Source organism: Ranitomeya variabilis, chromosome 1 (assembly GCF_051348905.1).
Source record: "Ranitomeya variabilis isolate aRanVar5 chromosome 1, aRanVar5.hap1, whole genome shotgun sequence".
Lineage (NCBI taxonomy): Eukaryota > Metazoa > Chordata > Amphibia > Anura > Dendrobatidae > Ranitomeya > Ranitomeya variabilis.
In genome coordinates, this window is record NC_135232.1 from 224,108,389 (window position 1) to 224,180,477 (window position 72,089).

General features: G+C 43.3%; 1 protein-coding gene across 2 annotated transcripts; it reads left to right on the forward strand.

Moving 5' to 3' along the window:
* Positions 1–19,269: 19,269 nt before the first annotated feature.
* B3GNT4 (UDP-GlcNAc:betaGal beta-1,3-N-acetylglucosaminyltransferase 4) lies at positions 19,270–45,107 on the forward strand. Of its 2 annotated transcripts, none has more exons than XM_077293142.1 (3): positions 19,270–19,714; positions 39,976–40,035; positions 42,735–45,107. In XM_077293142.1, the coding sequence occupies exon 3, from the start codon at positions 42,761–42,763 to the stop codon at positions 43,853–43,855; it is 1,095 nt and encodes a 364-aa protein (XP_077149257.1). In that variant the 5' UTR covers positions 19,270–19,714; positions 39,976–40,035; positions 42,735–42,760; the 3' UTR covers positions 43,856–45,107. The 2 variants fall into 2 exon arrangements, with proteins under 2 accessions (XP_077149257.1, XP_077149256.1); XM_077293141.1 differs by having other exon boundaries at positions 19,270–19,709.
* Positions 45,108–72,089: the final 26,982 nt, after the last annotated feature.

Genomic DNA, 72,089 nt, shown 5'->3' on the forward strand with positions numbered 1-72,089 from the left:
ATATACTACATGGTTGTGCTATATGCTACGTGGGCTGTGTTATATGCTACGTGGCTGTGCTATATACTACATGGGCTGTTATATGCTACGTGGCTGTGCTGTATGCTACGTGGGCTGTTATATACTACATGGGCTGTGTTATATTCTAGTTTGCTGTGCTATATACTACGTGGCTGTACTATATGATACCCATTTTGCACTTTTACAAATGTTCTACGTTAATACTTTGTAATGTCTACTTTAAAAAGTTTTCCATTAAAAAATTGTCAGTCAATTTATGCAGTTTTTTCTTTGCAGCAAGTTTAGCTAACAATAAAATGCCTACTGGTAACTGAGGAAGAGGGAGTAGGTCACAAAAATTGGCATATAAGGGGTTGAGTTATATAAAGCCCCTCTGCTGTATGGTATTGTATAATTTACAATAGCTATCACTCATGTAAGGGCTCCTACTCACTTGCGCGAGACTCTGATGAGTCTTGCATGTTAGTACCTGGCGCTGCTGCCGTTACTCAGATCGGAGCGTGCGGCTGCATAGGAATACATGCAGCTGCACGTTCCGCTCCTCTGTGCCAGGTGCAGTGCCGGGTATTGAAGTGCGAGACTCATCCAAATCTTGCGCAAGTGAGTAGGAGCCCTAAGAAGTGAAATCTGGCATTGCACTATACCTATATTTTTCTGCTGTATCTGTGCATCATAAATCGTGGTATGTGTTAAAGGGGGGGCCCACTTAGACTCTTTCACTCGGGGCCCTCAAAAACCTGGAGCCGGCCCTGGCAGTCCCCATCACCCTTTCACTTAATCTGCAGTGCCCCTTCATTATTTGCAGCCTCCTTTCCCCCTTTAATTTAATCATGTGCAGTCCCCCCTCAAACACTTCATCATGTGCAGTCCCCCCTCAGACACACCATCATGTGCAGTCCCCTTCCCCACACTTCATCATGTGCAGCCCCCTTCCCCACACTTCATCATGTGCAGCCCCACTCCATCATGTGCAGTCTCTTTTAACCCCCAAACTCCATGATGTGCAGTCCCCTTTCACTCCCCAGTTCATCACTTGCAGTTACCCTCACCCCCTCACCCATTGAATTCATTTTATAAAGAAAACAAAAAAGTTTTTTTTAACACAAATACAGTCCATGCGGTTTTTTATAGCATCATAAACCGGGTTATGCACAGTTCGTTATAAACTTCATAGAACACAATAGGCACCAACCGGTTACATTAAGTTGCAGATTTGACTCAGATATTTCATGTACGGCATTAACTCACAGTTCAGACACTACACTTGCCAGCCCTCCTTGACTATTTCTCGGGGGCGTCTGCACGCCGTATCAATGTCCGTTTCATATAGCACACACGACATTGGTTCGCCGTCTCTAAACATGCTAGGCCTCACGTCATCCAGTTACTGTGGGAGACTGCACAGTTCATCACTATCCATGGAACACAACAAGCACCAACAGTCTGTTCCACTGGCAGATACGTGTCTGCCGTTATGATAGCCCCCCCCCCCTTCTCGGGTGTTACCTTTCTGAAGCTCCAGCCCCACACGCTGACCTCCTGTCAGTTCGCTCTCTCTCAGAGAAGCTACCTTATGGGGTTCACCAACTTGCCTGGCAGGCACACATCGGTTAGTCCAGAGCCACTGAAGGTCGGTAGCTTCCCCAACACAGACCGTCCAGGTCCACGGTCTCTCAGGTGCTCCAGGAAGACTCCACTCACAGGAGCTTCCAACACAGACCGTCCAGGACCACAGTCTCACTGTGCGCTATTCAGGACGTCCATCCCACCTGGGACCGTCCAACACACTGGCATGTGCTCTTCAGGACTCCTACTCCCAGGATATCCAACACAGGTTGGGCTCTTCAGGAAGGCCACTCCCAGGACTTCCAACACAGGCTACTCAGTGCGCTATTCAGGACGTCCGTCCCTACCGGGGACCGTCCAACACACAGGCATGTGACCTATCCGGGTGCTATTCAGACGTATGCCCAACACCCCAGGCCACCAGGTCCAAAGCCCCACCACGTGCTCTTCAGGGAGCTAGCCCTCCCCACACATAGGCTCTCCAGGACCTTCCAGCATAGACCATTCAGGTCCACCCTCAGAGACCATGTGACCCACACCCTAGTCACCTTATACACCTGTAACTACTCCCACAGGTGGGAGTGTGTGTGTGTGTGTGTGTGGCTAGTTCGACCCGCCCATCTCTCATAACTAGCCCAGTAAGTCTCCCTTCACAACTATACAAACACTTGTAGGACTACAGGCCCCAGAACAACATTACTTCAGACTTGCCACGCAGACTCCCTCTGCGACACAGATCGGCCACTTATAATTCTGCCAGTCGCTGTTTCACCACCATTATAACCACGGATACGCCTCCATGCATATCCCGAGGAGCACACACAGCACCCCCTAGCTGCAACAGGGGTCACTGCTCACAATACACACTAGTCTGCTCTGTATATGGGCTATATTCACTAGTCTGCTCTGTATATGGGCTATATATACACACAAACTAGTCTGCTCTGTATATGGGCTATATATATATATATATATATATATATACTCACTAGTGTGCTCTGTATATGGGCTATATACTCACTAGTGTGCTCTGTATATGGGCTATATATACACTAGTCTGCTCTGTATATGGGCTCAGTGGTTAGCACTGCAGCCTTGCAGCGCTGGGGTCCGGGGTTCAAATCCCACCAAGGACAACATCTGCAATGAGTTTGTATGGGTTTCCTCTGGGTACTCCGGTTTCCTCCCACATTCCAAAAACATACTGATATGGAATTTAGATTGTGAGCCCCATCAGGGACAGTGATGATAATGGACTATTTGTCAGTTTTTCTCTTTCCCTTTTATATGGGCTAGAAACACTAGTCTGCTCTGTATATGGGTTATATACACTAGTCTGCTCTGTATATGGGTTATATACACTAGTCTGCTCTGTATATGGGCTATATACACTAGTCTGCTCTGTATATGGGTAATACACACTAGTCTGCTCTGTATATGGGTAATACACACTAGTCTGCTCTGTATATGAGCTATATACACTAATCTGTTCTGTATATGGGCTAGATATACTATTTCTCTTCTGTATATGGGCTATATACACTAGTCTGCTCTGTATATGAGCTATATACACTAGTCTGCTCTGTATATGGGCTATATACACTAGTCTGCTTTGTATATGGGCTATATACACTAGTCTGCTCTGTATATGGGCTATATATACTAGTCTGCTCTGTATATGGGTAATACACACTAGTCTGCTCTGTATATGGGCTAGATATACTATTTCTGTTCTGTATATGGGCTATATACACTAGTCTGCTCTGTATATGAGCTATATACACTAGTCTGCTCTGTATATGGGTGGGCTGTTTTATGCTGCGTTGCTGTGCTGTGTGCTATGTGGGCTGTGTTGTATGCTACGTGGCTGTGTTATATGTATATATATATATATATATATATATATATATATATATAAAATGTGTGTGTGCATGTGTGTGTATATATGTATATTTATTATATATAATATATTCTATTCTATTAACCCATCTTACTCCTTCATGTTTACATATGCCCTTACAGTGTTTGCTCCACTAATCCTCTCTCTCCTTCGCTATCACAAACACCAGCACTCTCTAACCTAGTAATCAACTCCCCTTCACTCTTACGTCCCCACCTGTCCTCCTCTGCTGACCTGCTCCTCAACCTCAAATCTGTCCTAAGAAAACATAAAACAAGTCGGCCACTCTGTTTCTCCCACCTGCTCTCCCTTTCTCTGCTTCTCCTCACTGCTGGAGACATATCTCCCATCCCCGGACACCCACATCTCATTACTACTCCCTCCTATCGCTCCCTATCCAACATGAACTACCGCAATCTCTCCAACATAAAACCCGTGCCCCTGATGCCCACCCCCCTGCTTCCTCTCTCTGGAGCACTCTGGAATGCCCGCTCAATCTGCAATAAGCTTCATGTGATTCATGACCTTTTTCTCTCCCGTAATCTTGCCTTCCTTGGCCTCACAGAAACATGGCTAACACCCTCTGACACCGCCTCCCCTGCTGCGCTGTGTTACGGAGCCTCCACTTCACCCACACTCCTCGACCCGGCAATAATCACTAACTTCTGGCACCTTCCCTTCTGCGTTCAAACATGTCACAATCACGCCTATCCTTAAAAAGCCAACCCTCGATCCAACTGCTATGTCCAGCTATTGTTGAGGGAGGATCTAAAGTGATCCTTCACGGTTAACTCAGTGATTTCCAAATTAATCTACAAGGCGTTGCCGGCAACTGAAAATGACCAGATGGAGACGTGTGTCTCTGTTTGGGGGGGATCAAGCTGATCTCTCTGGCCCCCGTTTATTGTGCATGACTTTTCATAGTCATAGAAATTATACTTCAACCAATCAGCATAAAAACACGCTCACAGTTGTTAACCTATAAGAATGCAGGAACAGTCTGTGCGTCAAAGTTTTGTAGAACAATACACCCTCAGTCTCATGTTCTGTTTAGATTGCAACAATCAAGGTCTCATAACAGCTGTAAACTTTAGCCTACTAACAAAACTTATCTTAGAACAGCAAAATGGAGTCGAAATACACAAAATGGAGAATCTTTCTTAATTTGTCCCTTCACATTCCCCCCTAGATAAATTTTGTTAATTAATGTCCAGCATCAGAGGTACTATCCCAAGCTATAAGCTCGAGGGGTACTGGTCTTCACATGGCTGGTGCCTTGTTACCAGCCATGGCTGTTGCGGCGTACCCGTCCCCCCTGTATACTAGAATTTACGAATAACAATTATTGATAACAGTGGTGGGGATCTTTTGAAGATAGCCATGCGCTTGGCTTCAACATCTTCATCAGATAACTTTGTGAAATCGGTGTAGAGAAGAGCAGGGGTGGCAACGCTTAGTGCAGAATTTCCTAATACATACAGAAATACACCAAAGAACAAGTTTTAGTGTTACATACATAAAAAGGATAAAGGCAGCGATATGTAACAAACTTTGCAAGATTCCAGCTATCCAGCCCCCAAGTCCCTCAAACCAATTGGCTGGATTAAAAAAGGAGAAGGTGTCTGCCCACCAACTGTCCTTATTACGGTCATTGTCTTTATCATATTAATCTCTGAGTCTTTGAATATCTTCTAACTTTAACTTTAGAGTACTATTGGGATCTATATAATGACAGCATGCGGGTCCAATAACCTGACACATACCACCCTGTGCTGCTGTTAAGTAATCCAGTACTACAGTATGTTGATTAGTGACTATGATAAGTTGGTTTTGGACAGCAACAGTAGTATTAAGTATATCCAATATATCCCAAATTTGATCATCTAGAAAATCTGTGGCCCTAACCAATTTATCCCACATTTGTGTAATCATAGGGTAAATGAAAATAGAACTGACATTTTTATTGGCTATACCCAGCTGTACTACTAATCTTTCATAATATTGGACAAACTTATTATTCAAGGATATTGGGGAAATTAGGCTATCCCATGTGGTTACCAATATTATTATATGGCAATACGAAAAACCAAAACATTATGTCCCCTTATTTGCTACTAGTCTGTTTGACCAGCTTGCAGTGCGATACGTGGATCCACGTCAGCCTTCCTCCCAGCTTTACTGACATAGGAGTGATAAGGAGAACTTGGTAGGGACCGTCATACAAGGGTTCTAGTCCATATTTTCTGACATGGCTTTTCACGACCACAAAATCACCAGACTTCAAGTTGTGACAAGTGTCGGTTTCTGCTGAATCAGGAAGGGAAGAAGAAACTAAAACATGGGTGTTAGCAAGATTTTTACTAAGCTGAATAACATATTAAACAGCACGGTCAGTTTCATCTGATAACTACTGAGACTGGAAATTTGCAACTGGGGGCCTAGCACCAAACAATATCTCATATGGGGACAGGCCATGTTTTGCCTTAGGGGTAGTACGAATGTGGTACAGTACAATGGGTAGGAGCTCTGGCCATGGAGCCGTAGTCTCCTGAATCATTTTGGTCAATTGTCCCTTCAGTGTGCCGTTCAGCCTCTCAACTTTCCCACTGGATTGTGGATAGTACAGAGTATGGAGGGCTACAGTGGATGCAAGCATTATCAAAACCTCCTGATACACATGAGAAGAAAAGGCCAGGCCTTGGTCACTTTTGACGATTTCTGGAACACTATATCTGCATATGACTTCCTTCACCAGTTTCTTCGCTGTAGTCTTTGCAGTCATGTTGGTAACGGGGAATGCCTCTGGCCAACTGGAGAACATGTCGACAACCACCAGACAATATTTATACCTTCCAGACTTAGGCAACGTGATGTGGTCCACCTGGGGCCTTTGGAACAGATAGTCGGGCTTAGCAAGGTGCTTCGGGGGTACACGTTGAAGTTGACCGGGATTGCAGGTCTGACAGATGTTACATGCACGGTTGAGTGCTGTCAGGACTGTAGAAATACCTGGAGCCCAGTAGAATTTTTGTACCAGGGCTAGGGCCTGGTTTTTTCCTCGATGTGTGGGCCCATGTGCCCACGTGGCAATAGCAGGGTACATCCACTTAGGGAGACACACAAGTTGGTCCTTTTTCCGGAGACCATTGTCCATACATGCTCCATCAGCCTTCCACTGCTTCACCTCTTCCTTTGGGGACATTCTCTGCATCGTCATTAAGCGGTCTCGCGGGGTCCGACAGAAAACCTCAGTCTGGCGTAGATCATCAGGTTCCTGTAGAGTCAGTGTTTCTTGTAACTGTTTATGCTGAAAGCGTGTGGTCACCATAGCTGGTATGGTCAGGTCAATGGGTAGGAGAGCAGCAGCTTTTGCTTGCATATCTGCAAAGGCGTTACCAACAGTCTGTGGACTGTTCTTAGGACCGTGCGCCTTAACTTTGATAATGGCCACCTGGGTAGGTAATTTGATTGAGTCCATGAGGGTTTTAACAGCTTCAGCATTCGTCACTGGAGTCCCGGCGGTGGTAATAAACCCTCGATTGGCCCATTGGGCTCCGAAATCATGAGCAATACCAAATGCATACTGTGAGTCCGTGTAAATATTAGCCCGCCTGTCTTTGACCAGAACACATGCAGTAGACAGAGCCTGAAGTTCTACTTCTTGTGCTGACAGTGAGGGAGGGAGTGCAGCTGCGTGCACTACTCCGTATCCAGTGTGGAACCTGCCAAAATCATCAGCACATCTTGAACCGTCTTTCAGGGCATTGTAGAGATGCGGGATGCGTCCGGTATCCACTGACGACAATAAGTACATAGTCCAAGAAAATGCTGGAGTTCAGTCTCATCTTTCAGAAAAGGAAGGGAGCTGACGGCTATTTTTCTTTCTTTTGTGAGGTGTCTGACACCCTGAAGGAGACAGTGACCCAAAAATATCACTTGACCAAGGCAGAACCGAAGTTTCGAGGCCGAAACCCGACAGTTCAGATCTGCCAGATACTTGAGGAGGCTAACAGTGGCAGCAATGGCTTCCTGCTCTGTTCATGCACACAACAAAAGATCATCCACATTATGTTTATCTGCATAGGGGTTATATAACGTGAGGACCATCTGACCATCATCTTGGAATTGTATTCTGGAGCGGAACTGTGATAATAAATCTGCCCCCAGTAAATTTACCGGACATACGGGAGAGATTAGGAACTGAACAGTGACTTCAGGGAAGGGTCCCACAGGGATGGGTTTTGTAAGAGTATATTTATTGGGTCTGCCATCTACTCTAATTAAAACAAGCTCTTGGTCTGAGAATTGACATGGCGGGGCTGGGGAGGGAGATTCCCAGACATAGGGTTAAAAAGGATATTGGATTTGTGTAAGGTGGGGAGGGCAGGAGCTGAAGTCTGTTACATGGGCCACTGATAAGGAACGGAGCTGTGTCCTTGCAGCTGTGGGGGGGGGGGGCTGGGATTGGAGCAGGAATCACTGCGGCCACTGATTTAACCTTTAATTTCCCTGCTAATGCAGAACAGGCTAAGTTCTTTTGAAAACTCTTTACTATTTTCAATGCATCATCCGGAGTGGAAGTCTCGATATCAGGTCTAACTGACATTATTGCCTCTTTCAATTCAGATTTAAGGCCGGACATTAAAGCTACTACAAAAAGGTGTGTATGGGCTTTATTTTACAATGAGAATCCCAGATCTTTAAATACTACCATAAGACACCCATAGAATTTCTCGTCAGTCCAGGATATATTGGTGCCTTGGCGTTAAGGGGCATAGGGCTTACAGTCGGGAGTAGAGGCTTAATTTCCTGGGGAGGGACCATATTATCTAGCAGGGAGACCCCCTGTCCCAAATTTTTAATTGTTTGCTTTCCTGACACATTAATCTCAGTCACTTTCTCAGTTCCTTCTAGTACCACAAAACATCCAGTTTTTTGTCATAGTAATAGACCACTTTCCTTTTTCAACGTAGCAAAAACAATCAGAATTCACATCCTCTGTTTATACTCAATTTGCTATATATCAACCACTCAACTTGAAGCAGGTGCTTTAAACAAAACACAGATCTTCCAGCACATACTACACCAAGAAAATACAGAGAAACTTAGAACGCAGCTACGTGCCCCCTCCATACTAGAGATACAGAGATAAGAAAATCACAGCATTCCTCAGCACAGAAAGAAGAAAGCAATAGCACAGCTGTTTGACCCCTCCCATCTGGTATCTTAGAAATTTCACACAGAAACAGAATACAGCAGTTCTCAGACTTAATTATTTCTACAAAACCTTCATCACACAATTCACATGCCAGAACACCTTAGAAAAACCAATGATTGAGAATATTTTCCCTGCATTCCTGACAGATTTCTTTCCCCGTCTTTGGGCTAACAGTATCAAATTCATCACACAAATTCAAAGTCTTCTTCTTCTTCCACGGAAACTGATTCTCCTTTAGATCTAAATATCCTTACATAAGTTGTGTACAATACTAGAACGGCCGTATAATCTATTCTACCGGGTTTACCTGTCCCCCACTGGGACAACCCAAAAAACACGGTACTCAGTGACAGGAGGAGGGCGTCTCAAAACTAACCCTCCGGACACCTCTGGAAATACATGTATATATCTATATATTCCTGAGTTACGCATCCTACCCATCTTCGATCACCTCACCGCGCCTGATTCTAACAGTGATCAGGAATTCAGGATATTTTGACTATAAAAAGAATTACATCACTGGTCAATCCGGGGTGTCCGTCCCTTATGAGGTACGGTTCGAGCACTGGGCTCCCAACGGAACTACACATCTATATGATTCCACCCAAGAATCACCCCACCATCGGGGACAAACCTCAGATCCTCTTTGCAGCACAAACACAGGAAAACCACACCAAACGGTCAGTCTGGACAGTATAACTGCCAACTTACCGTGGTTGTTGTGGGGGATGATCAGTCCCAATTTTCCAGTGCCTGTGTCTGGTCCAAGGGTCCTTTGTCTTGTTGTCCTCCGGGGGGCAGAGGCATTCCTGTTTGGGGCCCCACGTTGGGCGCCAACTGTTGAGGGAGGATCTAAAGTGATCCTTCACGGTTAACTCAGTGATTTCCAAATTAATCTACAAGGCGTTGCCGGCAACTGAAAATGAGCAGACGGAGACGTGTGTCTCTGTTTGGGGGGGATCAAGCTGATCTCTCTGGCCCCGTTTATTGTGTATGACTTTTCATAGTCATAGAAATTATACTTCAACCAATCAGCATAAAAACACGCTCACAGTTCTTAACCTATAAGAATGCAGGAACAGTCTGTGCGTCAAAGTTTCGTAGAACAATACACCCTCAGTCTCATGTTCTGTTTAGATTGCAACAATCAAGGTCTCATAACAGCTGTAAACTTTAAGAATTGTAAGTAGATTAGGACACCGCGCTAACTAGATGAAAAAGCACATAATGGGTGTAAAAAGAACAAGTGAATGTCTAGCTGAACAAGACGTATAGCACAATGAGAGTATAACTGATGTTAGTAAACAACTGACCGATTGTTAAAGCAAAGTGAAAGCCAGCAAAAATGCCTATTATGGCCGCAATAACACATAAAAGAACTTAGGAAGTGTGTGGCAGATGTATATTATAAAGAACGCACACTTACTTAATTATGGTGTGACTGCTATGGAGGTGCTGGCGTTTTCCCAACAAAAGCTGGCGCCGTCATAATGGATGTAGGAGCGGGATCACCAGCGGCCCGGGTGTCTTGTAATGCAGAGTCCAAAACGGCAGCGTGGGGCGGCAAAAACACCTGGTGGTGTGGGGAGCTTTGCTCCTTGTTCCTCTGTTTTGGTGACGTCACCCAAACCACGCCCCCCTTTCTCACCGCTCCTTGCAGCGGTATCTTTCCGGTCCACGTGTGCCGGTCAGCGGCCCTCCAGGCGTGTGGCGGCCATACACTCACCAGGGAGGACGCTCCCCACGCCACCAGGTGTTTTTGCCGCCCCACGCTGCCGTTTTGGACTCTGCATTACGAGACACCCGGGCCGCTGGTGATCCCGCTCCTACATCCCTTATGACGGCGCCAGCTTTTGTTGGGAAAACGCCAGCACCTCCATAGCAGTCACACCATAATTAAGTAAGTGTGCGTTCTTTATAATATACATCTGCCACACACTTCCTAAGTTCTTTTATGTGTTATTGCGGCCATAATAGGCATTTTTGCTGGCTTTCACTCTGCTTTAACAATCGGTCAGTTGTTTACTAACATCAGTTATACTCTCTTTGTGCTATACGTCTTGTTCAGCTAGACATTCACTTGTTCTTTTTACACCCATTATGTGCTTTTTCATCTAGTTAGCGCGGTGTCCTAATCTACTTACAATTCTTTTTGCTATATGACAGAGTCAGCACAGTAGCTGTCTAGGCACCTGCGGCTTTCTAGTATACCCCCCTGGGAGCGCCGGTGTGTTTCTATTCCTTTGAGCTGTAAACTTTAGCCTACTAACAAAATTTATCTTAGAACAGCAAAATGGAGTCGAAAAGCACAAAATGAGAGAATCTTTCTTAATTTGTCCCTTCACACTATCGCCCAATATCGCTGCTCCCATTCGCTTCCAAACTCCTGGAGCAGCACGTCCACGCTGAACTTTCCTCCCACCTCTCATCTAAGGCTACTTTCACACTAGCGTAGTGCACTGCACGTCGCTATGCGTCTTTGTGCAGAAAAAACGCATCCTGCAAAAGTGCTTGCAGGATGTGTTTTTTCTCCATAGACTTTTATTAGCGACACAGTGCGACGCATTGCCACACGTCGCAACCATCGTGCGACGGTTGCGTCGCCACCCAAAAAGTTGCTTGTAACGTTTTTTGGTGCGTCGTCTGCAGCATTTCCGACCGCGCATGCGCGGCCGGAACTCCGCCCCCGCACCTCACAATGGGGCAGCGGATGTTAGGGGTCGAGTTCCCGCCTCTGCACAGGGGGAATCTCGGGCCATCTCCGCTGCGGTCTCCCATTCTTCTCCTGCCGCAGTGGAGCCTGCTCAGCAGAGACGTCGGTCCCAGCGTCTCGCTCAGGCTGACTCTGTACAAAGAGTTACTGCTGCTTTTCCTGCTTCTGCCATTGAAGTCTGTGTTGGGCAGCGGCGAGCAGACGCTTCTAGGACTAAGTCCTGCTTTTCTCGTTCTGAGCATGCCCAGAGTAAGATCTCTCAGTGGAGATCGAGGGTCACATGTTCAGATACTGCAGTCAAATCTATTGGTCCTTCTAGGAAGGTACTGTAGGTGCGCAGGCTCTGTAGCAGCCTCTCATTGGTCCTTCTAGGAAGGTCATGTATGTGCTGCAACTATTTAAGGCTCGCATGGCCGCACGGCCATGCGCTAGTATCTTTCTAAGCTATGTGCTTTGTGCCAGTGTGGTCATGTGAGTTTGTGTTCAGGGACCCGGCTGAAATAAGCCTCTAGAATGCTGGCACCTCCGGCGAGGAGATTGTGTTTGTATGTATTCAGGGACCTGGCTGAAATAAGTCCCTAGAATGCTGGCACCTCCGGCGAGGAGATTGTGTTTGTATGTATTCAGGGACCTGGCTGAAATAAGTCCCTAGAATGCTGGCACCTCCGGCGAGGAGTTTTGTGTGCATGCATGACCACTGACTGCTCTCATTTGGGTAGTTAGCCTGTGCCTCTGTGAAGTCTAACAGGGCACAGAGCTTTGCTTTCACGGCTACTCTGTGAAACTAACAGAGCTAGCTCATACTGCCATATAGTGCCGCCGTTTGCTAGCAGCAGGTTCTCCTGCACGGTGGACCCCGGGCTGCAAACGCATCTATTTCAATAAAACATTTATATTTACTCGGTGCGTTCCGCTAGCCCTAACAGTATACTACTGCGCTAGGGTCTGGCTAGTAAATGGCGGACGATCAGCGTCTACAGCGGTACATCCAGCAGCTGGAGGGTAGGTTGGCGACTCTAGAGCGTACAACCTCAGCTGTGGACGTCACTGCTGTCGCTGTTCAGGCGGCAAGTGTAGCTGCAGCCAGTTTGTCCACTGCCACCCCTGCTCCGACTATATCCCGTCTCCCGCTTCCAGACAAGTTTGCGGGTGATAGTAAGCTATGTCGGGGATTCGTGAGCCAGTGCTCCATACACCTCGAGCTCCTGGCTGCACGTTTTCCTACGGAACGGGCGAAAGTAGGATTCATTATATCTCTTTTGTCGGGCAGGGCGTTGGAGTGGGCAACGCCGCTTTGGGAGCGTGATGATCATGTGGTACAGAGTGCTCCTCTCTTCTTGGACGCTCTGAGGCAGGTCTTTTTGGGACCACGTGTCACCCACGATACCGCGCTCCAATTGTTGGCAATTACTCAGGGTTCGTCCATGGTCCGCCAGTTTGCCATCCAATTCCGGACTCTAGCCTCTGAGCTAGAATGGCCAGATAAAGTCCTTATTCCGGTGTTCTGGAAAGGACTGGCAGATCATGTAAAGGACACCTTAGCCACCAGGGAGATTCCCGCCACACTGGAGGAGCTCATTTCCATTTCTACCCGCATCGATCTCCGTTTTAACGAGCGGAGGTTGGAGCGGACCCAGTGTAGGCAGAGGTTTCGGCTGGCTCCCACCTTTGCCAAACCTCTAGAATCTCCTGTTCTGGCGTCCAACTCCCATGAGGCCATGGAGGTTTCTCGAGCGGGACCTAGGTCTCAGACCGCTTGAGTACCGGTGGTGTGTAAAAATTGCCAACAACCGGGACATTACGCTAATCAATGTCCACGGAGGTCGGGAAACGATCACGTCTAGTGACCATAGGAGGGGGCTCACTAGACTCAGCGGCATTTTCCTCCAAGTTGTCCTTTAAAGGGACAATCCTCTTAGGCTCATCCACTCATACAGTTGAGCTTTGTGTGGATTCAGGAGCAGAGGGAAATTTCATGTCCTCTGCTTTTGCTTTGCACCACACAATACCTCTGGTGATGCTTGCCAAGCCAGTAACTGTTAGAGTGGTGAATGGGTCAACACTTCCATTACAAATCACACATCAGACTGTCCCTTTCACGTTAGCCATGTCCCCATCCCACCAGGAGATTATTTCCCTTCTTGTCCTTCCCGAGGGAATGGTTGAGATTCTGTTGGGGATACCCTGGCTCTGTTTCCACTCCCCACATATTGAGTGGACCTCTGGGAGGATATTGGGTTGGAGTGAAGCTTGTAAGGGCAGATGTGTGAAAGAGTGCGTTCAGGTTTCCACCACGGGGTTCCCCGCAGATCTCTCTTCTTTTCCCAAATGCTATTGGTCCTATGCAGACGTCTTCTCCAAAAAGGCTGCGGAGACCCTTCTGCCTCACCGTCCCTATGACTGTCCTATAGATCTCTTGCCTGGAGCAGAACCTCCTCGGGGACGTGTCTATCCCCTCTCTCTCCCGGAAACGGAGGCTATGTCCCAATACATCCAGGAGAATTTGGCAAGAGGCTTCATTAGGAAGTCAGTGTCACCAGCAGGGGCGGGGTTCTTCTTCGTGCAGAAGAAGAATGGAGAGTTACGTCCTTGCATAGATTACAGGGGTCTTAACGCCATCACCGTTAAGAATAAGTACCCTCTGCCCCTGATTTCTGAGCTTTTTGATAGGCTTTGGGGAGCAAGGGTATTTACCAAATTAGATCTGCGGGGTGCTTATAACCTGATTCGCATCCGTGAGGGGGACGAATGGAAGACGGTGTTTAACACCAGAGATGGGCACTATGAGTATCTGGTGATGCCCTTCGGGCTCTGTAATGCCCCAGCCGTCTTCCAAGACTTTGTCAATGACATCTTCCGGGATATGCTCTCCACCTCGGTCGTAGTCTATCTGGATGATATTCTCATTTTCTCTCCAGATATTGACTCCCACCAGAGAGATGTTGGCAGAGTCTTCGACCTCTTACAGGAAAATTCTCTTTATGCAAAGTTGGAGAAGTGTATGTTTGAGCAGGAGTCTTTACCTTTCCTGGGCTATATCATCTCAGCCCAGGGATTGGCTATGGATCCTGCCAAACTGCAGGCTGTGATGGACTGGCAAGAACCCCATTCTCTTAAAGTGGTGCAGCGCTTTATGGGGTTCATTAATTATTATCGCCAGTTCATTCCCCACTTCTCAACTTTGGTATCTCCCTTGGTAGCCCTCACCAAGAAGGGAGCAAATCCCAAATTGTGGTCTGAAGAGGTCTCAAGGGCCTTTTCTTCTATTAAGTCTCATTTTGCTAGCGCTCCCATCCTACATCATCCCGATGTTGATAAGCCGTTCATAATGGAGGTGGATGCCTCTTCCGTTGGTGCAGGAGCAGTCCTCTTCCAAAAGGATGCTCAAGGTCGGAAGCATCCGTGCTTCTTCTTCTCCAAGACCTTCACACCAGCGGAGAGGAATTATTCCATCAGGGACAGGGAGTTGCTGGCGATGAAGTTGGCTTTCTCGGAGTGGAGACATCTCTTGGAGGGGGCTCGTTTTCCCTTTCAAGTCTTCACGGACCACAAAAACTTGCTATATTTGCAAACAGCCCAGCGGCTAAATTCTCGCCAGCCCAGATGGTCCTTGTTCTTCTCCCGGTTCCACTTCACCCTCCATTATCTCGCTGGGGAGAAGAACATTCATGCTGACGCCCTCTCTCGCTCTGTTGTGTCATCTGAGGAGGAGGAAGGAGAGCCTGAGAACCGTAGCTCCGGTTTCGCTAGAGTCTGTGCCTCCAGGCAAGACTTTTGTGCCCATTAATTTGCGACCGGAGGTTCTCTCTTGGGCTCATTCGTCCAGGGTGGGTGGACACTTTGGGACAAAGAAAACATCTGAGCTGCTGGCGAGGATGTACTGGTGGCCACATATGGTCCGAGATGTCAGAGATTATATTCAGGCGTGTGTCTCCTGCGCCAAAAATAAGTCTCCTCGACAACGGCCAGCTGGGTTACTCTATCCCTTGCCGGTGGCAGACAGGCCCTGGGAGATGGTCGGGATGGACTTTGTAGTGGGTTTGCCCAAGTCTCGCGGCTGTACCATCATTTGGGTCATCACCGATCATTTCTCGAAAATGGTGCATTTGGTGCCGCTACAACGGTTACCTTCTGCACGGGCCTTGGCAGCGTTGTTCATAAAACACATCTTCCGCCTACACGGTATGCCGGACAAAATTGTCAGTGACCGGGGTCCCCAGTTTGCGTCTCGGTTCTGGAGAGAGCTTTGTCGTCTTCTCAGCATTGAGTTAAATCTCTCCTCCGCATATCATCTCGAGACGAATGGGTTGGTAGAGAGGGCCAACCAGACCTTGGTCACATATTTGCGACATTTTGTCTCAGTCAGGCAGGATGACTGGGCATCCTTGCTATCGTGGGCGGAGTTTGCACTGAACAATGCCGTAGCCGACTCCACTGGACAAACCCCATTCCTCCTCAACTATGGTCAGCATCCGCGGGTACCTGTGCCTATGCCCGTGTCTTCCACCGACTCCAGGGTGGCAGACTGGGCTGTGGAGGCACGAGATATTTGGGACCGCACTCAGGATGCCATTCGGGCTTCCAAGGAGAGAATGAGTATGCGAGTTGAGTCCACTAAGTTTGCACCTCGCTACTTGGGTCCTTTCAAGGTCAGCGAGCAGGTTAACCCTGTGGTCTATCGTTTAGCCCTTCCGCCACGCCTGGGTATCACCGACACCTTTCATGTGTCCCTCTTGAAACCCGTATACATGTCCCGGTTTTTTGAGTCATCTGCTGGGACATCGGTTTCGTCTACGGACGATTACTGGGGTGCAAGGTGGTACGTGGCAAAAAAATTGGTGGACTGGAAGGGTTATGGCCCTGGGAGCCTGCTGAGCACATTCGGGCTCCACAGCTCATTGATGCCTTCGAGCGTAGCGAGGTCCAAGGAGGGGGGGGGCATGTTAGGGGTCCAGTTCCCGCCTCTGCACAGGTGGAACCTCGGGCCATCTCCGCTGCGGTCTCCCATTCTTCTCCTGCCGCAGTGGAGCCTGCTCAGCGGAGATGTCGGTCCCAGCGTCTCGCTCAGGCTGACTCTGTACAAAGAGTTACTGCTGCTTTTCCTGCTTCTGCTATTGAAGTCTGTGTTGGGCAGCGGCGAGCAGACACTTCTAGGACGAAGTCCTGCTTTTCTCGTTCTGAGCATGCCCAGAGTAAGATCTCTCAGTGGAGATCAAGGGTCACATGTTCAGATACTGCAGTCAAATCTATTGGTCCTTCTAGGAAGGTCCTGTAGGTGTGTAGGCTCTGTAGCAGCCTCTTATTGGTCCTTCTAGGAAGGTCCTGTATGTGCTGCAACTATTTAAGGCTCGCATGGCCGCACGGCCATGCGCTAGTATCTTTCTAAGCTATGTGCTTTGCACCAGTGTGGTCATGTGAGTTTGTGTTCAGGGACCTGGCTGAAATAAGCCCCTAGAATGCTGGCACCTCAGGCGAGGAGATTGTGTTTGTATGTATTCAGGGACCTGGCTGAAATAAGCCCCTAGAATGCTGGCACCTCCGGCGAGTTTTGTGTGCATGCATGACCACTGACTGCTCTCATTTGGGTAGTTAGCCTGTGCCTCTGTGAAGTCTAACAGGGCACAGAGCTTTGCTTTCACGGCTACTCTGTGAAACTAACAGAGCTAGTTCATACCGCCATATAGTGCCGCCGTTTGCTAGCAGCAGGTTCTCCTGCACGGTGGACCCCGTGCTGCGAACGCATCTATTTCAATAAAACATTTATATTTACTCGGTGCGATCCGCTAGCCCTAACAGCGGATGCGTTGGAAAACTGCATCCGCTGCCCCCGTTGTGCGGCGCATTCACAGCTAGCGTCGGTGCGCCGCAACGTCGCATAGCGACGTGCAGTGCACGACGCTAGTGTGAAAGTAGCCTAACTTGTTGTTCGACAATCTACAATCTGGTTTCCGCCCCCATCACTCAACTGAGACTGCCCTGACCAAAATCACTAAGGACCTACTTACCGCCAAAGCTACTGGACAATACTCTGTACTCCTCCTTCTAGACCTGTCCTCTGTTTTCGACACAGTTGACACTGCCTCCTACTACAGATCCTCTCCTCCTTTGGCATCAAAGACCTCGCCCTATCCTGGATCGCCTCGTACCTTTCCAACCGCACATTCAGCGTCTCCCACTCCCACACTACCTCCTCATCCCACCCTCAATCTGTTGGAGTCCCCCAAGGCTCTGTTCTAGGACCCGTACTCTTCTCAATCTATACACTTGGCTTGGGACAAGTCACATGGATTCCAGTACCACCTCTATGCTGATGACACTCGGATCTACCTCTCTGGCCCAGACGTCACCGCTCTGCTGTCCAGAATCCCAGAGTGCCTATCAGCCATATCCTCCTTCTTCTCCTCTCGCTTCCTCAAACTCAATGTGGACAAATCTGAACTCATCATCTTTCCTCCATCCCACAGATCTTCCTTACCTGACCTATCGCATTCAATTACATCATGCTTTCCCCCATACCGGAAGTCCGCTGCCTCGGAGTAACCTTCAACTCTGCCCTGTCCTTCAAACCGCACATCCAAGCTCTTTCCACCTCCTGTCGCTTCCAGCTCAAAAATATCTCCAGAATCCGTCCTTTCCTCAACCTTCAATCTACTAAAATGCTTGTGTATGCCCTCATCATCTCCCGCCTTGACTACTGCAACATCCTTTTCTGCGGCCTCCCTGCTAACACCCTTGCACCTCTCCAGTCCATCCTTGACTCTGCTGCCCGACTAATCCATCTCTCTCCTCGCTACTCCTCCGCTTCCCTCCTATGCAAATCTCTTCACTGGCTCCCATTCCCTCAGCGTATCAAGTTCAAATTACTAATACTGACCTACAAAGCCATCCATAACCTGTCTCCTCCATATATCTCTGAACTAATCTCCCGATATCTTCCCTCACGTAATCTCCGGTCCTCCCAAGACCTCCTTCTCTCCTCCACACTTATTCGCTCCTCATCCAATCGCCTCCAAGACTTCTCCCGAATATCCCCCATCCTCTGGAACTCTCTGCCCCAACACGTTCGACTATCAACCACATTCGGATCCTTCAGACGGAACCTGAAAACTCATCTCTTCAGGAAAGCCTACAGCCTGCACTGACCCCGCTGCCTCCTCACCACTACCGGAGCTACCGCCTCACCAACACCAGAGCTCCTGCAACCCCCAACCTATTGTCTCCATCCCCACCATCCTGTAGAATGTAAGCCCGCAAGGGCAGGGTCCTCGCCCCTCTGTATCAGTCTGTCATTGTTAGTTTGTTTACTGTAAGTGATATCTGTAACTTGTATGTAACTCCTTCTCATGTACAGCACCATGGAATCAATGGTGCTATATAAATAAATAATAATAATATACACTAGTCTGCTCTGTATATGGGCTATATATATATACACACACACACACACACACACACACACACACACACACACACACACACACACACACACACACTAGTCCGCTCTGTATATGGGATATATATATATATATATATATATACACACACACACACACACACACACACTGGGCTATATATATATACACACACACACACACACTAGTCTGCTCTGTGTATGGGCTAGCACAGCTGATTCTCTTGCACCGTCCATCCCGTGTGAATGGACACACAGGCCGGCACTGTTTTCCCCGCGGTCAGGGCGCCTGCTTGTTTCCTGATGCAGACCCGGGGAACATTGTGCGGTGTCTCACGGCAGATGCGGACTCTGTGCCATGGCTCGGGTCCATCCAGACTGGCGACCATAAGACCCGTGTGGACACAGCCTATGGTATGGCAACATTCTAACATTAATGGCGCCTTTTCCATAGTAAAAGACACAGCTGGCTCGGAGAGGGCTGACCGTAGCCCGGCTACAATGCCGCCCTCTGTGACAGGTGCTCGCCCCCTCTGCTAGCCACTTGCCCTCTATCCTCTTAGCATGCAGGGCAGCAGCTCCTCTCCAGTCAGACAAGCCCGCGCCTTTGTGCTGCCCCTGATTCCCGGGCGGCGGCCGTTGCTAGGAGCCGCTTCCATCTATACAAGGAGGTGCGGGGAGGGGAGGGTTACACGGCGTCCTCTCCACGGTGACTGCTGTCTAAGAACCGGCCGCCTCCTGGGAAGTTCTCCATCTCCTGAGGCAGCACGAGGGGTGAACACGCGGAGCAGCCGCCCGTGCTCCTAGCCGCGCTCCGGGGGCTGTCACCTGACAGGACGGCTGCCTCTGTGCCCGCCGGTGCCGACCCTCGCCGGGCCAGGTAAGGTGTGTCCGTCATTATGTGTGAGCCTGTGTGGACATATCTCATTCATACACAGCAACTCTGCAGACTCGCCATTCTCCCACCAGCTCCTATCATCCTGTCAGAAGAGGTGACAACCAACATGACCTTCATTCAGCTCCATAGCTATCATCAAATCTTCCCGAGTGCACAAGGGTAAAGGAAATGGGGTGACCCCGCGCCCCCCAGACGGCGACATCGCTCTGCCATTGGGGGACATCGCTCTGTCATTGGGGGCCAAGCGCTGAGCAACCTGGACAGACAGGAGACCAGTCCCACGGGAGCCCAATGTCAGAATACCTGGGAGCGATGGTCTCCAGACCGTGATGGTCTCCAGACCGCGCCGGCGCACAATGGCGGTTACACGGACATTTATTACTTGGCACCATCCTGTTGGCCTCATTCAGACGTCCATGGTTTTTCTTCATGCACCAGAAGAATGGTCCTATCTTCATCAATGATTTTGTGCCAAGTTTTATCAGTTTTTTTTCTGATGCGAAAAAAATAAAAGTCCCTTCACGTTATCTACCAGTGGGTGAAAAGTGGACCGCGCGCTAATGCCGTCTATTTCACAGTCCCATAGACTTGTATTGCCAGTTTTGATCCTACAACCCAGGTCAGTATCGGACGTGTCTGTGCAATTTTGCACGCTCAGTCCACAAAAACATTGGATATGTGAACAGCCCCATAGACTTGACTAGATGCAAGTGCTACCCGAGAAAAAAGGTGTAACGCTAAGGTCCCTCCATCAGTATTTAGTGTACGTTAAAAAAAAAAATCGTGTGTGCTCTGCGCTTTTTATTGTTTTTTTACGTTGCATAAAATGACCTGCAGTGCCATTTTGTAAATGTGTTTTATTTGCAGATTTTCTCCATAGACTTGAACGACATGAGGGAAATCCACAGATACAAATCTCTTATGCGGTTTTATTGTGCTTTCAGAAAGGAAATGCAAAAATAAAAACACCTGATATTACTAATAGTTATATCAAAGCTGAGCAAATCTGTTGTATAAAAAAACACACCAAATACTCATTGTGGGAACTCGGCCTAAATGTCCAGATTGCACTTACCACTTAATCTTTTCGCCCTACGCCTCTTACCCGTCATCCTGCTCCTGGTCAGTAATCCTAAACAGTCAGGGAAAATGCTGTATAATGAAAAATGTTACTAAAATGCATGTATAAATGCTGCACACTGCTGATACATTAATATTTTATAAGTCTGGCATGAAATATTGTGCAGGAAGCTGAGGTTGTTGTAAATTGCTTATTTTACTTTGTATCTTATTTTAGTAGAATATCCTTCACAGCAGATTGAATGAGATTTCTGAACTCTCATGCACACGCTGCTTTTTTTTTTCCTTGCATATTTGTAGCAGTTTCAGATCTGCAGCAGGTCAATTCTTTTATCATTTTTTCAGCGTCTATCATCCATTCTAATGACTGGGGAAAAAAATTGCATAAAAAACACGGGTTATTTATGCAGCGTTTTTCCCACAGAGAAGTTTTTGATGTAGAAGTGTGTGAAATATACCCTTGTGCTGCAGTTTTATCATAGTCAGTGATAGTGTTTCATAGATTTAAGGATAAAAGAAGACATCTCCATTGAGTTAAAGCTATAAACTAACATGTTGATTCAGAGGAAGATAAAAACCACATGAGGCAGGTGCTAATTACCCTTTAGGGAAAAACAAAATTCCTTCCCGACTCCACATACGGCAATCAGACTAGTTTCCTGGATATTGTTCAAGAAGGGCACACGTCCTCCTTGTAGTTTGTAGTTAATCAACCATTACAATATCATGTCAGAGTTCCATAGTCTCACTGCGCTTACATTAAAGAATCGCCGTTTGTGATTATGACTAAACCATTCTTCTATGTGTAGTTGGTGCCCCTTTTCCCCGTCGTAGGTATACAAAGATCATTAGAAATATCTTTGTACAGTCACCTTGTATATTTGTACATTGTAATAAGATTACTCCTAATACTTCGTTTTTCCAAACTGAATAACCTCAAGCTTGATAACCTGTCTTGGTAATGCAGTCCACCCATTCCCTTAAAGGGAACCTGTCTCTAGGTTTGTCCCATACCACTTACGACCACTATCTTTCAGCCCTGTGTTAAAACATTTTGGAATGCTGTACAGTTGTGCTCAAAAGTTTACATACCCCGCAGAATTTTTGCTTTCTTTGCCCTTTTTTTCACACCAACATTTTTTTCTCCGCTCATGGTTAGTGGTTGATTGAAGCCATTTATTGTCAAACTATTGTGTTTTATCTTTTTAAATCATAATGACAACCCAAAACAACCAAATGACCCTGGTCACTTACCCCATTTCTTAATACCGTGTATTGCCCCCTCTAACATCAATGACAGCTTGATTTGTGTTAGTTGTTGATGAGGTTCTTTATTTTCTCAGATAGTAAACCTGCCCACTCTTCTTGGCAAAAAGCCTTCAGTTCCTCTAAATTCCTGGGCTGCCTAGCATGAACTGCGTGCTTGAGATCTCCCCAGAGTGGCTAAATGATATTAAGGTCAGGAGACTGAGATGGCCACTCCAGAACCTTCACTTTGTTCTGCTGTAGCCAATGACAGGTTGACTTGGCCTTGTGTTTTGGATCGTTGTCATGATGGAATGTCCAAGTACGTCCCATGCACAGCTTCCTAGCTGATGAGTGCAAATTTGCCTCCAGTATTTGCTGGTAACGTGCTGTATTCATCTTTCCTTCAACTTTGACCACGTTTCCTGTGGCTTTGTAGCTCATCATAGGCCTTGTTGAACTCTTTCCAAATGTAACGTTTATGGTTGTGGCCAAAAAGTTCAATTTTGGGCTCATCACTCCAAATTACCTTGTTCCACAAGTTTTGAGGCTTGTCTCTGTGCTGTTTTGCATATTGTAGGTGAGATACTTTGTGGCATTTGCGCAGTAATGGTTTTCTTCTTGCGACTCAACCATACAGTCCATTTTTCTTCAAATGCCTCCTTATTGTGCATCTTGAAACAGCCCCACTGCTAGTTTTCAGAGAGTCCTGTATTTCAGCTGATGTTATTTGTGGGTTTTTCTTTGCATCTCGAACAATTTTTCTGGAAGTTTGGATATTTTTGTTGGTCTACCTGACCGTGGTTTTGTTTTTACAGAGCTCCTGATTTTCTATTTGTTAAAGGGAACCTGTCACTCCCCAGGCGTTTGTAACTAAAAGAGCCACCTTGTGTAGCACTAATGCTGCATTCTTACAAGGTGGCTCTTTTAGTTCTTGGTGCTGTAACTGCAGAAATAATCGATTTTGCAATTTGTCCAAAATGCCTTGAAATAGTCCTGGGGGCAGGTCTCCCACCCCACCCCCCCACCCAATAAAGACGCAGCACTGCCGTCACTCATGCCCTCTTGGTGCCGCCTCCTCAGCGTTGTTTTCAACTGTCCAGGTGCCTGCGCTGTTATCTTATGCCTTGGGCATGCGCAGTTAGCGCTGCCCGTCTTCTGACATAATTTGATATCTTGCTGACTGCGCCTGTGCGGCCGCGCTGCCCGAGATCCCGCCCCGCAGTGTGAATAAATCAGAATTTGCATATTTAATTTTTCAGAGTAGCATGAAAGGCGTTTAAGTCTCCTCATACTGGCATGCCAGACCTGGCATGTCACTCTCCAAAAGGAGAAACCTTGCCCCTCAGATCCCATTATTATTTAAAAGACTAATCTGGCACGTTGCATTTTTTTAAAGCTGATCATAAGAATTGGCTGTATCAAATAACCCAACATGACCAGTGCAGCATGAGATTTTGTCTTTTTATGCCGACAAACAACCGTTTGTCGGTCCACATGTCTCGTGTACGAGAGCCTTTAGCTACAACCCTGACTTTAACATTTCTAATAGGTTGGTCAGATTGCTTTGTGCGAATGATTTCATGTACAATTGATCAGCCACATTCAGGCAGACACTAATCTTGTGTGTATCAACGTGTGCAAACAAGATACAGAGTGCCAGGCTGGAAGTCATCCGAACAGTGACCTTTCCACAGTAAAGACCGTCATACACATTACACTACAGTTGGCTGAACCTGGCGATATCGAAGTGATTCGGAATGATTGGTTAACAGCCTGAGTATGGCGACTTCCATACTCTTTCCTTGGCAATGATGTTGGTGGGGAGAAGGGATCTGGCCTGTTGAAACACAATATCTGATCCTTTTGTTTGGCACAGAGACAAGCTCTCTGGCAGCTCTCTCCTACACAACACAGGAGTGCACAGCTGAGCTTTCCTGTGTATTGCTGCAAAAGCGGTGGTCCAAGCGTTCATTAGGCAAATAGCTGTCTAAAGGTACCGTCACATTAAGCGACGCTGCAGCGATACAGACAACGATGCCGATCGCTGCAGCGTCGCTGTTTCGTCGTTGTGTGGTCGCTGGAGAGCTGTCACGCAGACAGCTCTCCAGCGACCAACGATGCCGAAGTCCCCGGGTAACCAGGGTAAACATCGGGTTACTAAGCGCAGGGCCACGCTTAGTAACCCGATGTTTACCCTGGTTACCATTGTAAATGTAAAAAAAACCAAAACACATACTCACATTCCGGTGCCTGTCACGTCCCCCGGCGTCCGCTTCACTGCACTCCTCCTGCATCCTGTGTAAGCGCCGCCGGAAAGCAGAGCGGTGACATCACCGCTGTGCTCTGCTTTACGGCCGGCGCTGACACAGTGCAGGGAAGCGGACGCCGGGGGACGCGACAGACACCGGAATGTAAGTATGTAGTGTTTGGGTTTTTTTACATTTACAATGGTAACCAGGGTAAATATCGGGTTACTAAGCGTGGCCCTGCGCTTAGTAACCCGATGTTTACCCTGGTTACCAGTGAAGACATCGCTGCATCGGCGTCACACACGCCGACTCAGCGATGTCAGCGGGTGATCCAGCGACGAAATAAGGTGCTGGCCTTCTAGCTCCGACCAACGATGTCACAGCAGGATCCTGATCGCTGCTGCGTGTCAAACACAACGATATCGCTATCCAGGACGCTGCAACGTCACGGATCGCTAGCGATATCGTTGGAAAGTTGGTCAGTGTGAAGGTACCCCGACATATGAGAAGTTTTATATTGATGACCTGATGACAGGCTATCAATATCTGATCATAGGAGTGTGACACCCGACACCCCCCGCCAATTAGCTGTTTCCGGAACCGGCGGCAGCCGTATGTGCTGAGTTGCAGAGCTGCACATGTCAGTCAATGCATAGTAACCACTGCTGGATACTGCACATCTGCCAGCTATTGATTCAAAGTACAGTTAACACAGATGTGCCGGGTGTCGCACCCCCACGATCAGATATTGACCTATCCTAACAATAGGCCATAAATATAAACTTCCCTGATAACCTCTTTAAACTGACCATACACGATATATTTATTTGCAGATCATTGGTAAATGCAGCTTATTTAGAAGTTTAGTGTTATTCTTTCATGTGTGATCACTACAGAGACCAGGTTCTCAGCTAATTTTTCGCCTACTGTTGCTAGATCTGCAAATGTGGCTAGGTACCATAATATGGTTATGGTTCCTTATAAGTATTGTTATCTGTCAAAGGGTATTTGTATAGAAACTTCATGGTGTTCAAACTTTTCCAGGCTTCATTGCAGAGCAAGGCAACTTATTAAATGTACAGTATATGATATTACGATAACATATTCACCGTTTCATTCCAGTATTAGTAAATGATCTAATTCAACTGATAGGTTATTATCTGTAAGAGCGTGTCACTTCTCTAAAACTGAAGGGGAACTGATCGTTCCTAACTCTTACAAAACTCGCATGATTAAAAGATTTGTGAGTGAGATGTCTGGAGAGAAAATCTCAATCCTGAAGATAGGCTGCACCATTTACTACTGCATCCGCTGGGCTCCCATGATCTTAATTTGATAGCATATTAAAGGGAACCTGTCACCCCCAAAATGAGTGAGTATAATCTAACCTCTTTTTCTCATCTTTCAGGATACATCAGGGGCTTATCTACAGCATTACAGAATGCATTCCGGCGGCATAGGGAAGCATTGCGCAGGGAGGGGGGGCTCCCTGCGTGCTTCCCTGAGACCCTCGGAACAACACGATGTGATCGTGTTGTTCAGAGGGTCTCCTACGTCCTCCTCCCTGCAGGCCCCGGATCCAAAATGGCCGCTGGGTTCTTTCCAGGTCATGCAGGGAGGTGGCTTGCAAGTGCCTGCTCAGAGTAGGTGCGGCAAGCCTGGAGCACTGCCTGTCAGATCGCTGATCTGACACAGTGCTTTGCAGTGTGTCAGAACAGCGATCTGACACTATTCTGTGATGTCCCACACTGGGTCAAAGTAAAAAAAAAAAAAATATATATATATTATTCCAATAAATACATTTCTTTATCTAAATGAAACAAGCTGTAATGTAACAAGCTGATGTCACAAAGACTCATTGTGGTGGGACTTGCAGGGGTGAGGATGCCAGTGGCGGAACTAAATGATGAATTTAATTTATAAGATGGTTTCACCACTAGCAGTGCTAGAAATATGCTATCACTTTCTGTGAAGGAAAAACTTCTATAAATACACCCTTAGACTAAGTGGTTAAATGACCTTTCCAAATGTTCTGAAAAAAAAAATCACCTTTTTTCCTTGTGATCCAACACTAAGGGTATGTGCACACGTTCAGTATTTTTTGCGGTTTTTTTTGCGTTTTTTAGCTTTTTTTGGCGTTTTTATCACGTTTTTATAGCGAACATATGCCTCCTATTATTTACAGTGTATTCCGCATTTTTTGTGCAAATGTTGCATTTTTTTCCACGAAAAAATCGCATCGCGGAAAAAAAAGCAACATGTTAATTAAAAATGCGGAATTGCAGGGATTCCGCACACATAGGAATGCATTGATCTGCTTACTTCCCTCACGGGGCTGTGCACACCATGCGGGAAGTAAGCGGATCATGTGCGGTTGGTACCCAGGGTGGAGGAGAGGAGACTCTCCTCCACGGACTGGGCACCATATACCGTATATACTCGAGTATAAGCCGAGATTTTCAGCCCAAATTTTTGGGCTGAAAGTGCCCCCTCGGCTTATACTCGAGTCACGGTCTGTGGCAGGGTCGGCGGGTGAGGGGGAGAGGGCGCTGAGGCATACTTACCTAGTCCCGGCGATCCTGTCGCTCCCCCTGCCCGTCCCACGGTCTCCGGGTGCAGCAGCCTCTTCCCCTGAGCGGTCACGTGGGACCGCTCATTAGAGAAATGAATAGGCTGCTCCACCTCCCATAGGGGCGGAGCCGCCTATTCATTTCTCTAATGAAGCGGTGCCGGTGACCGCTGACAGAGGAAGAGGCTGCGGCACCGAACACAGGCAGGGGGAAGGAGCGGGACGCCGGGAGCAGGTAAGTATGTCATATTCACCTGTCCTGGTTCCACACGCCGGGCGCTGTCTCCATCTTCCCGGCGTCTCTCTCTCCTCACTGACTGCAGGCAGAGGGCGCGATGACGCATATAGTGTGCGCGCCGCCCTCTGCCTGATCAGTCAGTGCAGGGAGACGCCGGGAAGATGGCGCCGAGAAGCTGCAAGCAAGACAGGTGAGTATGTGTTTTATTATTTTTATTGCAGCAGCAGCAGCACAGCTATGGGGCAATAATGGACGGTGCAGAGCACTATATGGCAGAGCTATGGGGCAATGGTGCAGAGCACTGTATGGCACAGCTATGGGGCAGTAATGGTGCAGAGCACTGTATGGCACAGCTATGGGGCAGTAATGGTGCAGAGCACTATATGGCACAGCTATGGGGCAATAATGAATGGTGCAGAGCACTATATGGCACAGCTATGGGGCAATAATGGTGCAGAGCACTGTATGGCACAGCTATGGGGCAGTAATGGTGCAGAGCACTATATGGCACAGCTATGGGGCAGTAATGGTGCAGAGCACTATATGGCACAGCTATGGGGCAGTAATGGTGCAGAGCACTGTATGGCACAGCTATGGGGCAGTAATGGTGCAGAGCACTATATGGCACAGCTATGGGGCAGTAATGGTGCAGAGCACTATATGGCACAGCTATGGGGCAGTAATGGTGCAGAGCACTGTATGGCACAGCTATGGGGCAATAATGGTGCAGAGCACTATATGGCACAGCTATGGGGCAGTAATGGTGCAGAGCACTGTATGGCACAGCTATGGGGCAATAATGGTGCAGAGCACTATATGGCACAGCTATGGGGCAGTAATGGTGCAGAGCACTGTATGGCACAGCTATGGGGCAATAATGGTGCAGAGCACTATATGGCACAGCTATGGGGCAGTAATGGTGCAGAGCACTGTATGGCACAGCTATGGGGCAATAATGGTGCAGAGCACTATATGGCACAGCTATGGGGCAATAATGGTGCAGAGCACTATATGGCACAGCTATGGGGCCATAATGAACAGTATGGAGCATCTATTTTTATTTTTGAAATTCACCGGTAGCTGTTGCATTTTCCACCCTAGGCTTATACTCGAGTCAATAAGTTTTCCCAGTTTTTTGTGGCAAAATTAGGGGGGTCGGCTTATACTCGGGTCGGCTTATACTCGAGTATATACGGTAATTGGTCAAAAAAAAGGAATTAAAATAAAAAATAGTGATATACTCGCCTTCGATGGCCTCCGGAGTCTTCCCGCCTCTCCGGTGCATGCTGCCGCTTCGGTTCCTATAGCTGGTGTGCGGTGAAGGACCTGCGATGACGTCGCGGTCTTGTGATTGGTCGTGAGATCGCTCATGTGACCGCTCACGTGACCGCGACGTCATGGAAGGTCCTGCACACACACAGCATCTATAGGAACGGACGCCGCTGAGGAGATCCGCTGTCTGCAGGTGAGTATAACCATTTTTTTAATTTTTTTAAATTATTTTTAAACATTCTATCTTTTACTATAGATGCTGCATAGGCAGCATCTATAGTAAAAAGTTGGTCACACTTGTCAAACACTATGACAAGTGTAACCAACCTGTCAGTTTTCCAAGCGATGCTACAGATCGCTTGGAAAACTTTAGCATTCTGCAAGCTAATTTCGCTTGCAAAATGCTTAAAAAAAGCGAAAAAAACGGGAAAAAAACCGCAGAAAAAAATGCGGATTTCTTGCAGAAAATTTCCGGTTTTCTTCAGGAAATTTCTGCAAGAAATCCTGACGTGTGCACATACCCTAAGTCTAGGGGAGGTATCTAAGTTATTGTTTACCTGTGATTGGCTAGCAGATGACTGCTGCACTCAGTCATTGCCCACAGTGGTCACAAGGCATCATGTCTTTGCTCTGAGTCAGTGTGAAAAACAAGATAATCTTGTAGTTATACCTTTTACACTGTGTTCCAAATTATTATGCACAAAGAGTTTAGGAGTGATAAGGTTAGAATTTTTTTTTTATCATTTAAACTCATTGATAGTGATGTGTGTCAGGGCTCTTTACATCACTGAAAGCAATTGCAGATACCTGTGCAAATTAGTTTGGGAGGTGTGTCCAAATAAAGGCAAGACTACTTAAGAAGGCTGTTCCACATTATTAAGCAGCCTACATTTTTTGCCAAAATGGGAAAGAAAAAGGATGTGTTGGCTGCTGAGAAGCAACAAATTGTAGGGTATTTAGGTCAAGGCATGACTACAATCAACATTGCCAAGACTCTTCATTGTGATCGTCACACAATCAAGAAGTATGTAGCTGATTCCCAGCACACACGTGGGCGTGCTGATAAGGAAAAATTGAGGCCTCTTTCCAACAGGCAATTGTGTAAGGTTAAAAGAGCAGCTGCAAAAATGCCTTGTCATAGCAGCAGACAAGTTTTTGAAGCTGCTGGTGCCTCAAACGTCCCCAGAACAGGGTCCTTCAGAGGTTTACAGCTGTGCGTAAGCCATCCTGTCGACCACCTCTATCCACTGCACACAAGCAGAAACGGCTCCAGTGGGCCAAACGATACATGAAGACTGACTTCCAAATTGTTTTGTTCACCGGTAAGTGCCGTGCAACATTCAATGGTCCAGATGGATGGAGTGGAGGATGGCTGGTTGATGGACACCCCATGAAAACACAGCTAAGGCGCCAACAAGGAGGAGGTGGAGTAATGTTTTGGGCTGGAATCATGGGGAGAGAGCTTGTCGGCCCCTTTATGATCCCTGAAGGGGTAAAGATGAACTCCATAATCTATGTGGAGTTTCTAAAACAACACTTCCTGCCATGGTTCAAGAGGAAGAACCGTGCTTTCCGCAGCAAGATCATTTTCATGCATGATAATGCACCGTCTCATGCTGCAGAAAACACATCTGCATCTCTGGCTGCTATGGGCATAAAAGAGGACAAACTTATGGTGTGGCCACCATCTTCCCCTGACCTCAACCCCATTGAGAACCTCTGGAGCATCATCAAAAGGAGTGTCTATGATGGCGGGAGGCAGTTCACATCTAAGCAACAGCTCTGGGAGGGTATTCTGTCCACATGAAAAACAACTGAAGCAGAAACCATCCAAAAACTGACAAATTCAATGGACAAGAGAGTTCAGAAGCTTCTTTCGAACAAGGGGTCCTATGTGCAAATGTAACATCACCTAGAATAAAGTTTTCACTTGAAAACTGTTTGATTTCATTTTGTAATAAGCTGATAATGCTTATAACTTCACAATTGACCATTTTTTTTGTTCAAAATAAAAAAAAAAAAAAGGTTGAAAACTCTGCTGTGCATAATAATTTGGAACATGCATTTTGAGTGTTTATTTTTTTTTAAAAGATACTGTTTTCATAGGCAGTTTGTTCCAAAACATTGCAATTATACTAGAATAGTAGATGACTGGAAAATAACAATGACTGCAATTCAGATAGGTAATTTAGAGAAAATATGAGGAAATATTATTTGCATAATAATTTACAACACAGTGTAATGGCTAACATAAATGATGTTGCACAGCAAGCTTTTGGGACTTCTTAGGTCCCTTTCTAAAGTATGGTATAACAAATAATCTGAAGAAACACAAATATATGCACAAACGGCAAAAAAAAGAGGGGCATGGAATAATAAATGAACCTTTAAATAAGCAAACATTTTAAAGGTTCATTTATTATACCATGCCCCTTTTTTTTTTTTTGCTCTTGAGTGGGACACCAGTAAAATAAGTTACCACGGCAGGCACTGATTTGATGACCGTGGTAAACAAAAACCGGGAAGATGGATCTACCATAGTTAAATTAGAAAGGTAGTGGAAAAAAAATGCAAATGAAGAAAAAGCCTATTTTCGGAGCTTGCATTGGGTCTACGGGGAAATGTTTCTCATTGTGGAGAGTGCCAAGCTGGCACAAGGAGATGTTTATAAGTCATGCAATGCTTCTCTGAGAATTTAAAGGGGTTTTCCCAGGAACAAGGTACATTAAATTAATAGATCTTGGAACAAAAATAAGTTCCACAATTGAATGTGTTAAAGAAAAATTCCTGTGCTAATTGTGTATATGTGCCCCTGGTGCATACTGTGTAAGGCCCCCTTCACGTGTCCATTTTTTGTGTCTGTATGCGGTCTGTTTTTTGAGTCGCCAATACAGACACTCGCACACCCATTAATTCAGTGGTTGTGCGCACATGTCAGGGTTTTTCACACAGACTGAGAAAAACCCACAGGCATGTCAGTTTATCAGCAACACAGACCAAATGCACACTGATGACACACAGAAAGGGACTTTTAAAAAAAATAAATAAAATAAAATGGTGATGCGACTTATAGTTCATTTTTACGGTAGCTTACCTGGGGGCGACTGCTGTGGAGTGGGGTCACAGGCGGCAAGGTTGCTGCTGCAAACAGTGGTCGGTGGCAGGAGTGGGGTGATGCTGTGAGTCTTGGGGTGGTAGGAGGGTTGTCCTGGCGCTGCGGGCCCTGGACTGCCAGAAAATGCGGGCGTTGAGCGGAGTCCATGCAATTTTTCCATTGATTTGCCTTCAATGGGCTTCAGGAAAATGGCCGCTGGAGGAGGCGCAAAGTAAATTATGCATTTGTCACCAGCTTGACCACATCCTGTCTTGCCTGAGTGCAACACGCTTTTCTAAATGTTTGTAGAGCTGACCAGGACTGGTGTGAAAACACCAAAAAGACCCAATATATTTGTGCAACCTCAATTTGCACACAATTTTTGTAATTCTGGAAGCAACTGCTTGATGAATCAGGCCAAAAGTATATTAGTACAATTTCTAACTTTCTGTAACTCCATAAAACTGGAATGTTGCCTTGGACCCCAAACTCCAAAAGATCTCCATTAGATCAGAATATTCATAGAACAAGCCATTTCAGACTATATGAATGAGCTTTATGAAATTGGCCAAATCGGTTTGAAAGGTAATGAGGCTTCATTCAGACATCCATTTTTTCAGGCATATGTTTTGTTGTTTTCATGGACAGAACACATGCCTTACCCATTATAAAAGTTGGAATGTATGTCTTTTAAAAACAAAAACACTGAGACATGTCTGTTTTTGATCCACGGAGCAAAGTTACCAGTACAAGTCTATGGGTCTGTGTAAATCACAGACAGGATATGGATACCTTCAGTGGGCAGTCCGTGATTAACAGTGCAATGTATAGGAGAAGTGCTGTAATTAATTTTTTCATATGTAACAATCACCGAAGAAAAACTGTTAAAAATAAATAAATAAAAGCAAAGAAGAAAAAAACGTGAACGGCACTAGGGTACACAAATCACCACTTATCAGACTCTACCACGGAGTTCAGATTTATGTGGATCAGAGTAACAGCAGGTATTGGTGCTTACATGAATTCAGGGCAAATCTGAGTGATCAGTATGAAGAAAAAAGTGTAGCACTCACCAGGCATGAAGAAAAATCCAACAGTCCTTTATTCACATATGTGCCATGGACAGAATTTAGACATACAGGACGTGTGAGACATGCGGGGGAAGGAGAGGACTGCTGTGCAGAGTTACAATAAACATTAACACATATAAAGCCTATCATGATAACATTTGTACTCTGCATATGTTAGTAAACAGAATATATAACATTAGAATAAGTATATGTAAACATATCTTTATAACATATTCATAGAAAAACCGAGAGATCAATTCCCTCATTCAAACCAAGTGGACCTTGTGCATTAGTTCTTAAGATCCAGCGAGCTTCTTGTCTCAATAGAATTTTGTCATAATTACCTACTTGTGGTGGATAATCCATTTTCTCAATGCCTGCAAACCTTAAAGATTCTGGACTAGCATTATGCTTTTCCCAGGGGCGTAACAACCGCGGACGCAGGGGTCGCAGCTGCGACTGGGCCCGGAGTGCTTAGGGGCCCGCCCAGTGGCGTATCCAGGGGTTTTCAGGGCCAGGGAGCGGGGGCTGTCTAATTATACTCACCTACTCCTGGCACGGTCCCTGCAGGTCCCTGGCTGCCCGGCGCCCCAGCTTCTTCCTGTACTGAGCGGTCACATGGTACCGCTCATTACAGTAATGAATATGCGGCTCCACCTCCCATAGGGGTGGAGCCACATATTCATTACTGTAATGAGCGGTAACGGTGACCGCTCAGTACAGGAAGAAGCAGCAGCGCTGGGAAACCAGGGACTGCACCGCGCCAGGAGCAGTTGAGTATAACGGGGAGGGGGAGCGCAGCGCGATATTCACCTCTCATCGTTCCAGCCGCCGCTCTTCTGCACAGTGACGCTGAGGTCAGAGGGCGCGGTGACATAGTTAGTGCGCGCCTCTGCCTGAGCGTCAGTGCGGAGGAGGCGGAAGATGGAGTGGCGGCTGGAACGAGGAGCAGCCTGTAGGTGAATATTGAAAGTGTCGGGGGCCTGAGCGACGGAGAGGTGAGTATGTGGTTTTTTTGTTTTTTTTTATCGCAGCAACAGCAAATGGGGCAAATATCTGTGTGGAGCATCTTAACATAACCTAACATAACATACCATACCATAAAATTTGTGCAGCACTATAATGGGGCAAGTGTCTGTATGGAGCATACAGGTCCTTCTCAAAAAATTAGCATATAGTGTTACATTTCATTATTTACCATAATGTAATGATTAGAATTAAACTTTCATATATTATAGATTCATTATCCACCAACTGAAATTTGTCAGGTCTTTTATTGTTTTAATACTGATGATTTTGGCATACAACTCCTGATAACCCAAAAAACCTGTCTCAATAAATTAGCATATCAAGAAAAGGTTCTCTAAACGACCTATTACCCTAATCTTCTGAATCAACTAATTAACTCTAAACACATGCAAAAGATACCTGAGGCTTTTAAAAACTCCCTGCCTGGTTCATTACTCAAAACCCCCATCATGGGTAAGACTAGCGACCTGACAGATGTCAAGAAGGCCATCATTGACACCCTCAAGCAAGAGGGTAAGACCCAGAAAGAAATTTCTCAACAAATAGGCTGTTCCCAGAGTGCTGTATCAAGGCACCTCAATGGTAAGTCTGTTGGAAGGAAACAATGTGGCAGAAAACGCTGTACAACGAGAAGAGGTGACCGGACCCTGAGGAAGATTGTGGAGAAGGACCGATTCCAGACCTTGGGGAACCTGAGGAAGCAGTGGACTGAGTCTGGTGTGGAAACATCCAGAGCCACCGTGCACAGGCGTGTGCAGGAAATAGGCTACAGGTGCCGCATTCCCCAGGTAAAGCCACTTTTGAACCATAAACAGCGGCAGAAGCGCCTGACCTGGGCTACAGAGAAGCAGCACTGGACTGTTGCCAAGTGGTCCCAAGTACTTTTTTCTGATGAAAGCAAATTTTGCATGTCATTCGGAAATCAAGGTGCCAGAGTCTGGAGGAAGACTGGGGAGAAGGAAATGCCAAAATGCCTGAAGTCCAGTGTCAAGTACCCACAGTCAGTGATGGTGTGGGGTGCCATGTCAGCTGCTGGTGTTGGTCCACTGTGTTTCATCAAGGGCAGGGTCAATGCAGCTAGCTATCAGGAGATTTTGGAGCACTTCATGCTTCCATCGGCTGAAATGCTTTATGGAGATGAAGATTTCATTTTTCAGCACGACCTGGCACCTGCTCACAGTGCCAAAACCACTGGTAAATGGTTTACTGACCATGGTATTACTGTGCTCAATTGGCCTGCCAACTCTCCTGACCTAAACCCCATAGAGAATCTGTGGGATATTGTGAAGAGAAAGTTGAGAGACGCAAGACCCAACACTCTGGATGAGCTTAAGGCCGCTATTGAAGCATCCTGGGCCTCCATAACATCTCAGCAGTGTCACAGGCTGATTGCCTCCATGCCACGTCGCATTGAAGCAGTCATTTCTGCCAAAGGATTCCCGACCAAGTATTGAGTGCATAACTGAACATTATTATTTGATGGTTTTTTTGTTTGTTATTAAAAAACACTTTTATTTGATTGGACGGGTGAAATATGCTAATTTATTGAGACAGGTTTTTTGGGTTATCAGGAGTTGTAGGCCAAAATCATCAGTATTAAAACAAAAGGCCTGACAAATTTCAGTTGGTGGATAATGAATCTATAATATGTGAAAGTTTAATTGTAATCATTACATTATGGTAAATAATGAAATTTAACACTATATGCTAATTTTTTGAGAAGGACCTGTATATGGGGCCATAACATTTGTGCAGCACTATAATGGGGCAAGTGTCTGTATGGAGCATATATGGGGCCATAACAATTGTGCAACATTATATGGGGCAAGTGTCTGTATGGAGCATCTATGGGGCCATAACGTTTGTGCAGCACTATATGGGGCAAGCGTCTGTATAGAGCATCTTATGGGGCCATAATTGTTTGTGCAGCAATATAACGGGGCAAGTGTCTGTATGGGGCCATAACGTTTGTGCAGCACTATATGGGGCAAATGTCTCTATGGAGCATCTTATGGGGCCATAATCAATGTTTCTGCAGCACTATATGGGGCAAATATCTTTATGGAGCATCTTATGGGGCCATAATCAACGTTTCTGCTGCACTATATGGCGCAAATATCTTTATGGAGCATCTTATGGGGCCATAATCAACGTTTCTGCAGCACTATATTGGGCAAATGTGTCTACAGAGCATCTTATGGGGCCATTATTAACCTTTATGCAGGATTATATGGGGCTCCTGATTCAATATGGATATTCAAAAACACTTAACCTACTGATGTCTCAATTAATTGTATGCAGGACTCTGCTGTGCTGATTGTCATGGTGCTGAATGAGGGGAAGTTTGTGTGGGGTCAGGAGGGGTTTATAGTGTGGATGTAGCAGAGCCGTGTGTGTACAAGGTGTACAGAGCGGAGCTGTGTGTGTGTAGTGGAGCAATGTGTACGAGGTGTACGGAGCGGAGTCAGGTGTGTACGAGGTGTACAAAGCTGAGCCGAGTGTGAAAGAGTTGAGCGGAGTCGTGTATGTATGGGGTGTATGGAGTAGTGCAGCGTGTTACGAGGTGTATGGAGCGGAGCCGCTTGTGGACGGAGCGGAGCCGTGTGTGTATGGAGTGTACGAAGCTGAGCCGTGTGTGTACGGAGTGGTGTGTGTGAGGTGCACGGAGCAGATCCGCGGGTGTAAGGAGCGGAGCCGTGTGTGTACGGGGTTCACGGAGCGAAGCCGCGTGTGTACGGGCTATAAATTTCCGAGTCGGGAAGAATGGTACACGGCTGTGGGCAGAGCCCAGCATGTGCACTGTGGGGGAGTATTGGGTGTACTCGCCAGCGTCAGAATGTGCAGTGCGTATGCTCCGGAGCCGACCAATACACCCCCACACTGCACAGGTCCGGAAATGACGCACTGCAGCGTCATACCAGGAAGAAACAGCACACAGATTTCAAACGCCGGGAGTGCGCTTGGAATTAGAGCGAGGAAGGACATGAACGCCCAGAGTCTGCACTTCCGAAGACATCACCATAATTAGTATAGGGACTTGTTAGTTATAAAATCATTTTTCTCAGCGATTACAGGGCAGTATTAGGTCAGACTATACAACAAAGCAACAAAACTATAGTGTGCGAAATGAATAGGGAAAATGTGAATTTCGGTGGGAAATATTTTGGCGCGGGGGGGGGCCCATTTGAAAGTTCGCATCGGGGCCCCTCAATTTGTAGTTACGCCACTGGCTTTTCCTGAATATGTTTAATAAGCCGTAGCGATCCCTTGCCTGTAGCAATGAAGGGATAATGCTCACTAAACCGCGTAGTCAGCGGTCTGATTGTTTTACCTACAGTATATAAAATTAGCGACATGGACAGAATAAAATATAAACTACACCTTTGGTTTGTCATGAAATATAATTATGTACCACATGCTTAATATAACCAAACTGTATGGGATTGGATGTTAAATGCAAATGACAATATTTACAAGGTCCACATTTATGATTACCTTTTGGTAAATTAGAGCGCAACCAATTCTTCTCAGAAGGAAGAAGACGATTATGCACCGGTAGATCACCTATGTTATGAGTTCTCTTATATGCAAATTGTGGAATTAACGTACCCATTTGTTGAAAAACTTTATCTAAATTAATAAGGTGCCAATTTTTTCTAATAGCAGCATGAACAAACTTATCCATAGGACTATGCTTAAAACAGAAGGAGAATTTTTTAATTATTTGCAGCGTGCAATTCAAAAGAAGAGCTACAGATTATCAGCAGCACTAAAACACTTGAATCTAGGATTCAGAGTTTAGCTGAAAGAGAGATTCATCTTTTTTGGACTGTCAAATCCTTAAAATCTAATATGGATTGTAATAGAGTACCAAGAGGCTTACGAACCTATAAAGAAATTTCACTGTTCTAAGACGACCCTATTTTCCAGAGAGTATGGGAAGAAGTTCTCCTACAACATGCTTATAATTTATTACAGTTGGTAGCAGAGAAAAACGAACAGGAATATAGCGTGCTGAGTGAACAATTAAATAAAGCTAAATCAGAACTTCGATCTCGTCTAACTCAGTCAGTTTGTGATTTTTATATTTTTTTTGGAAAAAACTTGACAAAAAACTAGTCTTTATGCAAATAGAAATTAAACAAAAGAAGAAAGATACATTTTTGCGAGATAAAAATGATTATGAAACCAATAACATATTCTCCTGGGACAGGAAACGTTTTTCTCAGAATAAAAATCGAAAAGTTAAAAATATAAATAAAGAGAAACAGAATTTTGATGGATAGACTTCTGATTCAAGTCCCACAGAGGAACGAGGGGAATTAAATATGAATGCTTCTCCCTCTGTTTCAGCTGCAACTGTCCCTTTTAGGTTGAAGACATAAAGAGGTCGAAAAAACAGCAGAGCAAGGGAAAAAACTGAAACGGGTATCATGGAGGAAATAATAATTCCGAATGAACCATTTCAAATAATCTAACTAAACGCCAGCTTACTAAGGACCATATCCAAGTTTTATCTAAGGGTCTTAATTTTTGTATCCCTGAACATTTTGACTATTGACTTTAGAATTGAGTTAAGAGCATTAGAAAATTGTACTTGAACATTTTTTTCGCTGATGTGGCATCATCTGATGCATTTTCTTGTTATGAGGGTGAAAACCCAGTGACTTTGGGACTATTAGGCTTTATGTTGAAAGCAGACTATGATCCTAACTTCCTTGGTGATGTAAGGACACTATGGATTCTCAAAAACCTTTTTTACAGGGAGGGAAATCAAACTACATGCCACCAACATCTCCTGGAAATAATATTGCTTTATTTCATGAAATGGTAATTAAAGATACAGAAGCATTGATTTATCCCACACCTAGAAAAAATCTTAAAGATATTGAAATAAAAGCATTAAATGAAATGAGAAATTGGGACGATATAATATTTAGGAGAGCTGAGAAGGGGCAATTTAGTTTTGTTGGATAAAGATTATTATGGTATATATCTGAAGCTTAAGGTCAATTTAAATGATTCAAATACGTATTGTATTCTTGATAAGAATCCCCTTCAGAAATATAAAGATAAATTCCGCTCCCTTCTTAGAAATTATGTGGAAAAAGGAATCTTGTCTAAAAAGAAAGCTGAAAAACTATTGCCTGAGTCGCCTGAAATCTCTTATTGGTATAACCTCCCTAAGGTTCATAAATCCCTTACAGAGCCTCCTGGTAGTCCAATTTTATATCTGGCAGGAATTCTTTAACTGAGCCCTTATGTCAGTATGTAGACTGGCTTTTAAAACCGTTGCTTAAATCCATACCGTCATTTGTGAAGGATTCTGGAGATCTTTTGAAATTATTGAAAAACGTCGAATGGCAGCCCAATTTTTCTCTTGTTTCAATTGATGTAGAAAGCCTCTACACACGTATTCCCCATGACATTGGTATTTCAGCGACAAAGGAGATCCTTTTGAATACTGACAAATTGCAAGAGTTTATTTCTTTCGTAATTGAAGCGCTAGACTTTGTATTAACACACAATGTCTTAAAATTCTTAGACAAGTGGGACCTTCAACAAGTCGGTACAGCTATGGGCACTTCTGTGTCTTGTGTATTTGCTAATTTGTTTCTAGCCAGATTTAAAGAGCATCATATTAGATCCTTGTCTAATCCATTTCTTAAACCTCTCTATACTTACTTACGTTTTGTGGATGACATATTTATTATTTGGGACGGCTCTGAGGGGGATTTTGTAAACTTTGTCAGGTATTTAAATGAGGTTATTTTTTACAATATGCGCTTTACCTACTTGTTTGGAGGAAAAAGTTTGGAATTTTTAGACGTTAAGATCCAAGTGCTAAATAGAGAACTGAAAACAGAAGTGTTTAGAAAACAAACGGCAACTAATAATATCCTCCATTATAAAAGTTCTCACCCGTGGCATACTAAAAAAGGACTTCCCTATAGTCAGATGTTGACATTGCGTAAAATTAACAATGAAGATATTCTTAATAAACAGATTACAGAGTTGAAAACATGCTTTCTGGAGAGAGGATACCCTTTAAGTTTGCTGGATGAAGCCCATGAATGAATAATAAAAAAAAAATTTCCCAGACAGATTTATTGAATGAAAAAACGTGATGTTTTACTGCAAGGAGAGAAAACATTTTGCCATTTTCTGTACTTGTCCCTTTATATATGAAACATGCTCATATTGTAATATGCTTGTCATAGAGAGGTGGCATGAATTCATTTTAGGGAAAAGTATTTATATAGTGTACATTAGTTCACTAAACCTATGCATTTCATATAGACTTTTTGTTTTACAAAATCTTGCAATCCAGTAACATTAGGAAAACCTTAATAACCATTCTGATTACTGTTCACCAAGCTTCATTGTGTTCTGTTACAGAATTGCACTTTATAGTCAAGACAAGGGGAAAGGCATGAGAAACTGGCATTAGCGTAACAGGTATGTATGCAATCAAATGGCAGAATGTTAACTAGGTTTTATATTTGTCCTTTAGTGTGGCTCAATGCTGCACCACAGCCAGAGTTAAAATCAAAGTATCTGTAATTGTTTAGATTTTTTCCCCCCTGACTTTATATAAAAAAGAACCTTTACTAGTGATGAGCGAGTACACTTGTTGCTCGAGATTTCCCGAGCATGCTCGGGGGGTCTCTTGAGTATTTTTTAGTGCTCAGAGATTTAGTTTTTGTTGACGCAGCTGCATGATTTACAGCTGCTAGCCAGCATAAGTACGTGTGGGGGTTGCCTGGTTGCTAGGGAATCCCCACATGTAATCAAGCTGGCTAACAGATGTAAATCATTCAGCTGCGGCGATGAAAACTAAATCTCTGAGCACTAAAAAATACTTGGAGGACACCCGAGCATGCTCAGGAAATCTCGAGTAACGAGTATACTCGCTCATCACTAACCTTTACCCATGAATGACATATTACACAGACCTCATTACATGTTAGTGGATCGACAAACCCATACAGTGCTGACTTTCTGATTACCTGCTGATACAGCAACAGCACATTACATCTCTAAGCACTACAGACTGAGACTAGCTCTGGGTCAAATGGCATGGTGTGGCAGGGGATTAAAAGAAATGTTTTTAACTAAACTATGCGTTTCTGAAGGTAAAAGTGCATTGTTTTTAATTTTTATAGTGATATGGGGAGTTGTTTTCTCGAGTGTTGTATCAGGGACTGTCATATACCCAGCAGAAAAGGCAAAAACAATATTTTAAAGGGGCTTTCCACCTCAGGGCAAACTTTTGGCAAGCAGTGCAGCTTGATGAATGCGAACAGCGCGTGATATCACATACCTGCTGTCATGAGATGACTTCTTGGACTGGATAGCAGAGTGGAATCCTCACAGTGTGTATATTACACTCTGTTATTTTTTGGCAAGCTGCACTGTTTTCTCTAAGGCTAGTTTCACACTAGCGTTTTGAGGGGCTGCGGACTTCCTCCATGAAGCCCCGCTCTCGGCCGCACCTCCACCGCTAGCTCCGCCTACTTCTGCATGCGGCCTGCGTACCTATCTTTAACATTAGGTACGCAGGTCGTGCGGCTGTATGTGGATGCTTCCGCATGCGTCGTTTTGACGATGCGGAGAAAAAAAGAAATTGCTACCAGCTGCGTCCTACGCTGGTCGCTGCATCGTCAAAACGACGCATGCGGAAGCATCCGCATACAGCCGCATGACCTGCGTACCTAATGTTTAAAGATAGGTATGCAGGCCGCATGCAGAAGTAGGCGGAGCTAGCGGCGGAGGTGCGGTCGAGGGTGGGGCTTCACTGAGGAAGTCCACAGCCCTCCGCAGCTCCTCAAAACGCTAATGTGAAACCGGCCTTAGTTTGTCTTTGGGTGCACAATCCTTTTTTTTTAATGTTTTCTTATTTGATTGCTACATATGCGCAGCAACAGTACAATAGGGAATATGTACTCTTGGAACCAGCAGTCGCTGGAAGACTGGTTATGTGATCAACTTGATAGGTCTAACTGGACCCAGGACAGCCCCTATTCTTATCATGGCGATATTTCCTTTAATGTGACCTGCTGTCGTTCTTAGAAAGTGGTGTATCTCTATAAGGCACTATATTCTCCCTTATAAGTAGTGAAACATGGCAAGATTGTTCTTAGATTTTTCACACATATTTATAAATACTATTTCTTTTTGCTTGAAATTAGCTATAATGCATACCCAAAGTTATCTAAGGGTGCTATATTAATATGATTTATGGGTCCACAATATGCACAAGGCCTAATAGTTTCAAAAGTTAAAGTTTTTGCAGTAAATCATTGGCGAGTTGTGGAAGGTTATTATAGGATTGTGTAATGCTTTTCTGTTATTTTTAATTGGATGACACTTGGCTTATTTGGAAGTTATACACACAATTTCTTGCTTGAAAAGAAATTGCTTTCTATGCTATACTGGATTTTCAAAGCTGAGGTGTAGCTCATTTTAGACAACTCCATGTAAACTGTAATGGTAATAGAGGAGCCTCTAATAGAGATCATATAGGGTATAGTGAAATGTATAGGACCATTGTAATCCCTCTATGCAGGGAAAACCAGCATTGAGAGCTTCGTGCCCAGCAGTGTAACTTTGAAACTGTCAGCTAGTCAGTGATGGACCTGTAGACCAAGTCCAACCGCATTGGATTTTTTTTTGTGACTGGCTTTTCAGTGTCCTCAGGGTCCCAGTATGACCCCATTCATTTGTATTGTGTAGTTATGTAGCAGCGACACCGAGCAAACTTTGGTTGCTTGACATTTGTCGTGACCAAAGCCGTCGTGTTGCCCCTGCCTAATTCTGTCAGATTTTATGCTGCATGCATCGCTTTTCTTTTCATCAAAATGACGGATGTTCAAAGCAGATGTGAACAGCGATTTAAGATACAGCCACCCATGGCAGCCTGAAAACTGTAAAGCCACATTAAATCCGCAAAACCACACATCCTTTAACAATGAGCTATTGATTCATTGTCAATGTTTAGCAATCTATCAGAAAGCTGCAGCGGCTTGAGTCTTGTGTGGCTGCACAGTTTTTAGTTGCTTTGTGTTCTTGTCTTCAGACATTCAATTTTGTGGGTTATAGAAATTTTTTTTATTTTTTTTTTGCTTGGCTCATTTCTATTTTTGTTTATTTTACAGGAAAATACCGAAGTCTGTGCACAGAGATGGTTCTGCGGCTGCGAAATCTTGTGCTCTATATCTTATCTTTGTTAGTATTTGGGCTTTTTATCTACTTTTACAAAGACACTAAAACAGAGGTAGACCCTGTTGTCTCTAGAAAAGCAGAAACACAAAAACAAGAATTTGTCTTCTGGGCTCCTTCATTACAAAAGATCACCCAATGTTCTCCTGATGTATCCGTGCTAAATGCTTCATCAACCTTTCCTGAGCTGCATCGCTTGTTCCTGATGTACAGGCACTGCCGGAACTTTTCCACTCTTATCATGCCGAAGCGATGTGAAAAAGATACCTTTTTATTATTGGCCATAAAGTCTCTTCCTATTAATATAGATCGGCGCATTGCTATAAGGAATACCTGGGGGAAAAGGCAAGAATTTCAGGGCAAGAAGATTAAGTTGGTGTTCTTGCTTGGCAAGACTGAGGCCAGTATACCAGCTCAGTCACTGGCCCAGCTCATTTCTTATGAACACAGAGAGTTTAATGATATCATCCAGTGGAATTTTACAGACAATTTTTTTAACCTTACACTTAAGGAGCTTAATTTCTTGAGATGGTTCACAGAAGGATGCTCACACAGCAGCTTTGTCCTGAAAGGTGATGATGATGTATTCATTAATACATACAATATTGTAGAGTTTCTTCAGGAGATGGATCCAGAACAAGATCTTTTTGTTGGAGATGTAATCAGCAAAGCAATTCCCATTAGAAATACTAAAGTAAAATATTTCATTCCGCAGGAAATGTACAATAAAAGCCATTATCCTTTATATGCTGGAGGAGGAGGCTACTTGATGTCTAGGAGGACTACCCAACGTCTTCTTGGCACAGCTGAAACCACTGAACTCTTCCCTATTGATGATGTTTTTGTAGGCATGTGCCTTGAAAAAATGAATGTGACCCCACAGTTTCATGCTGGTTTCAAAACCTTTGGTATCCGTAAACCTGTTAATCCATTTGATCCATGTTTGTATAAAGGGCTAATGGTTGTTCACAAACTAAATCCTACAGAAATGTGGATCATGTGGACTTTAGTGAGCGATGAAGGGATGCACTGTGCACAGTCGAAAAAGTCTTTATGAAAATATGAACACTTCTGGTGTCATGTTCCACTTCTTTAAGACAAGTATATGTATGACTAGTTTTGCAGCTATTCCTACCTCAAGTGCTTTGTTTTAGAACTTTTTGGTTAAAAAAAGCTTAATAGGAGGTGTAGTTCAGATCTCGATGCAGCACCAAATGTAGTTCTTAACGGTAATGGGTCATTGCTGCATTTACTACAGCTAAAGCACTTTAGAAATTATAGGTTTGCCAAAAAGGACCATTAAATGCATTTAGGATATGCCCTAATTGATGAGGACAGAGCCCCTGGAATCAGACAGGCGGGACTGCGTCTGTGACCCCTGATGGTGTAAACACGGAAAAGTGGGTGCACTTACTAATAGGACAAAAATTGAGAAGAGGGTGCTGCGTCCTGCATGAAACAACTGTAAGGATAAGAAGAAAAAAATACCATGCAATATGGCATGCACACCTGGAAAATTCAAGTATAAAAGATATGTAACTTTATTACACCTAATGACAGACCATTAAAACCACATAAAAATCACACAAAAAAATGACATGCATAACATCCCCTGATAAAATATAAGGTAATGGGTACTGGTAGGTGGTTGGCTACTGGAGACCAAAAATAGTAGTGGTCCCTGATGTAGTATATATGCACATAAGATTACTAATATGCAGCCTGGTGTACAAAAGAGCAAAATCATGAAAATATATATATATATATATCCACATTCATCCATACAATAGCAACGTTAGGGCAATAGCTGTTGTAAGTAAATTAAATAAAGATAACAGCACACCTGACTGTGTCAGTGATCCTTGCTGCTGTTTCTCATACTTTAGATTAGCCTTATTCACTTGAATGGGGTTGACCTGTCTGTGCCGCTATGTTGACTTGGATGGGTTGAATCACACAAATTAGAGATTTATATCTGCCAATGTTACTGTCCAAAAAACCTGTTAAAAGAATTTACATTGGATTATACTGCAGAGCTTAAAACCACGTAGTTATGCAAAATAAAAATTAATTTGATAGAATGTTATTCACTTGATACTGAAAGCAAGAAGCTTACTATAGGGCTACATAATGACTCGAGTTTAATAAAAGCTTCTGCCAGTCAATTATAATGTTTACTTCCATACAAAAAGAATTTGGTGGCCAGAACACCACTCATTTGTTTCTTCAATGCAAGGGAGTAACCTTGTTAGAACTAATTAGCATTTTAATTAATGTTTCTGAAAGATTAATAAATAACCTACAAATTGCTTTGTGGAAGTGCTCCCTTTTTCTCCTGTACTAGCAAAACATAATGCATAACAAACATCAGAAATATAATATCCACCAATAGTAAGGAACACCTATAACAAACAATACTATGAATGATGTTGACCACAGCTTTTCATGTCCGATTGCTCCTTTGTATTTCTCCACAGCCTCTTTCACGCTTCTGTGTTTAAATTCCTATGTTAAAAATCAGTACTGGTGCCATCAGTGTTTTCCATCAGTGTTTTTTCGGTATGAACAATGAAAGCAATGACAAAGCTTCTCCTATACTTTGCAATGTTAAGCATGTACAGCACATGGATGGCACACAGATGCCATCCGTGTGCTGTACGTATTTTTCACAGTCCCATAGACTTGTATTGGCCCTTGTCATTCGCGCTGCCAGAAAAAAAACAGACATGTCTCCGTGTATTTTGCATGGACACATGGTTCGTGTAAAAACATGGACATGTGCATAGCAGCATAATAATGGGTACATATGGTATCCATGAAAAAAATGGATGCAACACGTACTGGAAACACGAAAGAGACCTAAAAGCTGCCTTCTCAAGGCCAGAATCTGCAACAACCAGACATATCCCACGTTTCAAACCTACTCCACTGATCTTAGATCACCGTCTACTACAAAAGTGACCCAGCACCTATTAACAGGATGAAGCCAATGTGAATAAGTGCAAGCTGCTTTGAGTACAATATGTCTTGTCTTGCAATGCCTTGCTTATGTACATATTAGGCTATGTGCACTCGTTCAGGAATTCTTGCAGAAAATTCCTGAGAAAAACCTGACATTTTCTGCAAGAAATCTGCATGCGTTTTTTGTGCGTTTTTGCCTCTTTTTTGGTTCGTTTTTGATGCGTTTTTTTCCAGACATTTCCCAATGCATTTTATAGTGGGAAATCCGCAAAAAAACCCGCAGAATTAATGAACATGCTGCGTTTACCGCGGAAAAAAACGCATCATGTGCACAAAACATGCGGAATTCATTCTAAATGATGGGATGCATATTGTATGTTTGTTTTTTGCGGTTTTATAGCGTTTTTATCGGAAAAAAAACGCGAAAAATCAGCAACGTGTGCACACAGCCTTACAGTCACCCCAGCCAGCACTTGTTCACATTCTGTTAGGAGGTGCTGGTCAGATTCATTGTGGCATACAATTGGAGGCTGTGATTGCTGCTATAGTAGAGTCTTATGCTAATCAGTATAAGGCTATGTTCACACTTTGCGGTTTTTGCTGCGGATCCGCTGCGGATTTGACGCTGCGGATCCGCAGCAGTTTTCCATGCAGGGTACAGTACAATGTTACCCTATGGAAAACAAAATCCGCTGTTCCCACTTTGCAGAAAATCCCTTTAAAAACCGTGCGGAATTGCTGCGGAAAAAAAAGGAGCATGTCACTTCTTTCTGCGGATTCCACAGCGGTTTTCAACATGCACCAATAGGAAAGTGCTGTTGAAAACCCGCAGAGGAATCCGCAGAAGAAACCGCAGGAAAATCCGCAGGGAAAACCGCTGCGGTTTTTCAATGCGGTTTTTCCAAATCCGCTGCGGAAAAATCCGCAGCAAAATCTGCAAAGTGTGAACATGCCCTAAAGCCTCCCTCTATAAAAGGGGTTCCATGTACCTATGGTGATGCATGGACTGGTTGCAAGTCTCCAGGCTAGTGCTGAGCAAACATGCTCTGATAACGTCTCAGGCCCCTTTCACACATTTTTTTTGCTATCAGTCGCAATCCGTCGAATTTTTAAAAAAACAAATCCAACGACTGATGCCGCCGAATCCGTCTTTTTTTTCCTCATAGACTTATATTAGCGACGGATGGCCTCACGTTTCATCTGTCGTTCGCCGGATCCGTCGAAAATTGTTTGTCCGGCGGCCTGAGACGACTGACAAAGTAACTTTTTTTTGTACGTTGAAAAATCATACAGCGACTGGTCCGTTGCCGTCTTTCGTTTGCTCGAATGGAAGCCTATGGGCGCCGGATCCGTTAAATGTTTTTTTTTCTTAATTGAACATGCTCCGATTTATTTAGGATCCAATTAGCCAGATCCGCTAGTCAAGCCAACGGATTGTGACTGACGGCAAACAACTGATGTGTGAAAGAGGCCTAATCTGAGCATCTTGGAGTGCTTTTATATTATGTTTGAGGCTCTGAGGCTGCATGATTTGCAGCTGTTAGCCTCTCCAGACATGATTGTGACAGCCTTATAAGCATATACAGGTCCTTCTCAAAAAATTAGCATATAGTGTTAAATTTCATTATTTACCATAATGTAATGATTACAATTAAACTTTCATATATTATAGATTCATTATCCACCAACTGAAATTTGTCAGGTCTTTTATTGTTTTAATACTGATGATTTTGGCCTACAACTCCTGATAACCCAAAAAACCTGTCTCAATAAATTAGCATATTTCACCCGTCCAATCAAATAAGTGTTTTTTAATAACAAACAAAAAAACCATCAAATAATAATGTTCAGTTATGCACTCAATACTTGGTCGGGAATCCTTTGGCAGAAATGACTGCTTCAATGCGGCGTGGCATGGAGGCAATCAGCCTGTGACACTGCTGAGATGTTATGGAGGCCCAGGATGCTTCAATAGCGGCCTTAAGCTCATCCAGAGTGTTGGGTCTTGCGTCTCTCAACTTTCTCTTCACAATATCCCACAGATTCTCTATGGGGTTCAGGTCAGGAGAGTTGGCAGGCCAATTGAGCACAGTAATACCATGGTCAGTAAACCATTTACCAGTGGTTTTGGCACTGTGAGCAGGTGCCAGGTCATGCTGAAAAATGAAATCTTCATCTCCATAAAGCATTTCAGCCGATGGAAGCATGAAGTGCTCCAAAATCTCCTGATAGCTAGCTGCATTGACCCTGTCCTTGATGAAACACAGTGGACCAACACCAGCAGCTGACATGGCACCCCACACCATCACTGACTGTGGGTACTTGACACTGGACTTCAGGCATTTTGGCATTTCCTTCTCCCAAGTCTTCCTCCAGACTCTGGCCCCTTGATTTCCGAATGACATGCAAAATTTGCTTTCATCAGAAAAAAGTACTTGGGACCACTTAGCAACAGTCCAGTGCTGCTTCTCTGTAGCCCAGGTCAGGCGCTTCTGCCGCTGTTTATGGTTCAAAAGTGGCTTTACCTGGGGAATGCGGCACCTGTAGACCATTTCCTGCACACCAGACTCAGTCCACTGCTTCCTCAGGTTCCCCAAGGTCTGGAATCGGTCCTTCTCCACAATCTTCCTCAGGGTCCGGTCACCTCTTCTCGTTGTACAGCGTTTTCTGCCACATTGTTTCCTTCCAACAGACTTACCATTGAGGTGCCTTGATACAGCACTCTGGGAACAGCCTATTTGTTGAGAAATTTCTTTCTGGGTCTTACCCTCTTGCTTGAGGGTGTCAATGATGGCCTTCTTGACATTTGTCAGGTCGCTAGTCTTACCCATGATGGGGGTTTTGAGTATTGAACCAGGCAGGGAGTTTTTAAAAGCCTCAGGTATCTTTTGCATGTGTTTAGAGTTAATTAGTTGATTCAGAAGATTAGGGTAATAGGTCGTTTAGAGAACCTTTTCTTGATATGCTAATTTATTGAGACAGGTTTTTTGGGTTATCAGGAGTTGTAGGCCAAAATCATCAGTATTAAAACAATAAAAGACCTGACAAATTTCAGTTGGTGGATAATGAATCTATAATATATGAAAGTTTAATTGTAATCATTACAATATGGTAAATAATGAAATTTAACACTATATGCTAATTTTTTGAGAAGGACCTGTATGAGACTTGCAAGTTAGGGTCAGCAGATATGCAGCCACAGTGCATCATTGTCCTCAATGAGGCTTAAAGTTGTTTTAAATTATTGTTGACTCCTGATTATATAGGTTCTTTACATTTGTTGGCTTTGGCCCTGGAGTGGTATGGTTGGAAAGAAAGAAATATACACCTTGGGGTAGCTAGTGGGCACACACAAACTGGCCAATTTGTGTGCTAATTACCTTAATTTTATAGTTTAGAGTTTTATAGTAGTCTATATGGCAGTAATGCATTAGTGTCCATATTTTCAATATTTATGAGCCAAGATATATGCAGAGTATGCTGCCGCACCTTTTGTATGTTTCAATCATTGTGGGGTTCTTTAGTATAGTGAGCTGGCCTCAATTCACCATGTAAGTATTATGAGCATAATACAGAGCATAACTGGCCTAGGGCAACTTCTGATAGCCATAATGTGGGAGCCAATAATGGAGTGGGACTCTTCACAGAAAAGTAGAGAATACTTTGTATAGGTTTCCCTATTTTGTTCTGATCAGATAATATCCCACTACACATGCAAAAGATGGTGGATAAGAAATGTGTAGATGAAACATGGCCATGAAAGTGATGTGTAATTGCACCCAAACAACCCATCATCATACAGGTTTAAAGATACTGTCTTCTGTGACAGCATTGATAGTGTCTGTGTACATATGTACAAGTGCTTCTCACCAAGTTAGAATATCATCAAAAAGTTAATTTATTTCAGTTCTTCAAGACAAAAAGTGAAACTCATTATATAGTCATTACAAACAGAGTGTCATTACAGAGTGATCTATTTCAAGTGTGAATTTCTGTTAATGTTGATGATTATGGCTTACAGCCAATTAAAGCCTAAAAGTCATATCAGTAAATTATGATAATTAACAAAAAACACCTGCAAGGCTTCCTAAGCATTTAAAAAGGTCCCTTAGTCTGTTTCTGTAGGCTCCACAATCATGGGGAAGACTGCTGACTTGACAGATGTCCAGAAGGCCATCATTGACACACTCCACAAGGAGGGTAAGGCACAAAAGGTCATTGCTAAAGAAGCTGGCTGTCCACAGAGTGCTATATTCAAGCATATTAATACAAATTTGAGTGGAAGGAAAAAGTGTGACAAAAAGGTGCACAAGCAACTGGGATAACTGTAGCCTTGAAGGGATTGTTAAGAAAAGGCCATTCAAAAATTTGGGGGAGATTCACAAGGAGTGCTGCTGGATTCATTGCTTCAAGAACTGGACTGTTGCTCAGTGGTCCAAGATGGTGTTTTCAAATTAAAGTAATTTTTTTATTTCATTTGGAAATTAAGGTCCCAGAGTCTGAAGGAAAAGTGGAGAGGCACTCAATCCAAGCTGCTTGAGAGCTCGTGTGAATTTTCCATAATCAGTGGTGGTTTGGGGAGCCATGTCATCTGCTGGTGTAGGTCCACTGTGTTTTATCAAGACCAAAATCAGTGCAGCCATCTACCAGGAAATTTTAGAGCACTTCATGCTTCCCTCTGCCAACAAGCTTTTTGGAGATGGAAATTTAATTCTCCAGCAGGACTTGGCACCTGTCCACACTGCCAAAAGTACTAATACCTGGTTTAAAAACAACAGTATCACTGTGCTTGATTGGCCAGCAAACTCACCTGACCTTAACCCCATAGAGAATCTATGAGGTATTGTCAACACGAAGATGAGAGACACCAAATCCAACAATGCAGACGAGATGAAGACTGCTATCAAAGCAACCTGGGCTTCCATAACACCTCAGCAGTCCCACCAGCTGATCGCCTTCATACCACCCCGCATTGATGCAAAAGGAGCCCCAACCAAGTACTGAGTGCATTTACTGATCATACATTTCAGTAGGCCAACATTTTGGATTTTAAAATCGTTTTTCAAGCTGGTGTTATAAAGTATTCTAATTTACTGAGGTAATGACTTGGGTGTTCATTGGCTGTAAGCCGTAATCATCAACATTAACAGAAATAAACACTTGAAATGGATCACTCTGTCTGTAATGACTCTATATAATATGAGTTTTACTTTATGTATTGAGGAACTGAAAAAAATAAACTTTTTGATATTCTAATTTTGTGAGAAGCACCTGTACACTCGATATAGCACCAATGTGAGTACTGGACACACAGCTGTGCCTATAGTAGATGGTGCACCATTTGGTCTTTAGGATAAAATTGACAGAATTCCAGAACCCATTCAAAGTTTACTGAGACATTGAGCTACCAAACAAGAAAATCCTTCCAGGAATTAGTACTTAGAAGCTAATCCAAACCAATATAGAATAAAACTACTTTTATTAATTTACAAAATTTATAAAACCAATTGAAAAGACAGGGAAAGGGACCCTCCAAAAAGGAGGGGAAACTACTGCAGGACCGTTATTAAGAGATGTAAGTAACTGTGGGGAGGTAAATGGGATGAAGGATAGGGATCCTAATATTAATACAGTGCTGGTTCCTTGGGGTGAGAAGATCACAACAGGTTACAATGCAGTCCACTCATGGGCTCTGCAGTACACACATACCGAGGTGCTTCATACTTAAGGAATCTGCAAAGAGTTGGTTTATAATCATATCCCTATCTTAAAGTCAAACCTAAAGTCATATTTAGACAAACTGTTATTTACCTGCCCAGAGATGGTGTCAAGATGGAGTGCAGTGTTCCCCTCACACTCAATGAGTGCCGTTTTGCTGCTCACTTCTTCTGGGGGTGTCCAGCCAGCCAAGGTAGGAATCGGTATATGCACAAAACAACCAATTACCTACAGAATTCTAAAAGTATTGTCTGATACAGGAGATTTGGCAAGAACCAAGCAGTAAAGCCCATAGTGTATAAGTACGGAACATCCTCATTTTTAGAGATTCTCCAATAAAATGATGATGCCCGTATCACCATTCCTTGGGGTGAGAAGATCACAACAGGTTACAATGCAGTCCACTCATGGGCTCTGCAGTACACACATACCGAGGTGCTTCATACTTAAGGAATCTGCAAAGAGTTGGTTTATAATCATATCCCTATCTTAAAGTCAAACCTAAAGTCATATTTAGACAAACTGTTATTTACCTGCCCAGAGATGGTGTCAAGATGGAGTGCAGTGTTCCCCTCACACTCAATGAGTGCCGTTTTGCTGCTCACTTCTTCTGGGGGTGTCCAGCCAGCCAAGGTAGGAATCGGTATATGCACAAAACAACCAATTACCTACAGAATTCTAAAAGTATTGTCTGATACAGGAGATTTGGCAAGAACCAAGCAGTAAAGCCCATAGTGTATAAGTACGGAACATCCTCATTTTTAGAGATTCTCCAATAAAATGATGATGCCCGTATCACCAACATAAATAATATAGAAGTAATATAAATTAAGACAAAAATGTTGGTAGCAAGACATAGTTGTAAAAACAAACTACAATGAATGGTCAAAAATGTTTATGTGCGTAATCAAGGCCTGGAAAATATTGTCAGATGACCTGACTTCAAGAACATTTGTGGGGTCCACACTCTGGAATATACAGACGTGAGTATGTGGACGAGAAATTGTCTGAATAACAGTTTTGTATGTGATTTATTAAGTCCTGGAATTAATTGCGAAATGGGGTAAAATGTGGTTTACTCATGAAAATGTTCCATAAAAATGACTTTACTGGGGCCCACTAAGCAGAAAATGTAATATTTGAAGAAAAAAAAAACCTAAAAATTGTAAGATGTGTGCTAGGTCTAAAAACAGATGGAGATACAAAGGTTTGGTTGGGATGGGCACCTGGGGCAATAGTACCTGGAATCACTCCTTCTACTGTGCTTCCTACAAACCCCGGCATCTTTTTGGGGGATACTTTTGGGTGGGAGTGGCAGGGACAGGGCAAGGAAAATGGCGCTCTGCAAGTCTCCGAACATCCTTAGACTCCAAGGCTTCCTCCTTTGCCATTGAGTCAAATATGAGACACTGAACAATTTTCTCCTGGAACTAGAGAAATGTGAGCACTCCTTAGGATTTTTTTTATACAGGACAAAACTATTGTAACAATCTGGATGAGGTAGGCCTTTGTATATCAGGCCATGCTCTTACACGTCACCAGGTATGGTTGAAGCACCTGGTTTGATAGGTCTACCGCACCCATGAATTTATTGTAATCTGTGATGCAGTTTGGTTTCTGTTTGTCCCTGGTGGTGCCCCTGTCTCGGACCGTCGTAGTGGTGTCCACATGCAGCGTGGTCAGCATGTTGATGTCCTTCCTGTCATTCCTCTTCACTGCAAGAAGTTGGTCCCTTGCAAGTGAGAATGACTCCCCCCCCCCCCCCCCTCCTTCTCCAAACGTCTGAACACCAACTGTGATGGTAACCCTACTCTGTTTTTGTTATTCCTGACTGTCCCACAGGCCCCTGGATTTGCAGTGCTGAGGGATTTGTATAGAGGAATACTCGTGTAATAGTTGTCAGTATACACGTGGTACCCTTGATGAAGAAAGGGTGTCATTAGCTCCCAGACAATTTTACCTGGGATGCCAATTGTATGTGGGGCTAATTTCATATATTATGAACGTGGATGTGTACCCCGATGTGCTATTGAGCATTTTGTACACTTTTGCTCCGTATTTGGCTCACTTTGAGGGAATAAATTGGTGGAATGACAGATGGCCTTTGAAACTCATCAAAGACTTGTTGACTTCCACATTTTGCTCTGAATTTAGAAATGAATTGGAGGGAAATTAGGAGTCTCAATTTGTTTAGGTGATTGTAATTGGAGTTTTTTCTTGTGGGGCTTGGGAATTATCACTAAAAAGAAAAATATTTAGAATTGAGAGTCCTCACTGGTTGATACCTTTTAACGGCTAACTGAAAAGATGGTAACAAATTGCAAGCTCTCGAGACTACTCAGGTCTCTTCATCAGGCATAGACTAAGAAGGAATTGCATTAGGGCTTCATAATGGGTTCTGGACATGACCGCTGCAAACACAGGGGTACTGTGGACAGATTTTGTTGACCAGTAGGAGTGGAGTATGGTTTTATTTGTTTGTATTTTTAAGTAATCCCATGTTCAGGGTAAGGCCAAAAATTTTCTTTATTTCAGAGACCTTTGTGGGGATCCAGGAACGGGAATTAAAGTCAGTGGGTTTTTGGGAAATGTATTGTCAGTAGTGTTGAGCATTCCGATACCGCAAGTATCGGGTATCGGCCGATACTTGCGGTATCGGAATTCCGATACCAAGTTCCGATATTTTTCTGATATCGAAATCGGAAGTTCCCAGTGTATGGTTCCCAGGGTCTGGAGGAGAGGAGACTCTCCTTCAGGCCCTGGGATCCATATTCATGTAAAAAATAAAGAATTAAAATAAAAAATATGGATATACTCACCCGTCCGGCGGCCCCTGGACCTTACCGCTGTTAACCGGCAGCCTCCGTTCCTAAGAATGAGGAGTTTAGGACCTGCGATGACGTCGCGGCTTGTGATTGGTCGCGTGAGTTGTCAGATGACCAATCACAAGCCGCGACGTCATCGAAGGTCCTAAACTCCTCATTCTTAGGAACGGAGGCTGCCGGTTAACAGCGGTAAGGTCCAGGGGCCGCCGGACGGGTGAGTATATCCATATTTTTTATTTTAATTCTTTATTTTTTACATGAATATGGATCCCAGGGCCTGAAGGAGAGTTTCCTCTCCTTCAGACCCTGGGAACCATCCAGGATACTTTCCGTTACTTGAGTCCCATTGACTTGTATTGGTATCGGGTATCGGTATCGGCGATATCCGATATTTTTCGGGTATCGGCCGATACTATCCGATACCGATACTTTCAAGTATCGGAAGGTATCGCTCAACACTAATTGTCAGGCATATAAATTGGTTCAGTGGGTGATCAATTGTAGAACTTCTGAGGTAACAAAAATTTGGAAAAATTCAAAGTAGTAAAACTAGTGACATTTCCTTTTAGTCTGGGGCTGCCAAAAAAAGAAGGAATTTGAGGGGAAATGAACTGTCATGATACCACAGCTGTGGGGGGGAAAATGCGGTTCGTGGTTTTGCCTCTGACACTTCAGCAGTGACGACCAACTCCTACCTCCTACCCTCAGGCTGTCGAATCCTGTGGAGGAAGAGTCATCATCACTGGCTGAAAATTGCTCTGCTTCAAAGGCAGATTTTGTTTTGCTGCCAGAGCATTTTTTTTTTCTAATAATCTGACAAGAAGGATGACATGGAAGAAAGGACAGGAGTGATCAATAGGGTTTAGATTTACAGAAACAGATATAAATTTGATTTTATGGCCTTTTCCTTCTCTGACAGGGTAGCACTTTGGGTGTAGTTTATCTCTCTTCTCTCGGAATAGCTACAAGGAGAGAAGAGAAAGGCACAATCCAAGTGCTGCCCTATTTACCAATATTGTGGGCTTTTGATCACGATTACTGTGATAGGGACTAGCACAGTAATCCAAAAGCCATCAGCCAATGAGAAGAATCCCAGCTGTTGCTGGGTCTGGGGAAGCAGATCTCTATTTTCTTTCTGTAGAAGGAGCTGGGCCAGGAGATCACAGATCCGATACCTAAGGTACTGTGTGGGGTTGCGGATCCCATTTCTCTCTTCTCTGAGATGTCAGGGGGGTGTGTGCTATATCCTTATTTCTCAGCACCGTTAAAAAGCGGCGCTGAGGAATAAGGCCCCTCAATTGCTGCCGTTAAAAGGAGCAGCGGCAGATGTTAAGGGGTTAAAAGAATAACTTTTTGTACCATTCATACCTATTGATTCTGATAGCATTTTGTTAGTGCCAGACCATTGTGGTCTCAGAAACTCTGCTCTGCTATAGATATGCTTAGGTACTCCTGTAGTATACAGTATATCACAAAAGTAAGTACACCCCTCACATTTTTGTAAATATTATATCTTTTCATGGAACAACACTGAAGACATGTGACTTTGATACAATGTAAAGTAGTAGAAAGTGTACAGCTTGTATAACAGCGTAAATTTGGTATGCCCTCTAAAAAACTCCACACACAGCCATTAATGTCTAAACCGCTTGTAACAAATGTGAGTACACCCCTAAGTGAAAATGGCCAAATTATGCCCAATTAGCCATTTTCCCTCCTTGGTGTCATGTTACTCATTAGTGTTGCAAGGTCTCAGGTATGAATAGGAAACAGGTGTGTAAAATGTAATGTTATCGCTCTCACTTCCTCATACTGGTCACGGGAAGTTCAATATGGCATCTCGTGGCAAAGAACTCTCTGAGGATCTGAAAAAAGAATTGTTGTTCTACATAAAGATGGTCTAGGCTATAAGAAGATTGCCAACAACCTGAAACTGACCTCCAGTATGGTGGGCAAAGCCATACAGCGGTTTAACAGCACAGGCCTCACCATGGTCGACCAAAGAAGTTGCGTGCTTGTGCTCAGCATCATATCCAGAGGTTATGTTTTTAAAATAGACGTATGAGTGCTGCCAGCATTACTGCAGAGGTGAAAGGATCAGGGGGTCAGCCTGTCAGTGCTCAGGCCATACACCACACACTACATCAAATTGATGTGCATGGCTGTTATCCCAGAAGGAAGCCTCTTCTAAAGATGATGCACAAGGAAGCCTGCAAACAGTTTGTTGAAGACAAGCAGATTATGGACATGGCTTACTGGAAACATGTCCTGTGGTTTGATGGGACCAAGATAAACTTATTTGGTTCAGATGTTGTCAAGTTTGTGGTGGAAAGCATGGGAGGAGTACAAAGACAAGTGTGTCTTGCCTACAGTCAAGCATGGTGGTGTGACTGTCATGGTTTGGGGCTGGATGAGTGCTGCCAGCTGTGGGGAGCTACAGTTCATTACGGAAACTATGAATGCCAACATGTACTGTGACATACAGAAGCAGAGCATGTCACTTTTGTGAGATACTGTACTGAAACATGTTTTCACAAATTCCCTTGCATTCAAATGTATTTTGACTAATTGTATTTTAAATTTTGAAATATAATATTTCACAAGAGCTAACACAAATCCATTGAAAATGCTGCTTAATAAGCTTGCAAAATTTGAAAAATTTGGAGCCAAGACTACTGTCTTCAAGAATGAATACAAAATTACATTTATTAAATATCAGTTCACATAATAGAATGAAAATTACAGAAGTACAATTAGACACTCATAATCATCACATGGGTATGTAAAGCAGAAAGGACACAGGTAAAAAGTCCAGAAACCACACTGATAAAGTAAAATCCGACCCGAGGAATCATGTTCTTTAGGCTAATAAGCCATGTAATAAGGTGTATATATGTCTTTAAGAACAACTAATCAAAGAGGTTAGCCAAAGATTGATCATCACCCATAATGGTGGCAGTGTGGAAGCGGACTGCCAGCCCCTACGCGCATTTGACGTAGGCTTCTTCGCGGGACCGCAGCAGAGTGTTTCATAACAGTTTTTTTATATGCCAGCATCCCCTAATGCCAATTGCGGGACAAATGAGGCAGCATACGCGACGCGAGCGCCGGAACTTGCATCACTGCTAGGGGTCAGGGAGCCGTTCCCCTAGCAACCGTGACTCGCAAGTGTCACGTGTCTGGCTCCAGCGGCGATGCTCCGGAACGCAAGCATCACGTGCATGTGCGCATGTCCACTGCAGAGGAATCTAAATAGAGATGTACCAAGATACCAACTACCCAGAACGGGTAGAATTAATCCAATAAAGACATGAGTGAAGAAAGTGCAACGTGCATGATAAAGTGCATAACAATAAGTAGAGCAATGGGCAGGATAATATAAAAAAGAAATAACAAATTAAATCACATAGGATTATCCATTACAGACAAATGATTATATATAATCCAATAAGGACAAAAATGAAGTGAGGAAAAGTGTATGAATGCATTCCTCCGCTCATTCCAAACAATGGCATATATAATAATAACAAACACACGTAATATATCAAAAAGTATGTGAACAACCCCAAATGAAATAGATACAGTTCCATTCATCATAGGCATTTTTCTGTTATTTGGAGATGATCCATATCTTCACCACTATATATTAGGAGGTAATTTGGTCCACACACCATGAAGAATTTTCATGTGATATATAAGTATGTGGCATAACATAAATCACTATATCCCATCAAAGATAACTAAAAAGAAAAATAAACAATAAATATAAGTTAAAATGACAGACACACAAAAATTAAAACAAATCCAGAGACACAATGAGACTAAAGGAATGAAGCAAAGCTGAGTTGTTCATTCAATCCGTAAGGCACTAATGTGTCCAGAACAGTGATCCATCTACATTCACGTTGAAATAGTAGACATTTGAAATCACCGCCCCTTATTCCAGCATGAACCCTATCAATGCCACAAATTCTAAGTTGGAATACAATTGTGTTTCTCCTTGAAGTGCCTTGGTATATTTTTTAAAGCCTTTATATCACTTTCCTCTCTGGCGGCTAAGATATCTCTCATGTGTTCCCATGTCCTAACACATAGTTCACGTGAGGTCAGTCCTATGTAAATGAGATTGCAGGTTCATTTAGCATAATATATCACATGAGAAGTGTTATATGTGATATACTCTCCAATTTTGAATTACCGCAAACCGTCCGATGACCTAAAAGACATGGATCTATCATGATTTTTGCACGCAAGGTAGTCAGAACATGGAAAAAACCCACCCCAAAGAAAGTAGGAGATTTTGCAGTACATTGGCTCTTAACAAGGATGTCACGTGAATTGTGGCTCCTTCTTGCCGTCATTAAGGGGCGTTCTGGTAGGTGCTGATCAGTTCTGAGGATTGACCAATGTTTGGATAAATTAGATTGTATTCCATCCCATTGTAATTATATGTGGTAATGAACCTGGTCACCATTTGCTGTACATTAGTTCTCTCAGTTTTATTTTTAGACAAATGATGGAGCTGATCCTGAGTCAATAGGGAATCTCTAGTTACTTGTTTGGCTTGTTTATAACCCTTCTTTATGCATCTACCACTGTACACACACTCCAAAAATCTCTCCCCAAGGTCCACAGCCTGCCTCTCAAATGCCTCATCAGAGGTACAAATCCTCCTCATCCATAGGAACTGGCCTACAGGCACAGCCCTGATGGTCGAATCAACATGTGCAGATGAAGCATGTAATAAAGCATTAACTGAGATATCTTTTCTATATACATGAGTGTATATCGACCCATCAGACTGCACCTGTAGTTTGATATCCAAAAAAGAAATTTCCCTCGGATGGCAGGAATATGTGAATCTAATGTTGGAGTCATTGTGGTTCAAATTGGACACAAATAAATCCAAATCATTGACCGACCACTGCCAGATGAAAAGAATATCGTCAATGAAGCGATACCAATGAGGATCTGGGGAGCGGCATGTGCATCGTCCAGAAATATAGTTCTCTCCCAATACCCCAAAAACAAATTTGCATAGGACGGTGCACATGCCGCTCTCATTGCGGTCCCGTGCTTCTCTAGGAAGAAACGGTCTTTAAAAGTAAAACAATTACCGGTATGTACCAAAATGAACCGTAACAAGTCCAACACCAGATCCCTCACGTCAGGATTGCTAGATTCAAGAAAAAAAACCATGCTGCCCTAATGCCATCCTCGTGATCAATGCAGGTATAAAGTGTTTCCAAATCAGCCATCACGAGGAGCTTATCGGGCTCAAGGTGCAATCCTTCAGACGTCTCAGGATGTCCGTGGCGTCCCTGACATAGGAGGGTAGCGTCTCAACCTGTAGTGATAAATAGTAATCAATATATTTGAATATTGGTTCGCTGAGCCCTCCTATGCCAGAAACAATCAGACACCCCAGGGGATTAAGAGCGTCCTTGTAGACCTTTGGGAGAAGATAGAAAGTGGGCACACGTGGAGAGTTGAATCCGACTAAGACCTTTCAAACCAGGGTGAACCATATCCTGATATGGTATTTGAGAGGGATGTTATTACTAAAAAGATTTGTGATGGTTTGACTGTGGACTATCCACGTGTGCCCACTTTCTGGGTATGTGCACACGTTGCGGTTTTAGCTTTGGATCTGCAGCGTTTTTGACGCTGTGCACATGCTGCGGAAAAAAACGCGCGGAAATGCTGCATTTTTTTTTCCGCAGCATGTCAATTCTTTGTGCGGATTCCGCAGCGGTTTGATACCTGCTCCATATTAAAAAACTGCAGGTGTAAAACCGCAGCAGAATCCGCACAAAAACCGCAGTAAATCCACAGGAAAAACGCAGTGTTTTTGCCCTGCGGATTTATCAAAAACAGTGCGGAAAAATCCTGCAGACCAGTCCACAGCGTGGGCACATACCCTCTATCTTCTCCCCAAGGTCCAAAATGACACTCTCAATCTAGATAAATAAAACTTGGCACTCAACTCTGGGAATTCCGTTGCATGAGAAAAGTTTTTAATGCAGTCACAAATCAGATACATACGTTTCGGTCATAAATGGACTTTTTCAGTAAACTGCAAAGTACACAATCAAAATAAACAATGCGGCTTAATGTTACATCATGATTAGATAGACAGAAATGCTAATAAATGAGTTTAGAGAAACAATGTACTCAAATATCTCTCTACAAGAATAAATAGATAAACCAATAAATCACCAAAATTGTGAGGGAGGAGGGAAAATTAAAGGGGTTGTTGTTAAATATGCTTATTTTGCACATTTATTTAAATCAGGACTTAACCAGGTGCGTTATTCTTAAAAGAAAAATGTCGTCATATTCTCATAAAAAGTATAGTGGTTTATTGATTGTCCATAGAAAAATCACTTTGCAGCAAAAACATAAAACAGATGAAAATAGTTACGAACAGATTGTCCATGTGTAGAGATCAGCATTGGTTACTCATCTTTCCCAACTTCTGAATGGAAGCCGTCTGTCTGTGTGAATCTGAAGGTTATCATGGCTGCAGCTACCAGCTGTTGCTTCCTCGTCAGACATCCATGGAGAATGAGGGTGAAGATCGGAGGTGACAGTCCCACGTGACAAAAGGCCCCACCACCCTCCTAAGAGACGCTTATATATCCATTCTATGGATCACGTGTTCCCTGTATATGGAGTTGACTTATACATACACAAAAATAGCTCTTTGTACTGTCAGCAAGGAGCGATGTGCTCTGTACTGCATCGAGACCAAGAATAAGTCAATTAATTAATATTTAACAATTCCCCCTTTTGAGGGTGAAAGACATTGATTGAAACCCTCAAATAAAATATATCAATAAAATCTTTCTTCTTTGACAAAATAATTTAGTGTTTATAATATCAATAATAATAATATTGTTCTACATTTTCAATAATATAATGATATGTAAATTCATGTTATGGTAAGCCGTGACTAATATTCATATAATATAGTATATAATTATACTTCCCTATATCTACTTGAAGCATCTCAGGTCTGATGTCATCTGATGTCATCTGGTCTTCATCTTGATGTCTTCTTCTTGGTTCTTTTTAAACAATCTTTATTATAATTCTTTTGAAATAGATGATAGAATGTAAATATTGTAGAGACTGTGTGTCATGTGTCAATCAAAGTCCATAAATTCAAATGTTGATAAGAAAACAAAGTTCATAGATGAAATGTAGCTTTAATATCTGTGCAGTGTCACCTTTAAAAACCTGGACTTACATTGGCTCGCCTTGCATATTTCTGGAATCTCCATATCATCCGCATTGGTCTTGGAACAGGTGACATCTGTGGTCAGCACAGCAAGGGATACATTGACTCTTCCCTGCTAAACATAGCACCATAACCAGTCTTTAGTGCACAGGACACATGTCAGGGTTGTAGCGTCCTGACAATTACCTGATTGTTCACCAGCTTTCATGGAAGTCTTATAGGTGATAGGGAACCACTGGAACGTAATAACACAGTTCATCTTAGCATCATAGGATCATGGTCCCCTTCGTGGTTGGCAGGTAGGATACTGTACTCATACTTGTCAGTGATGGATGCTGTAGTTGTGAGTGGTGACATGAACTGTATTTGACACAGTCTATTATTATTCAGAAATCATAGCATTGTTACCTTATGGAACTTCAGGATAACGCTTTTTCTTCTTGAAACTTTTAAGAATGAATTGAATTCAGAAATATGAAAAGTCTTTATTAACATAACTTTTGGTGTCTTGATTGAAGTCTTCTTTCCCTATTCTATACCAAATCTGGTAATTTTCCTAACCTATAATATCATAGCTTACCATAGCAATCAATAATATCCATATAATTATTATCAGAATATTAATATGGAATTTATATTTTGAAAAAGAAAATAATAATAATAATAATGATAATATATTATTAACCATATTCTTCATGTGATAGGACATTTTTGTGTCATGGGTGTAATTTCTTTTTTAACCCATAGATGTCAGTGTGTCTTTTATGTAACAAGTGTTGATATTACTAAAACTTTATTAATAAACTATAACCAATAATATGTAAGAATGTGTAGCCATGAACCAAAATAAGAATATATATATATGAATAAATGAATGAAAGAATTATTGTATTTAACTCAGAATTGAAACACTTGTTATATAATGAAACCATATGATCATTATATTTGATAAAGCAATATTCTTGTATTAGACATTACTTTATTAAATATTGATTTTTATTTTTGAGATAAAAAATGAAAATTGAGAATAAAAATTGAAGAAAAAATGAAAAATGAAAAATAAAAATTGAGAATTAAGAATAAAAATTGAAGGAAAAATGAAAAGTGAAAAATGAAAATGAGAATAAAATAAAAATAAAAATAAGGCCTTTATATGTTGATGATAAATGCAGAGGTTATGTCTCAATAACACATTCCCTTTAATATTTCCATCATTTAGATGTTGTCATAACCTTGGATTACCAAAATATTGAAATTATGCAACTTTGCATATGTAGTATCCTTCATTAGAGAAAAAAATGACTTTTATAATACTTTATGTTATTATACCCAATAATACCTTATTAATATTTCTTTTTTATTAAAATATGTGAAAAAAGAGGTATTGATGAAATGTGATGATGTAATCTGGATCAAAAACACATTTCCCTCCTTAATATCAAAAAATATAATTTTATGAAAAAATTAATTTGTAAAAACCAAAATTAAAAATAATTTTTATAACTGTCAGATCAGCTTGTGCCATATATTTGTTTGAAGATGTGTACCCATCTATTTAAAAAAACACTGAATATGAAAAAAATTATAATTTGGTAACATTATTCTAAATGTAGATTTCCTTGATAAACCATATTGATGTGTGATTGCACTTATTCACTATTAACTAAATCAATAAATAATAATTACTAAAGAAATATATATATATATATTGAGTAAATAATATTTAAATGTATCTTACATTGTAATTTAACTAAATCTTATATTCATACACACAAGGGTTTTTTTGTTTTTTTTTCTTTCTCTCCACATACCATAAGTCATGAGGCCTCTCACATACCATACATTCCACATTCCACGCTCCTTCGTTACACTTCATTCTTAGCAGCTGCTCATCTGTCATCTGTCACTCACATAAAAGTTGACAATACATATTTCACATACAAAGAATTAGAAACCATATATATATTAACCCAAAATATTGTATCCTAATTATTAATCAATGCGCATTGTAATCTATTAAATTTAGTATTCTAATATTTATTTGAATATTCCCCAAATACTATCTAACTCTATCTAACTTATAGATAAGACTCCTCCATAGGAAATTTGTGCATTTGTTGTACAGTTATATTTGGTACAGGCCTGCAACTGAATCCGTATGAATGTAAAGGCTGAGGAGCTTCTAAATTCTCCTTACACTAAAACAAGGGTATCTGTTCCACAGCTATTTCTGGTACAGGGCCTGGAACTTCTAAAACTTCTTCTTACAGCTTTAAATTGAAACAAGAGTGTGACCTGTCGTGCCATGCAGTGAAGGAAAAAAAACTACATTATTATCCCCATGCAAAGGAAAAAAACGCGTTTTAGATTATGTTAGAGAACAAAAATTACAATACACAAATTTTACATTGTTAGTTATATATTATTTAGTTTTAAATGTTAATATATATAATCTTGCAGTTATTATAGCTTCCTGTGTAAATAAACAAATTCATGTAAGAAGTTTTTTGTTCAATTCCTGTTTTTGAAATGAAAGCTCTAAGGAAAAATAAAAGATAAGGTTAATTTCATATTTATTAAAAAAAACAAAATAATTGAAATATGTTATACATACAGTATGTATATATTTAATATATGTAATTAATGTAATTCTAAATATTATTACTGGAATAAATTTTAATTATTTCACTATACATATAAAAATACAGTTAATATAATTTCTACCTATACAAATATGCTACAGTATTTACTGTATACTATATTAATATATATGTAACTGCAGAAATATATTGTATAAAATAATTACATATTAATAAATAATACATTGTATAACTCCCCTACACATCATATAATTGATTACATTTTTAGCCAATTCCTAACCCAAAATTTACCTCTCTGTCAATAATCTGTTGACAAGCACTATTTAATAAAATCATCTTTAAACTTATGAGCTGTGATAATGGAGTGTTCAGCTGAGCAGCCCCTGGGATACTCACCACTTGTTTCCATTTGTCAGTTTCCGCCATTTTTACAGGGAGATCTGAACCTCCAGCTTTTAACCCTTTCAGTGCAGCTTCAGTGGAAGACTCATAGGGTTTGTAGCAAATATGTAATTTTCTTCGTTCTTCATAGATTTGATTTTGGGTCAGCTTTGGAGATTTTGATTTTGGCTTCTGATAAGATATAATTCTGTCTGATTTAAAAACCTTAGTATGATTTGTTTTCCTTTCAAGATTCTCATGTTTTCTAGAAAATTCAAGGGACTGTGCACATTCATATAAAGAATCTTTCTGTGACGCAATAACACGAAATACAGGATTTAGGAATCTAAATTTGTTTACAAAACAATTTATCATTGATTTTTTATTGGAATTCGTACTGACCATCCTGTACACACTTTAAAAAATGGACATGAATGTAAAAGTACATTCTTTCCGGCCAATCTTCAATTTTAAAAGAATATCAAGATCTGGATAATTTTCTTTTAATCCACAAAATATCAAAATTTTTAATCTTTCTACATCAGTCATTTCTTCATGGAATTCTTCATCCTGCATTTTTAGTGAGAATTTCCTGGAGAAACTTACTGGTAGCCAAATTTTAAATAATTTATTTTTCTCCTGATTAGTCAGATCATACTTATCGGCAAAACTTTCAAATATTTCTGAATTTCTGCACACATGGATTTTGTCATCATATGCAGGAATGATTTTACATAATTTTAACAAAGTCTTTCTAGATTTAGTTTGGAGTTGGGCCTCTGAGCCGTCTTCTATTTTTAGTGGCCCTTGTACATCTGTCCCTCGTACATCACCTTTGTCAGTTGTCATGTCTCCTACGTGTCCTCCATCTTGTTTTTCATCATGAGGCACAAAGTCAAGGTCACCTTGTGTGGCCGCCATTAAAGACACGTGCGTCACCTCTTCCTCACTCTTCACATCACAATCAATCTTGGGGACATCATTAATTTCCATTTCCTTAGAAATTCTTTCTACACAATCTTTTTTGGACTTCTCTGTAACAAACTCATGAAATACATTAACCATATGTAATATATTTTTCAGTTGCTCTTTTTCTTTTTTCCTAGATACTAGCTTAGAATCTAACTTCAAATTTGCGATCCTGCATTCTGCAAATAAAGAAAACCAAAATATTTCTACACTAGATCTGTACAAACTTACAAATTCTATCTGACTTGATTTAGCATATGAATTAATCAAATCCATTTGTCTTACCTTGAAATCTCAGCTTGTAGTTCTTTTGCTGGGCTCCGGACTTCACTTCACCATGGCTATTTTCAGCAGGTCTATTTTCACCACGTCCGGCACTTGTAGTACTCCTACTACTTGTCAATTCAACTAACACCTGTTAGTCTCTGTTACGTTTACAAAGTCATAGGTTCTTCTGAGATCTTTGTGACTTGAAGTTTTGAAGTGAAATTTCTGAATACTTGCACAAAATCTTGCAAACTCTTCTGTCTTCCCCCCGTGTGCAAAAATGAAGGAAATTCATGAAAAAATAGCACAAAAATCAAAACTGGCTGGCTTGGCCAATGTTAAATATGCTTATTTTGCACATTTATTTAAATCAGGACTTAACCAGGTGCGTTATTCTTAAAAGAAAAATGTCGTCATATTCTCATAAAAAGTATAGTGGTTTATTGATTGTCCATAGAAAAATCACTTTGCAGCAAAAACATAAAACAGATGAAAATAGTTACGAACAGATTGTCCATGTGTAGAGATCAGCATTGGTTACTCATCTTTCCCAACTTCTGAATGGAAGCCGTCTGTGTGAATCTGAAGGTTATCATGGCTGCAGCTACCAGCTGTTGCTTCCTCGTCAGACATCCATGGAGAATGAGGGTGAAGATCGGAGGTGACAGTCCCACGTGACAAAAGGCCCCACCACCCTCCTAAGAGACGCTGATATATCTTTTCTATGGATCACGTGTTCCCTGTATATGGAGTTGACTTATACATACACAAAAATAGCTCTTTGTACTGTCAGCAAGGAGCGATGTGCTCTGTACTGCATCGAGACCAAGAATAAGTCAATTAATTAATATTTAACAGTTGTCCACTACTTTCAATTAACCCCCCAATATATGCCCCTGGGGCACCTAATGAATTGTGTAAAAACCTTCCGTTGCCTTTTTCGCCTGTGAGCGGCGCTATGCTGAGTCTGGGTCACGTGACCCCAGGCTGCAGCCGCCGCTTATTTCCGCTGACGTCACGTCAATTTCCAGACTCTGGAAATTGACGTGACGTCATGAGCAGGCGTGACCCAGCCTCCACAGACAGCGGTCACTCATCAAGAGTGACTGGGCTGTTGGTGGCGCTGGGGGCTGCGGTGCTGTGCTGGGATGTGTGGGCGGGGCTAGGCAGGGATGTGCATGCTGTGCTGGGATGGGCGGGGCTGTGCTGTGCTGGGGGCGGGCAGGGCTAGGCAGGGATGTGCGGGCGCCGGGGGTCTGCGTGCCAGCACCGGGATGTGCGGGCGGTGCTGGGGTCTGCGGGTGTGTGCGGTGGGTCTGCTGGCCATGCTAGGGTCTGCGGCGGGGGGTGGGTGGTGTCTCTGTGTGCAGTGTCATGTTCTCAATGGCAAGAGAACATAGCTTCAGCATATATAGGAACTAGCTCTTGGAAGATGGGAACTGAGCTGACCATGAACTAAACCTAACGCACAACTAGCAGTGGCCGGGTAGCATGCCTACGTTGATTCTAGATGCCCAGCACCAGCCGGAGGACTAAATAATGTTAGCAGAGGAAAATATTAGTCCTAGCTCACCTCTAGAGAAATACCCCGAAAGGAGACAGAGGCCCCCCACATGTATTGGCGGTGAATTAAGATGAAATAACAAACGTAGTATGAAAATAGGTTTAGCAAATTTGAGGTCCACTTACTACATAGCAGAAGACAGAAAGGACACTTTCATGGTCAGCTGAAAACCCTATCAAAACACCATCCAGAAATTACTTTAAAACTCTGGCATTAACTCATAACACCAGAGTGGCAATTCCTGTTCACAAGAGCTTTCCAGACACAGTAACGAAACTACAGCTGTGAACTGGAACAAAAATGCAAAAACAAACATGGACAAGAGCCCAACTTATCTAGTAGTTGTCTAGGAGCAGGAACAAGCACAGAGAGGCTTCTGATAACATTGTTGACCGGCAAGCAACTAACAGAGCAGCAAGGTTATATAGCGACTCCCACATCTTGATGGGAACAGGTGAACAGAGAAGATGAAGACACCAGTTCAATTCCACCAGTAGCCACCGGGGGAGCCCAGAATCCAAATTCACAACAGTACCCCCCCCTCAAGGAGGGGGCACCGAACCCTCACCAGAACCACCAGGGCGATCAGGATGGGCCCTATGAAAGGCACGAACCAAATCAGAGGCATGAACATCAGATGCATTCACCCAAGAATTATCCTCCTGGCCGTATCCCTTCCACTTGACCAGATACTGGAGTCTCCGTCTGGAAACACGAGAGTCTAAGATTTTCTCCACAACGTACTCCAACTCACCCTCAACCAACACCGGAGCAGGAGGCTCAACGGAAGGCACAACCGGTACCTCATACCTGCGCAATAATGACCGATGAAAAACGTTATGAATAGAAAAGGATGCAGGGAGGTCCAAACGGAAGGAAACAGGGTTAAGAATCTCCAATATCTTATACGGGCCGATGAACCGAGGCTTAAACTTAGGAGAAGAGACCCTCATAGGGACAAAACGAGAAGACAACCACACCAAATCCCCAACACAAAGCCGAGGACCAACACGACGGTGGCGGTTGGCAAAAAGCTGAGTCTTCTCCTGGGACAACCTCAAATTGTCCACCACCTGCCCCCAGATCTGATGCAATCTCTCCACCACAGCATCCACTCCAGGACAATCCGAAGATTCCACCTGACCAGAGGAAAATCGAGGATGAAACCCCGAATTACAGAAAAACGGGGAAACCAAAGTGGCAGAGCTGGCCCGATTATTGAGAGCGAACTCTGCCAATGGCAAAAAAGCAACCCAATCATCCTGGTCAGCAGACACAAAACACCTCAGATATGTCTCCAGGGTCTGATTAGTCCGCTCGGTCTGGCCATTCGTCTGAGGATGGAAAGCGGACGAAAAAGATAAATCTATGCCCATCCTAGCACAGAATGCCCGCCAAAATCTAGACACGAATTGGGTCCCTCTGTCAGAAATGATATTCTCAGGAATACCATGCAAACGAACAACATTTTGAAAAAACAGAGGAACCAACTCGGAAGAAGAAGGCAACTTGGGCAGAGGAACCAAATGGACCATCTTAGAGAAACGGTCACACACCACCCAGATGACAGACATCTTCTGAGAAACAGGCAGATCTGAAATAAAATCCATCGAGATGTGCGTCCAAGGCCTCTTAGGAATAGGCAAGGGCAACAATAATCCACTAGCCCGAGAACAACAAGGCTTGGCCCGAGCACAAACGTCACAAGACTGCACAAAGCCTCGCACATCTCGTGACAGGGAAGGCCACCAGAAGGACCTTGCCACCAAATCCCTGGTACCAAAAATGCCAGGATGACCTGCCAACGCAGAAGAATGAACCTCAGAGATGACTCTACTGGTCCAATCATCAGGAACAAACAGTTTATCAGGTGGGCAACGATCAGGTCTCTCCGCCTGAAACTCCTGCAAGGCCCGCCGCAGGTCTGGAGAAACGGCTGACAATACCACTCCATCCTTAAGGATACCTGTGGGCTCAGAGTTACCAGGCGAGTCAGGCTCAAAACTCCTAGAAAGGGCATCCGCCTTAACATTCTTAGAACCCGGTAGGTATGACACCACAAAATTAAACCGAGAGAAAAATAATGACCAGCGCGCCTGTCTAGGATTCAGGCGCCTGGCGGTCTCAAGATAAATCAAATTTTTGTGGTCAGTCAATACCACCACCTGATGTCTGGCCCCCTCAAGCCAATGGCGCCACTCCTCAAAAGCCCACTTCATGGCCAAAAGCTCCCGATTCCCAACATCATAATTCCGCTCAGCGGGTGAAAATTTACGGGAAAAGAAGGCACAAGGCCTCATCACGGAGCAGTCAGAACTTTTCTGCGACAACACTGCCCCAGCTCCGATCTCAGAAGCGTCGACCTCAACCTGAAAAGGTAGAGCAACATCAGGCTGACGCAACACAGGGGCAGAGGAAAAACGGCGCTTAAGCTCCCGAAAGGCCTCCACAGCGTCAGGGGACCAATCAGCAACATCAGCACCCTTCTTAGTCAAATCGGTCAATGGCTTAGCAATATCCGAAAAACCAGCAATAAATCGACGATAAAAGTTAGCAAAGCCCAAAAATTTCTGAAGACTCTTAAGAGAAGAGGGCTGCGTCCAATCACAAATAGCTTGAACCTTGACAGGATCCATTTCAATGGAAGAGGGAGAAAAAATATATCCCAAAAAGGAAATCCTCTGTACCCCAAAAACACACTTAGAACCCTTCACACACAAAGAATTAGACCGCAAAACCTGGAAAACCCTCCTGACTTGCTGGACATGAGAGTCCCAGTCATCCGAAAAAATCAGAATATCATCCAGATACACAATCATAAATTTATCCAAATAATCGCGAAAAATATCATGCATAAAGGACTGGAAAACTGACGGAGCATTTGAAAGACCAAAAGGCATCACTAAATACTCAAAGTGGCCCTCGGGCGTATTAAATGCGGTTTTCCACTCATCCCCCTGCCTGATTCGCACCAAATTATACGCCCCACGAAGGTCAATCTTAGAGAACCACTTGGCCCCCTTTATGCGAGCAAACAAATCAGTCAGCAACGGCAATGGGTATTGATATTTAACAGTGATTTTGTTCAAAAGCCGATAATCGATACATGGTCTCAAAGAGCCGTCTTTTTTTGACACAAAGAAAAAACCGGCTCCTAAGGGAGATGACGATGGACGAATATGTCCCTTTTCCAAGGACTCCTTTATATATTCTCGCATAGCAGCATGTTCAGGCACAGACAGATTAAACAAACGACCCTTTGGGTATTTACTACCCGGGATTAAATCTATGGCACAATCGCACTCTCGGTGCGGAGGTAACGAACCAAGCTTGGATTCTTCAAAGACGTCACGATAGTCAGACAGGAACTCAGGAATTTCAGAGGGAATAGATGATGAAATGGAAACCACAGGTACATCCCCATGAGCCCCCTTACATCCCCAGCTCAACACAGACATAGCTCTCCAGTCGAGGACTGGGTTGTGAGATTGCAGCCAAGGCAATCCTAGCACCAAATCATCATGTAGATTATACAGCACCAGAAAGCGAATAATCTCCTGGTGATCCGGATTAATACGCATAGTTACTTGTGTCCAGTATTGTGGTTTATTATTAGCCAATGGGGTGGAGTCAATCCCCTTCAGAGGAATAGGAGTCTCCAAAGGCTCTAAATCATACCCACAGCGTTTGGCAAAGGACCAATCCATAAGACTCAAAGCGGCGCCAGAGTCGACATAGGCGTCCGTGGTAATAGATGACAAAGAGCAAATCAGGGTCACAGATAGAATAAACTTAGACGGTAAGGTGCAAATGGAAACAGATTTATCAAGCTTTTTAGTGCGCTTAGAGCATGCTGATATAACATGAGTAGAATCACCACAATAGAAACACAACCCATTTTTCCGTCTAAAATTCTGCCGCTCGCTTCGGGACAGAATTCTATCACACTGCATACTCTCTGGCGACTTCTCAGTGGACACCGCCAGATGGTGCACTGGTTTGCGCTCCCGCAAACGCCTATCGATCTGAATAGCCATTGTCATGGACTCATTCAGACCCGCAGGCACAGGGAACCCCACCATAACATCCTTAATGGCATCAGAGAGACCCTCTCTGAAAGTCGCCGCCAGGGCGCACTCATTCCACTGAGTAAGCACAGACCATTTACGGAATCTTTGGCAGTAAATTTCCGCTTCATCTTGCCCCTGAGATAGGGACATCAAAGTTTTTTCTGCCTGAAGCTCCAAATGAGGTTCGTCATAAAGCAACCCCAAGGCCAGAAAAAAGGCATCCACATTGAGCAACGCAGGATCCCCTGGTGTCAATGAAAAAGCCCAGTCTTGAGGGTCGCCCCGGAGCAAGGAAATCACAATCCTGACCTGCTGTGCAGGGTCCCCGGCAGAGCAAAATTTCAGGGACAAAAATAATTTGCAATTATTTCGAAAATTCTGAAACCCAGATCTATTCCCCGAGAAAAATTCCGGCAAAGGAATTCTCGGCTCAGATACAGGTGCATGACAAACAAAGTCTTGCAAATTTTGTACCTTCGTGGCGAGATTATTCAAACCTGCAGTTACACTCTGAAGATCCATTACAAACAGGTGGACACAGAGCCATTCAAAGATTAGAAGGAGAAAAAGAAAAAAAAAAAAAAAAAAAAAAAAAATCTCAGCAGACTTCTTATTTCTCTCCTTTCTCAGCCAAGGATTTTAACCCTTTAGTGGGCCGGTCAAACTGTCATGTTCTCAATGGCAAGAGAACAT

Excerpts from the sequence above, each read along its gene's own strand:
- B3GNT4 (XM_077293142.1), top strand. The coding sequence starts at position 42,761 with ATGGTTCTGCGGCTGCGAAATCTTGTGCTCTATATCTTATCTTTGTTA.